Source organism: Pristis pectinata, chromosome 25, assembly GCF_009764475.1.
Source record: "Pristis pectinata isolate sPriPec2 chromosome 25, sPriPec2.1.pri, whole genome shotgun sequence".
Taxonomy (NCBI): Eukaryota; Metazoa; Chordata; class Chondrichthyes; order Rhinopristiformes; family Pristidae; genus Pristis; species Pristis pectinata.
Window position 1 is genome coordinate 7845718 of NC_067429.1, and position 72089 is coordinate 7917806.

Here is a 72089-nt window from a genome sequence, read left to right on the forward strand (position 1 = left end):
TGTGTACAGTTTTGGTCACCCTGTTATAGGAAAGACATGATTAAACTGGAATGAGAGCAGAAAAGATTTACAAGGATGTTGCCAGGACTAGAGGGCCTGAGTTATAGGGAGAGGTTGGCCAGGCTGGGTCTTTATTCCTTGGAACATAGGAGAATGAGGGGCGACCTTATAAAAGGGTTTAAAATTATGAGAGGCACAGACAAGGTGGATGGTAACAGCCTTTTCCCCATGGCAGGGGAGTCCAAAACTAGGGGTTATAGATTTAGGGTGAGAGGGGAAAGATTTAAAAGGGACCTGAGGGCAACTTTTTCACACAGAGGGTGGTCCATATATGGAACAAGCTGCCAGAGGAAGTGGTTGAGGAAGGTACAATTGCATCATTTAAGAAGCACTTGGGTAGGTACATGGAGGGGAGGGGCCTGGAGGGATATGGGCGGAACACAGGAAATTGGGACTAGCTAGGTGGACAACATGGTTGGCATGGACTCGTTAGGCTGAAGGGCCTGTATCCGTGATGTATTGCTCTATGACTCTGTGACTCTAATATTTTGTAGTCTCAATCCATTAAAATAATGATTGGCTATTTCATTCTTTCTTCTAAAGTGGATATCCTCACATTGCCCCCACATTATACGTATCTGTCAACTTTTTGCCTACTAACTTAACTCATCTACATGCCAGTCCTGGTTCTTTGTGCCATCCCCACACTTGACTTACCCATCCATCTTTGCATCATCAACAAATTTGGCTACAGTCAGTCCAAGTCATTATTTTATGCGGTAAATAGATGAGGCCCCAGCACTGATCCTGGTGGCACCCCTCTTGTGACTGGTTTTCAGTCCAATAATGATTCATTCAACTCGATTTTGTCTTCTGTTGGTTAGCCAATAACTTACCCATGCCGATACATTACGCACAGCCTTTACTGTGGCACCTTACTAATCCCTTTCATAAATCCAGATACAGTACTTCGACTGGTTTCCTTCTATCCACCCTCTCTGTTACATCCACGAAGAATTCTAGCAACTTTATCAACGACAGTTTCCCCACATGGACTCTGCTTGATTGTCTTATCATTGCCTTATGTCTCCTACTATTACCTTCAACTGAGACCACTCTTCAGAAGCATTTCATTGGATGTCCTGAGATTGTGAAAGGTGCTAAATAAAGGCAGTTTCAATAAATCCAGAGCCATTTATTGAAGCAAAGTGACAGGTAATACACCCAGGAGAAAAGAGAGGAAAGTTAAATCCATACTTGCCAGTTTTAAATTTTGCAGGACAACACCGAACACAAAAGCTGCCCTCTGCCACCAAAATTGCCAAAGAGGCTATGGGAGAATGTTCCTATCAAGGTCACAGTAAACTGAAAGGAAGAGGGAGCATGCTCCAGAGGGAAGATGTCTGGAAAGGACCATGAACAATGGGTGTGCATCATGTCACAATTGTTCAGTCAGATAAAACACTGAGAGCAGTCAGAACAATGGAGACAGGAAGTATGCCTTGTTGTTTACAGTCATCAATGCGTGAAACTGAAGAGTTTTCTCTATCCATTTGAAATCCAAATTCTTCCAACATCTGCTGGGTTATTTCAAACTCCTCGTCTGTCAGCTGAGCAATCACAGTCTTCTCAGGAACCTCCTCCTCAACATTCACCAGCTCACATTGACATGTAGGCCCCAGGGGCCACCGATCATTGATTATATTCACCTGGAAAACCAATTGGAATCATAGAGTCATAAAATGACAACAGTGCAGGAAGCCATGCAACCCTTCAAGCTCATGCTAGCTCCTTCTGCAAGAGCAATGCAGCCAGTCCCAATACCCTGGCCTTTCCCTGTGGCCCTGCATTGCTTTTTTCCTAAGTACTGATCCAATTCCTTTTTAAGGCCAGGAATAAATCCGCCTCCTGTCAGGGAAGAGGTTCCAGATGCTCCCCACTCACCCCATATTTCTTATTTCGTTTGTCAATCATCTTAAATCTGTCCTGTGATTCTCAATCCTTGTTCCAATGAGAAGAGTTGTGTCTACCTCCATACTGTGTCCATCCCCATTCTTTCCATAACTTCTTATCACATCGTTCTGTCCTCTGAGGAGAATATTACAGCTTGTCCAACCTTTCCCGGTAAATCCCTCACCTGTGGGAATGTCTGGTAGGCACCAAATCAGCTGCAATTATCTTACCAACAGTTGGGCTCAAACACTCACTGGTCTGCCAGCAAGGGTCCTTAGATACAAAGGGTTGTTGCAGTCCGGTTCAATTATTTTAGATTTTACAGAGAAAGGAGGATTTAGGACTTAAAAAGAAATATTCTATACTGATCAGATCAACTGTGCAGAACAAAATTACAATCTTTATTGTTGTTTCATCCAGTAAAGTTTTTTACTTAAGCAAAAAATGAATTACTGAAGGTACTCAACACGTCAGGCAGCAACTGTGGAGGGAAATGGACAGTTGATGTTTGGTGTCAAGACCCTTCATCACCCATCAGCCCAACTGAAGGGTCTCAAGCCGGAACAGTGACTCTCCATTTCCCTCCACAGATGCTGCCTGACCTGCTGAGTTCCTCCAGCAGTTTGTTTTTAATCCAGATTCCAGCATCTGCAGTCTCCTGTGTCTCAAGCATTTAACTTTACTGAAGTTTTATTTCTTTACCCACTTACGGATTTTAATTCTTACCAGCTTTAGCTGTTTGGATGTAATCTTTGCCATAACACTAGTTGCCAACAGGATTAAAATGTCAGGATCAATTTCTGAAAAAGAAGCAGAATAATTCACACTGTCCTACAGTGGGGTATCCCTTTCTACTCAAGGAGGATAATTTCTCAAATCCAGGGACATTCTACCGAGTCCTTTCTGCACCAGTAAGCCTTTCACTTCCTTCCTGAAGTGGAGTGACCAACATCGTGGGCGACCCTGGAGTTAAAGTTGAGCCAGTGTTTAACAGAGATTCACCACAAACTATTGACGTTTCCACTCAATGGCTCTAATAATAAAGTCTAGGATCCTATTTGCTTTGTATTGTTTTCTCAATCTATCCTATTTGTAAACAATCACATGCTCACACTCACACGCTCACATGCACACATGCTCACACATTGGGAAAACTGACCAAATGCTTGTCAAAGGGTTTGGCTTCGAAGAGTCCTTAAGTGAGATTAGCGGGCAGTGAGGGGGACAGGTTTAAGGAGGAATTTTCACAGCTCGAGGCTGAGGCACCTGAAGGCAAAGGCTGATCTGTTGATTCATTCTCTCAGTGAGTTGGGTTGAAATAGACTTCAAAACTTACCACTGAGTGACTGGATGATATTGTTTACTGTGTGGATGATCTTTTCCTGATCCTGAGTCAAGGTGAGGGGCTGCCCTGGTGGATCAGCCTTCTTAATTCCCAGCAGATCCAGCACCTTCTCCACACACACTCTGTTACTTTCCTCCATCAGATCCAGCACTTGGAGGTCAGGTTGCAGACCTTCACACATCTGGTCAAGCTGAGAACATGAAGCAGGGTCAGGAAAGTGGAGAAAATCTGAACATTGGTCACCTTTTCTGGTCATTACACCTGGAGACTTTGTGCCAGGCAACAAAAACATTTTCCCATTTTAGATTTTCAATGCAGGGATCTACTGTTCCCTTCTGAGGTGTTCTGTGGCTGAAGGTGAACACAGATTCCCCATTCTGTCTCAGTGAAGTATTCTAACCTGACCGTTGTTGTTCTCGGTCAATACATCTCCCCTCTGCTAACAGCAAGGGGTCTGTGTGATATTAGTTTCACCTTGCGAACTCTAAATACAAAAAAATACAGAGTTGTCCTTTAATCTCACTGTAAAGACCATCCTGTTTCATAACATTATATTCCTAAGAACTATTAAACCTCCTTGTTAGAAAATCTTCCCTGATGGCTATCATTAAGCATGCTATAAAGTAGCAACAGTTTGTTGTAGGTGCTTCCAAATTTTGACAGTTTAGTACAATTTACTTCAATACAGAGCATTTCACATTTCTGGCCTGGATGAATTTCATGCAATTTCTCCTTTCTTGTGTAATATGGTGAAAATGTGTCAGGAAATCACCCAAACTGTGGGAATACGATTCAGGTCTTGGTTTAACTTGGGGTTCTGTGTTGCCTTAAAAGGTGGTGATAGAATTTTTAACTTTACGCAGCAGCAGAAAACATCCAATAGCAAATCAGCACCTCAGTTTATGTCCAGCCCTGTATTCATTTCCATGGTCATTGCCAAGACCCACTACAGGGAGGAGAGAGAATGTTGGGTACAAACCATTCCTCCAAGAACAGGAAGATCATCGCTGTTGTCAAGAATTTCAAGGATCTCATTGAGGAGCAGCAGCCTCTTGTCTGCAGGCAGTTTTGTCAGCTCAGCACGAGGGTCAGGATAACATTCTGAAGGTGAAATGGGATTGTTACCAAGACTGAAAAATGAGATCTTTCATAATGTTTTAATCAATTTGATCTTACTTCCTGTAACAAAAGCAAAATCCTAATACAGCACAACTCTGATCATACGCTTCCGACTATTTGGAAATTCTGATGGTTCAGCATCTGGGTCACCAGATGATGTCTCCTGTGCTCCGTTCAAACACAACTGGGCCCTGGTTTCTGTGCTTCCTTTAAACACGTTGCAGCTGCATTTAAAGTCATAGACACAGTTATACAACATAGAAACAAGCCCACAGCATCTATGCTGACCATCGTGCCTATCTATAGTAACCCCACTTGCCTGCACTAATTCCATATCCCTCTATGCCCTGCTCATTCAAATACCTATCCAGATGCCTCTTCGATATTGCCACTGCTCCTGCCCCCACCACCTCCTCCGGCAGATCATTCCGGATAATAACTTCTCTTTGTGTGAAAAATTTACTGCTCCGATCCCCTTTAAACCTCCTCCCTCTCACTTTAACCTAGGCCCTTTTATTTTAGACACTCGTAGCATGGGAAACAGAGATTGGCTACCTACATTATCTATGCCTCTCATAACTTTATAAACTATCATTATCTCTTTCATCCCCCACTCCAGACAAAGCAGTCCTAACCTATTCAATCTCTCCGGATGACTGAAGTCCTCCAATCCAGGCAACATACCTGTGAACCTTTTCTGTGCCCACTCCAGTTCACTAACATCCTTCCTATACTGTGGTGACCAGAACTGCACACAGTACTCCAAGTGCGGCCTAACCAACATTTTGTACAAATGTAACATGACGAACTAGCTCTTACACTCAATGCTTTGGCCGATGAAGGTAAGTGCACCATACACCTTCTTCACCACCCTGTCTACCTGGGTTTCCATTTTCAGGGAACTGTGTACTTGTACCCCAAGGTCTCTCTGTTCAGGAACACTCCCCAGGACCCTGCCATTCACTGTCTATGTCCTGCCCTGGTTTAACTTCCCAAAATGCAATACTATGCACTTAAATTCCATCTGCCAATCTCTTGCCCACTTTCCCAGTTGATCTACTTCCTGTTATAACCTTAGACAACCTTCTTCACTGTCCACTATATCACTGAATTTGATGTCATCTGCAAACTAAATAATCACATCACCTGCATTCTCATCCGAATCATTAATATATAAGACAAACAACAGAGGACCCAGCATTAATCCCTGCGACAGTCTGAGAAACAACCCTCCACTACCAACCTCTGCCTCCAACTGACAAGCCAATTTTGTTTCCAGTTGGCTAGCTAGCCCTGGATCCAATGTGTTCTAAACTCCTGGACCAGCCTACCATGCAGGACCTTGTCAAAAGCCTTGCTAAAGCCAATATAGACACCATCTGCCACCCTGCCCTCGTCAATCCTCTTGGCCACCTCTTCATAAACTCAAATTCATGGGACACGAATACCTGGACACAAGGGCATGCTGACTATCCTTTGCCTTTCCAAATGCAAATAAATCCTGTCTCTCAGAAACCTTTCCAATAACTTCCCCACCACTGATACAAGGCTCATTGGCCTGCAGAGCCCTGACAAATCCCTGCTGCCCTTCTTAAATAAAGGCACAACATCGGCTATCCTCCAGTCTTCCGGTACCTCACCTGTGGCTAACAAGGATACAAAAATCTCTGCCAGAGCCCCAGAAATCTCCTCTCTTGTTTCCCATAACATACTGGGATACCCCTTGTCAGACCCTACGGATTTATCCACATTTATGCATTTCAAGACCTCCAACACCTCCTCCTTTGAAATGTAGACATGCTCCAGACATCACTTTTCCTTCCCCTGAACTCACCAGTTTCCTACCTTCTCCATGGTAAATACAAATGGCAAATTTCCTGTGTTCCCTTTAAACTCACTGGAGCCCCAGTTCCTGTGTTGCTGTCAAACACACCAGGCCTCCAGTTCCCACCCTTCCTTTAAACTCATCAGGGTCGTTGTTCTCAGGTTCCCTTGAGACTCAGCAAAGCTCAAAATCCTGCACTGTCTTAAAATGCACTCGGACCCCTCTTCCTGCAATCCCTTTAAACTTAGAGTTCACTGGAAAACTTATTACAAATACTGTGTAATATCTAAAAATGTGCATGAACTTTTGTTGGGTTATTAATTGGAATAATATACAATAGTCAAGAAAATATACCAGTCTGATACCATCAAGATCCCAAGCATGCTGGATTATTGGAATTTTATTTTATTTGGAACGAAGGGAATTGGAAATAATGAGCTGGGGATTTTAGTACCAAATAAAGCTGATTGAAAGGTTAAGGAAAGGCCGCTCTAGATACCATCTTTGTGATTTTATACAGATACTCATGCTAAAAATACTACAGGTGTAGTACAGGTACATCTAGGGTACAGGAAGTAGATAGAAGGGTGACTGTCAGGTGAGAAAAAAAGTAAAAGAAAGAGAAAAGGCAGATAGAGCAGAGGACCCCGGAGGCTGTTCCGCTAAATAACAGGTTCGCCGTTTTGGAAGCAGTTGAGGGTGATGACCTGCAGAGATCAAGAGCAGTAGCCAGGGCTCCGGCACTGGGATTGTCCTGCTGCTCAGAAGGGAAGGGAGGAGAAGAGGAAGGCAGTAGTGATAGGGGACTCGACAGTCAGGGAAACAAATAGGAGGTTCTGTGGCAGTGAGCATGAATCCCGGATGGTATGTTGCCTCCCAGGTGCCAGGGTCCAGGATGTCTCTGATCAGGTCCACAGTATTCTTGAGCGGGAGGAAATGCAGCCAGAGGTCGTGGTACATGTTGGTATCAACGACATAGGTAGGAAGAAGGATGAGGTCCTGAAAAGTGAGTTTAGGGAGCTAGGCAGAAGGCTGAAGGACAGGACCTCGAGAGTAGCAATCTCGGGATTGCTGCCAGTGCCAAGTGATGGTGAAGGTAGGAATAGGAGGAGATGGCAGATAAATGCGTGGCTGAGGAGTTGGTGCAGGAGGGAAGGTTTTAGATTTTTGGATTATTGGGATCTCTTCTGGGGAAGATAGGACCTGTACAGAGAGGACGGGTTACACCTGAACCCGAGGGGGGGCCAATATCCTTGCAGGCAGGTTTGCTAGGGTGGCTTGGGAGGATTTAAACTAATTTGCGAGGGGGATGGGAACCAGAAGGGTAGGTCAGAGGAAGAAGCGGATGTGGAAAAGTCAGATCTAACATGTAGAGAGGCTTTGAGGAAGGAGAAGCAGAGCACAGGGTATAAAAGTAGAAAGGTAGATGGGCTAAAGCGCATTTACTTAAATGCAAGAAGTTTCAGGAATAAGGGTGATGAACTGAAAGTTTGGATAAGTACATGGGATTATGATATTGTGGCTCTTGCAGAGACTTGGCTGTCACCAGGGCAGGAATGGGTATTGAATATTCCTGCATTTCAGTGTTTTAAAAGGGATGGGGGGGGGGGGGGGGAGAAGAGGGGGAGGGGTGGCATTACCGGTCAGGGATACTATTACAGCTGCAGAAAGGGTGGGTAATGTAGAAGGATCCTCTCTAGAGTCAGTATGGGTGGAAGTTTGGAACAAGAAAGGAGCAGTTACTCCACTGGGAATATTCTATAGCCCCCCGGTAGCAGCAGGGATACTGAGGAGCAGATGGGAGGCAGATTTTGGAAAGGTACAAGAATAACAGGGTGGTTATCGTGGGAGACTTCAACTTCCGAAATATTGATTGGCACCTGCTTAGTGCCAAAGGTTTAGACAGGGCAGAGTTTGTTAAGTGTGTTCAGGACTGATTCCTGTCACAGTACGTTGACAGGCCGACTAGAGGGAATGTCATATTAGATCTAGTATTAGGTAATGAACCGGGTCAGGTGACAGATCTCTCAGTGGGTGAGCATTTGGGGGACAGTGACCACCGCTCCCCAACCTTTAGCATTGTCATGGACAAGGATAGGAGCAGAGAGGATGGAAAGCTACTTAATTGGGGAAGGGAAAATTATGATGCTATAAGGCTAGAACTTGACAGTGTAAATTGGGATGACATTTTTGAAGTGAAATGTACTATGAAGATATGGTTGTTGTTCAGGGATCTCTTGCAAGATGTTAGGGATAAATTTGTCTCGGTGAGGCAGAGAAAGAATGGCAAGGTGAAGGAACCATGGGTGACAAGAGAAGTGGAACAACTAGTTAGGAAGAAGAAGGCAGCATACATAAGGTGTAAGCAGCAAGGATCAGATAGTGCTCATGAGGAATATAGGGTAGCAAAGAGGGAACTTAAGAAGGGGCTGAGGAGAGCAAGAAGGGGACATGAAAAGGCTTTGGCAAGTAGGGTTAAGGAGCATCCCAGGGCTTTTTTCACGTACATGAAGAGCAGAAGGATGACGAGAGTAAAGGTAGGACCGATTAGAGACAAAGGTGGGAAGATATGCACGGAAGCTGTGGAAGTGGGTGAGGTTCTCAATGAATACTTCTCTTCAGTATTCACCAAAGAGAGGGGCCTTGATGACACTGAGGAATGTGTTGGTAAGGTTAATGTTCTGGAGCATGTAGATATCAAGAGAGAGGATATGTTGGAGCTGTTAGAAAATATTAGGACAGATAAGTCCCCAGGGCCCAACGGAATATTCCCCAGGCTGCTCCGCGAGGCGAGGGAAGAGATTGCTGAACCATTGGCTAGGGTCTTTGAGTCCTCATTGTCCATGGGAATGGTACCGGAAGATTGGAGGTTGGCAAATGTTGTCCCCTTATTCAAAAAAGGTAGTAGGGATAGTCCAGGGAATTACAGACCAGTGAGCCTTACATCTGTGGTGGGCAAGCTGTTGGAAAGGATTCTAAGAGATAGGATCTATGAGCACTTGGAGAATCATGGACTGATTAGGGACAGCCAGCATGGCTTTGTGAAGGGAAGATCATGTCTCACAAGCCTGATGGGGTTCTATGATGAGGTCACCTGGAAGATTGATGAGGGTAGTGCAGTAGTTGTGGTCTACATGGATTTTAGTAAGGGGTTTGACAAGGTTCCACATGGTAGGCTTCTTCAGAAGGTCAGAGGGCACGAGGTCCAGGGAGGCTTGGCCGTGTGGATTCAGAATTGGCTTGCCTGTAGAAAGCAGAGGGTTGTGGTGCAGGGAGTGCATTCAGATTAGAGCGCTGTGACTAGTGATGTCCCACAAGGATCGGTTCTGGGACCTCTACTTTTCATGATATTTATCAATGACTTGGAGGAGGGGGTAGAAGGGTGGGTTAGCAAGTTTGCAGACGACACAAACGTGGGTGGTGTTATGGATAGTGTGGAGGACTGTCGAAGCTTGCAGAGGGATATTGTTAGGATGCAGAGCTGGGTTGAGAAGTGGCAGATGGAGTTCAATCTGGAGAAGTGCGAGGTGTTACACTTTGGAAAGACAAACTCCAAGGCAGAGTACAAGGTTAATGGCAGGATACTGGGTAGTGTGGAGGAGCAGAGGGATCTGGGGGTTCATATCCACAGATCACTGAAAGTTGCCTCACAGGTGGATAGGGTAGTTAAGAAAGCTTATGGGATGTTGGTTTTCATAAGTCGTGGGATCGAGTTTAAGAGCCATGAGGTAATGATGCAGCTCTACAAAACTCTGGTTAGACCACACTTGGAGTACTGTGTACAGTTCTGGTCGCCTCATTATAAGAAGGATGTGGAAGTATTGGAAAGGGTGCAGAGGAGATTTACCAGGATGCTGCCTGGATTGGAGAGTATGGATTATGAGGAGAGACTAAGGGAGCTAGGGCTCTACTCTTTGGAGAGAAGGAGGATGTGAGGAGACTTGATAGAGATATACAAAATATTAAGAGGAAGAGATAGAGTAGACAGCCAGCGCCTCTTTCCCAGGGCACCAATGCTCAATACAAGAGGGCATGGCTTTAAAGTAATCGGTGGGAAGTTCAAGGGAGATATCAGAGGAAGGTTTTTCACCCAGAGAGTGGTTGGTGCATGGAATGCGCTGCCTGGGGTGGTGGTGGAGGCAGATACGTTGGTCAAGTTCAAGAGATTGTTAGATAAGCATATGGAGGAATTTAAGATAGAGGGATATGTGGGAGGAAGGGGTTAGATAGTCTTAGGCGTGGTTTAAAGGTCAGCACAACATGGTGGTCTGAAGGGCCTGTACTTTGCTGTATTGTTCTATGGTGTGACCAAACTACATAAGAACATTGCTGACAACTTGTGTTCATAATGTTTTACGCAAGTGTAACAGTGGGCCAGGAAGTTCCGTGGGCCATAAGACAATAAATCAGTAGATCACACACAACCAGCTCTGTAACAATACCCTACAACTACCTGGGGTCATTACAATGTGAGTGTTTATTTTCAGAGTAAGATAAAAATGCTGAATCAGCAAATGTGACTATACACTTACCAATATCGCTACTGAGCAACTCGATATTCCAACCTAATTCTGAAGAAACGGAAACATAGTGTCAGGTATTTGGATAGTTACTCAATCTGTAGGCCAATGAGTTGAAGAAATTTAAACAATTTATCAGTCTGATATTCAAAAATTCACTTCTTAGTTTGATATCATCCTTTGACATACCCAGGGTGCCATTTTCAGTAATCATCAGTGAATGGACCTTATACGCAATAGTCGTTCCAGCTGGAAAGCTTAACGTCTTCTCCTTAGTTACGCAAAGTCGACCTGCAGCCTAGGGTCACAAAGAAAATTACAATATTTAACTATGAGAGTTAATCTGTTGAAAACTGAATTTGCCAGGAAGTCAACCTCTTGGAGCAAGCGTGGAGGGGATTTACTGGACGTCCATCAGACTGGAAGGATCTCAGTTATGTGGAAAGACAAGGGAAAGTGTAAATATTCCACAAACCATTGAAATCCATTGTTCCCTGTAGCAAAGAGGATGAGGGGTAATCTGATGGAGGTATATAAAAGAATGAGAGACGTACATTGGGTAATCATAAGGATCTTTTTTTCCTGGTGGGCATGTATAGAACAAGACAGGTTTAAGATGAGAGGAAGTTTCAAAGGCGATCAGAGGAGATCGGAGAGAAGACTTAACTGAAACATAGAATGAGAACAGGATGTCTTCACTTGTGGCAGAATCTTTCACCACCTTTCTTATCAAGTATCCTTCTACCCATGTTTTATTCCAAAGCAGATCACCTATTAGGATTGAGTGTTTAAAAATAGGGCTTTGAGTCTTTGGAATTCTCTTCTTCAAATGGTGATGAAAACAAAATCTTTGACTGTTTTTGAAGGAGAGGTAGAAAGGTACTTAAAAAGGGGGTGAAAGGTTGCCCCTGAATGGGCAGAGTTGCCGTTACAGTCGGATCAGCCACGATGGTGTCAAATGGTGAAACAGGCTTGAGGGGCTAAGTGTCCTCCTCCTGTTGCTAATTCATACATTCATATATATATTCATCTAAACTGCCAGCTGAACTTCCAAACAAATCAATATTGCAAATGTGCTTTTTATAGCTGATTGATAAAGTGCAATGGTACTTCCCTTCTGTACATTAAGTAGTACTTTCACTCTTGCAGCTCCCTTGGAAACCCTGGTTAGAGAACATGGCTCATCCAGCTCTACCACTTCTGATATGAAATGAATAATTGTACTCTTCAGTTGTTTCACAAAGCTGTGCTCTCTGTTCACTTTCCTGAAACGATACAGAGCAGAAAAATGGTACCCACCAGCTTTGTGAAGGATCGATTAACAGAGGAGGTAGTGGTGGGGAAATTATACAATAGCATCATTTTGGAGATTGCTCATTATTCACCCAGTCTCTCACACAAGAATCACGTCAGAGTCATTTTCAAATATAACAACAATTGAAATCATTCAGTGTTTACTACTCCTGGTATATCTTAAATCTGGTGGTATTACCCCCTGAAATTTGTACCGTTGTCAAGTAGGCTCTTCAAATTGACCAATGTGCTGAAGCAGTAGCACATCATTAGCACGAGCCAGAACAATACCTGCTCAAGAAACAGCCAGATAAACATTTATAGCCAGGTAATTGGCTAATTGGTAATTGGTTTATTATTGTCACATGTACTGCCATACAGTGAAAAGCTTTGTTTGCGTGCCAAAACAGAACAGGATGCAGAATATAGTGTTACAGAACATTGGGTTATGGAACATCTCTCCTCAGCCAGCTGTCAAATATTTGGAATGTTTTCTGACATTCGGAAACATTCAAAGACTATTGGACAATATTGAATCTCTTAAATTTTTTTTGAAGTTCCAAACAAATCTGGTCTGGAAGGAGCAGCCATTGGATATCATTCTCTGATACGCAGAAAGGTAGAATGTTACAACACACTGACTAACTCTGCATGAAAGTGCAAAGTACCCTTTTTCTGTGTGAGTCAGTCAATTACTGTGAATAGCTGACCTGTTTTGGTACAATACATAATTACCTCGCTTTACTAACATCCAGCAGCATCTTTTCAGAGACTATTTGCTTTCGCATTTTCATGGTGGACACGGCATCTGACGCACTTCTCGATACATGTACTCCTGCATCCACATTACAGACATTCACATTGGCTTCTCCAGTGACTGAGGTGTTGAAAAGCCCGGTGTAGCAGGCAAAGATTGAGCTGCTCAAACCTAGAACAAAATAATTCCATTGTAAGCCCTTGATGGTAGTTTTCCATTACAACATCAGAGAAATAGCCAGCCCTGTTGTTAACTAAGACACAGACAACAACTTCTGTCATCTGCACATGTGCATTTAAACATGGAGCAGGAAGTTGTCGTCATTGATACAGGGACCCTCCACAGGTACTTTGTTATGGTCTTCACTGATGGAGGTGAATGAACTCTCTGGCTCTGAAATAAGTTATAAAATATAACATGTAGAATACAAATTGTGTCTGGAGTTCCAATTCCTCAAAATATCATAGAAAAATATCATGGTTTGTAAAGTAATAAAAATGTTCAAATGTCATCTGATTTGTACATGTAAATTTTTATTTTGCTTTCTATAAAATAGTATTAAAAATTATTGTTATTTTTACTTCCTGGTTTGCTATCTTTGTTGGATAACACCACCACAATTGATTGCTCAGTCTTCCTGATGATGACGTTATTCCAGATCCCGACTGATGGTGCACACCGTAAATTGTGTCAGAACGGGCATGTCCAAACCACAGAGCCCACTACAGTTTGGTGAGAAGCTTTCTTCAAGGCCAGGGGGGACCACCACCCTTTCACCATTAACTGGAAGATGTAGGTTATTATTTCACTCTTTCCTTTGCTCTCCTGATTCCAGATATGAGTGCTGGGCAATAACTTGGATTATCTAATAACTATCAATACTTACTTCCTACTCACACATGGAGTTGGCCACTTGGGTGGGGTACAGGCTTCAGGAACTGGAAAAAATATACCCGCATGTGGTTAGCACCCTCGGTGGGTGGGGATAAAGGAAGAAAACTGGAGGATGATAGAAGGCATTGTAATTTTCGACTGTAGCATGAAACCTGCTCACACAACACCCTCCCACCATTACTCAATTTTTGTGTTTTTTTAAACATTAAACCAAAAATGAGAAAAACTTTGGTGAGATGTTTAATGATATTGAGCCAACATCATACTTCAACATCAAAATCAATCCACATTGTTCATCAAGCCATCGGGATTCAAAATGGCTTTTATTTCAAATCAGGAGATGTGTATATCGCTCTAAAAGCCAACAGTTATTGTCCATTCCTTATTGCCACATGAACTGAATGGCTCGCGAGGCAGCAGGGGATCACATATTTGTCAGACCAAGTAAGGATGGCAGCTTTCAGCACAAATGCCCAAGAAGCTATACATTGTTATAACAGGTAGGCTAACAATCTGTAGCTCCTTGGACACTTATACTGTCGGCAGCTTTTTATTCTGGCTTCATTTAGTTTTTTTGAATTTAAATTCTCCTGTTGTCACAGTGCGACTCTGGAAAACTGACATTATTCTGGGCAACCTCTAAGCAACCATCTTTTTACAATGTTACTTCACATCTGTAAACAACTTAACGTGTGCAGACTAGACTGGATCCTCAGGACAATGTAAAGAAATGGCAAATATTACCAAAGTCTAAATCTTGGCCATCCATCAATATATCAGTCAACGTTAGGGCCTGTGGAAAGTATTGGTATGTTTCGAGACTGAAACTTTTCTTTACTTTCTTCACGAGATGAAGAGGCTTGCAGTATTGAGAATGATACGGGCTTGTTGCAGGAACCAGTGTGTAACCATCCGGGTCAATCTCTTTCACAATTTTCTTGGTTGCCTCGTGAAACATGATTCTAAAAATCAACAAACATTGAGTGTAAAATTAAAATGGAAAACACTGGAAATAATTGGAGAACACAGAATAACAGAGCAATAAGTTTCACATCAGTGGTTGGGAAAACCCTGGAAGTTATTATTAAGGAAATGGCATTAATAATAGGATTGGGCAGAGTCAGCATGGATTTATGGAAGGCAAATCATGTTTGGCAGATTTGTTGAGAGGTTTTTGAGGTTGTACCCAACAGAATTGACGAGGGAAACCCATGGATTTGGTGTATTTGGACTTTCAGAAGTGCTTTGATACGGTGTGTCACAAGGGTGTTTTTAAACAAAATTAGGGCACATGGGATTGGGGTCAATATAAAGGTTTGTTGATATGTTAGATCTTGTATGTTTCAAAACTTGAATTAGACATGTTCCTCCTTATGTCCACACTATTTACAACTCAGTTACAAGGCTGGTCTCAGAGCCAATTCTATGCACATTAACTTTTTTCCACTGTACTCAGATTCACACTTTAATCTGTTCTGTGAGTTTCACAGACTCATTCTATCAAAGTAGAAGAATTTTATCTGTTTGATGGCTGCCGCCCCATCCTTGTTGCCAGTGTGAAGTATGTGGATTCCTAATGTCCAATACAGTTCCTGCACTGACTCTTGGGAACATACAGAGCATATACTTAAACATTTTAAATTATAATTCACAGGTTTACGCTGCAGAACTAGAGACAAGATACTGTGCAGCATGATAATTGCTTCAAGGTTCAAACCATTCCACACATGGGTTAACTTACCCTTTTCTCATTTGCCCCAGTTATTAGCAAAAGGCCAATCAAGATTTACACCAACATGCGCCTTGCTGTTGAAGAGCATTTCTCCGAAGCAGAATGAAACCAGCAAAATGATTGTTGCTTTTATACATCATCCTAAATGCTGAATTGAGGGAGGTCTTCACGGAAGCAACCTCAAACAGAATTTGACACCAAAGGATTGCAGATCTTCTGACCGATGCATTGATTTGCACCATAACCAAAGGTGTGTTCGCTGAGACGAGCTCGTGCAGCATGCCAGAAAGAAACATTCAGCACAGACAGGTAAAACAGTCCACACTTTCTGGTGTTTGAATACATGCTCCAAATGATAGTCTCTTTCTAAAGAGGCTAATTCTTTGAATTCTTTGTTAGTAAGTCGAGGAAATGGAAATAGCAGAGAGATTGGAGAACTGGCAGTGTGAACATGGAGTGTCCATTTCCAGTTAAGGACACACTGACTCAGTTGTTTCAATTGTCGTGTGGTGCAGTGGTGTTGTGTCAAAGTGTCTCGTGTACAAATATCAGGTGCCACCACAACATCATTATAGACCTGAACCTCTCAATGTGCAAGGTCAGAGAGGGATTTCCACATTGTACCAGCAGATCTTGACCAGACCCTGGCATAAACTGTACAAGCCCAGGACAGTGTCAAATTTGTATCATGATGTGTTCACAGGATTCTGTCGCCAAACAATTAGAAGACAGAGATTGTACTCGAGTTTAGGAGAATGAGAGAAACAAACTAAGTCTTTCCCAGGCTTGGCGGGGTAGATGTTTCCCCTGGCTCGAGTGTTCAGAACCAGGGCTCTCAGTCTCAAAATAAAGGTTGGTCATTCAGGACAGATGAGAAGAAATTTCTTTGCTCGGACGGTCGTGAACCTTTGCACTTCTGTCCCTAGAAGGCTGTGGAATCTCAGTTGTTGAAGCTAATTGACAGAGATCAGTCAATTTTTGAACATTAAGGAACTCAAAGAATATGGAATTAATGCAGGAAAGTGGTGCTGAGGTAGAAGATCAGGCACAATGTCACTGAAAGACACAGTAAATGTGAGGGGCAGAAAAGCCAACACTGGTTCTACTTATGTTCTGATTTCTTATGTTTGTTCTTCAAACTTCTTCAATCAACATGAGCCAATTTTTGACAGCTGAGGAACAGTAATTCACTTCTTCCTGTTCTTAAACTTTGATGGAAAATTATGTGTGTGTCTGTGTGTGTGTGTGTGCGCGCTAAGTACGTGTGTATGTATGTGTGTGCACGAGTGTGCGTCTGTAAATATGATACATTGAGAAAACAATTTAAATGCAAATAGGATCCTAGGCTTTATTATTTGAGACAAAGAAGTTAAGGGTGACTTTCAGTGAAAGAGATTCGAGGTGAATCTCTTTTAACTACATGCTCAACTTTAACTCAGGAGTTGCCTCGGATGTTGGTCACTGCAATTTAGGAAGGAAGTGAAAGCTTCGTGGTGCAGAAAAGACTCAGTAGAATGGTCATGGATTCAAGGAATTATTTTCCTTGAGCAGAGAGGGATACTCCATTGCATGACAGTGTGAATTATTCCACATCTTTTTCAGAAATGGATCCTGAAACTTTAATCCTGTTAGCAACCAGTATTAAGGCAAGGATTATATCCAAACAGCTAAAGCTGGTGTAAGGAAAGAGTTAAATTAGCCAAAAGTAATTTCTGATTCCTCCTTAGTATGTTAGGTGTTTCTAAGTTAGGTGTTTAGGCTAAAGATTGTGAGTGATAAGAAGGTACAGAGATATGCTGGTACCACTGAGGAATGGATTAGTACCGGTAAAAGTAAAAGTACTGCACCCTGGTTGGTTCCTCAAATATTGCTCAAAGAAACCATTCCCAAATACACTCTGTGAACTTATCATCAAAGCCAACTTTGCCAATTTGATTTGTCCAATCAATAGAGTGATTAAAATAGACAATAACTATTAGAATATCTTTCTGTAAACCCCCGTTATTTCTTGATCTACAGTGGAGGTCCTCCTAGGGTGCCTATACACGACCCCCACCAATGAATACTTTTTAAGATATCTCTATTAGTCACATGTACATTGAAACACTCAGTGAAATCCATCTTTTGTGTAGTGTCCTGGGGGCAGCCCGCAAGTGTCGCCATGCGTCCGGCGCCAACATAGCATGCCCACAACTTCCTAACCCTTACGTCTTTGGAAAGTGGGACGAAACCAGAGCACCCAGAGGAAACCCACGCAGACACGGGGAGAACGTACAAACTCCTTACAGACAGTGGCCGCAATTGAACCCAGGTTGCTGGCGCTATAAAGCGTTACGCTAACCGCTACACTACTGTACCTGCTTACTCTTGCTATTTCCAATCTCCACCCAGATTGATTCTACATCTCAGTCTTCTGAACCAATATCATATTCACCACATCAAATGATCATATCATTTATTACCAGAGCTGCCCACCTCCTTTCCAGTTCTGCCTATCCCCCTAAATAGCAAACACCCCTGAACATTCAGTTGCTAGTGTTGTTCACCCTGCAGCCACTGTCTTGATGATGGTTATCAGATCAAACCCATCTGTACATTCATCTACATATTTTCTTATGAATGCTGTGTGCATTCAGATAAAGAGCTTTTAAATTTTATTTCATCATTTTTCCTGACTTGAACTCTATTTGCTGGTGCATTCTTATGTTTGTATGTTCCGCCCCTTTCTGATACGCTCTGGTTATCAATACATCTGTCGTTAGCCTGCACTATTGTTTCTCCTAAATGCCCCTCCAGTTGATTCCGTGTCCTATGTTCAGTTTAGCTTTTCTCCCTTCTGATTATATTGTCAGTCTCCCAAACCCCTCCCAGGCTAAGTTACAGCTACTGGATACTAACATACTTGAATCGTATCCAAACATAACAAGATCATAACAAGAACATAACAGATCACAATCAGTGTGGATAGGTAGCAATACCTCCAGCACAATGATTCTCAACACTGGGGCCCCACAAGGACAGGTGTGTGTTCTGCTGACTTCCTCTTCCTGAAGTCCACAATCAATTCCTTTGTCTTGCTGACGTTGAACATAGAACACTCCAGCACAGTACAGGCCCTTCAGCCCACAATGTTGTGCGAACATTTTATCCTGCTCTAAGACCTACCTAATCCTTCCCTCCCACATAAACACATGAATGATAGAGAAATGGGGAGCTAAGAGTCTCTTAAATGTCCCTAATGTATCTGCCCCCACAACCTCTGCAAACAGTGCGTTCCATGCACCCACCACTCTCTGTAAAAAAAACTTACCCCTGACATCCCCCTTATACCTTCCTCCAATCACCTTAAAACTATGTCCCCTTGTGTTAGCCATTGTTGCACTGGGAAAATGTCTCTGACTGTCCACTCGATCTATGCCTCTTGTCATCTTGTACACCTCGTTGAACATAGAACACTACAACACAGTATAGGCCCTTTGGCCCACAATGTTGTGCTGACATTTTATCCTGCTCTATCTAACCCTTCCCTACCACATAGCCCCCTATTTTTCTATCATTCATGTGTCTATCTAAGAGTCTCTTAAATGTCCCTAATGCATCTACCCCCACAACCTCTGCTGGCAGTGCATTCTACGCACCCACCACTCTCTGTGTAAAAAACTTACCCCTGACATCCCCCTTATATCTTCCTCCAATCACCTTAAAATTATGTCCCCTCGTGTTAGCCATTGTTGCACTGGGAAAAAGTCTCTGACTGTCCACTCGATCTATGCCTCTTATCATCTTGTTCACCTCTATCAAGTCACCTCTCATCCTCCTTCTCTCCAAAGAGAAAAGCCCTAGCTTGCTCAAACTATCCTCATAAGACATGCTCTCCAACCCAGGCAACATCCTGGTAAATCTCCTCTGCACCTTCTCTAAAGCTTCCACATCCTTTCTATAATGAGGCAACCAGAACTGAACACAATACTCCAAGTGTGGTCTGACCTGAGTTCTATAGAGCTGCAACATCACCTCGCGGCTCTTGAACTCAATACCCTGACTAATGAAGGTCGACACTCTACATGCCTTCTTAACAACCCTATTGACCTGCGTGGCAACCTTGAGGGATCTATGGACGTGGACCCCAAGATCCCTCTGTTCCTCCACACTGCAAAGAGTCCTGCCATTATCCATGTATTCTGCCTTCAAATTCGATCAGCCGAAGTGCACCAGCTCACACTTATCCAGTCGCGTGATCGTTTATGATCATAATGCTCTATTAGCCCATGCAGTTTTGCGCCCAGTGCAATGTGCATGCAGGACTTGTGGTCCCACCTCCTTCAACTGACTTCCATGACCAGACAGCCGGAAGAGGATCACTTGTTTCCTCAGCACCAATCCAGTGGGTAAATCAGTTTATTATTGTCACATATGAGGTACAGTTAAAAACTTTGTTTTTCATGCCATCCATACATTAATTCATCACATCAGTACATCAAGATAACGGTTATAATAGGAGATCTATAGAGAGCAGCTTGAAACAAGTCACCAGGGTCTGGCACCATCTTGCATGAAGGTTCAGTTTAATTGGTTTCTAAACCAGCTGAAGCTTGCTAGTACTGATTGATATCACGCCAGCAGTAGTTTGGGAAGGTTCCAGAAGTCACGGCAGTGCACAGAAAGGAGTAAGCATCACATTTTCGGACTCTGTTCCAAGTGCCTTGAAGATAGAGAGGACGAGAGAGGTCCTCGACTAGCTGGGGCCTAGGAAGTTCCCCAGTCCTGTGGTCAAGTGGCAGTAGGAGGAGTTTGCACTCAAGGTCAATGCCAGAAATGAGGTTTCAAAGAACAAGGATGCAGCGTCACAAGACCAGTGGGATCACGCACACGGTGAAGGTCAGTGTAATCATCATCCCAACGGCATGAACACCGAAATCTCCAATTTCAGGGAAACTGCTCCCTCTTCTTTCTCTTCTCTCTCCTCCAAATCTACCCAGTTCCTCCTACACTCATCCCAGCCCCATCCTCCTGTTTCTTTCCCCTCCCCCAACTATTCCCACCCGCCCTCCCCACCTCCCTCACTTGGTCCCACGCCCCACCTTCCTCTCCTATCAGATTCCATCTTCTTCAGCTCTTTGTCACCTCCACCTATCACCTTCCAGCTTCTATCACCATTCCCGCTCTCCCCTCCTCCACCCGCCTGTCACCCTTCCTCACCTGGATCCACCTATCGCCTGCCAGCTCTTGCCGCACCCCTTCCCTCCACCTTTTCATACTGACTATCTCACCTCTGTCTTTCAGTCCAGATAAAGGGTCCTGACCCAAAACATCAACTGTCCATTTCCCTCCACAGATGCTGCTTGACCAGCTGAGCTCCTCCAGCATCTTGTTTGCTGCTCCAGATTTCAGCAACTGCAGTCTTATGTCTCTGTGTAATCATTATTCAATCCCATTTGCCAACCACTAGCCTTGCACACTGGTTAATGCTGTGCATCCATATCACTCCCCTGATCCAGTCTCTGTCAATAAAAGTTCTCACCAATAAATGGCCTGCCTCATCCTCACACACACACTAGTTAAAGCCTCACACTCCTTTCACACACTATCAACCAGTATAATTATGGCAAACACATAACTCTGACAGATTTTAGACACTCACGAATGGTCTTTTCTCACAGGGGCAGCTGACAATCAGGGACTTCTAGCATACTGCCCCGTAAATCTGACTTGTACCCATAACACCAGCAACCTAGCAAACAAAAGCACTGTAACTCTAATTATCAATAGTGTTGGTGACAGTCAGGCACTCCATCTTAACTTTATGTGTAGCGATGGGTACTCATACAAATTCATGGCCGGAATTTTTGGAGCTAATCTAATGCTTTACCTCTGAAGGCTAGTGACGGCTGCAGGTGTGACACGCGGATGGAGATATTGACACCCTCAGACTCACAGCTGAAGGGCTGCCTCACCTGTAAGGATTGCTCTCTGCTTTCCACAGAGACCGCTCTCTCTGCAACTCCCTTGTCCACTCGTCCCTCCCCACTGATAACCCCCTGGCACTTCTGCCTGCAACCGCACGAAGTGCTACACCTGTCCCTACACCTCCTCCCTCACCACCATTCAGGATCCCAGACAACCCCTCCAGGTGAGGCAGCGTTTCACCTCTGAGTCTGAGGGTGTCATTTATTGCATCCGATGCTCCCGGTGCGGCCTCCTGTACATCGGTGAAACCCGACGCAGATTGGCTGACCGCTTTGTCGAGCGCCTTCACTCTGTCTGCCGCAACAGCCAGGACCTCCTGGTGACCACCCACTTCAATTCCACATCCCACTCCCATACTGACATGTCTATCCACGGCCTCCTCTACTACCACGTTGAGGCCAGATGCAGGTTGGAAGAACAACACCTCATATTCCACCTTGGGACTCTCCAACCCGATGGCCTCGATTTCTCTAACTTCAGGTAACCCCACCCTTTCTGTTTCTTCCCCCCCCCCCCACTCCATTGTCTTCCCTCATTCCTGTAGCTCCCTTACTCCTCCTTGATGACCCACCCATCTCCTCTCCCCTCCCCTCCTCATTCTGGCTTCTCCTCTCTTCCTTTCCAGTCCTGATGAAGGGTCTCGGCCCGAAACGTCGACCGTTTATTTCCCTCCATGGAAGCTACCTGACCTGCTGAGTTCCTCCAGCATTTTTATGTTTGCGCGTTGCTTTAAACAACAAAGTTCTCCAAAGTTCAAAACAGACGTTTGGAATTAAGACTGACCTGGTGTTGGTCTCAACTAACCAGTTGTTATCTCAGCAGATAATTCAGCAGATCACTTCATCCGCTTTACAATTTGTCTAAAACAAATTGACGCCGAAACCCGGGGTACGAGCCGAGCCGCGGGAACGCCCAACCTCCGGGTCCCACTTACCTTCTGGGACAGCCGACTCCCCACCGAGGTCCCGGACCCGACTGGGTGCAGCCGCTCAATCACTGGTCGTCTTGCCAGAGACGCGAACATCCGCAAAAAAAAATTAACAAACTGACGTTTAGCCATATAAGGAGATACTCGGGCAGCTGACCAAATTCGACATCAAAGAAATAGGTTGTAAGGAGCATCTTACAGAGGAATAGTGGAGGGAATTCCAGAAGTTCTTCACAGCTGAAGGTATGACCCTCAACGGTGATTAAATTCAGGGATAGTCAAGAGCCCAGAAATTGAAGAGATTATAGGATAGAGGAGGTTACAGGGAAACCTTACATTGTTGCTTTGCTCTCAGTTCAGATATGGGGAAGGATGCAGGTCAATGAACGCAGAGTCATGTATTCAACAAAGAACGAAGTCGTGTTAATCCAAACCGCTCTGCTGACCCCACTCGCTTCCAATCAGTTTTGGAATTCTTATCAATGTTTTCCAGTCCCTCCATGGTATTGTTTTACCATATTCCTTGACTATCCCTGAATTTAATCACCATTGAGGGTCATACCTTCAACTGTAAAGGACTTCTGGAATCCCCTCCACTACTCTTTCCTCTGTAAGATGCTCCTTACAACCTACTTCTTTGATGAAGATTTTGGTCAGTTGCCTGAATATTTCCTTATATGACTCAACGTCAATTTGTATTTGAAAACATTCCCCTGATATGTCTGCTAGCCACCAGCCCTCGAATTATATCCAATAACCAGGATTTAATTATTTGCGTACGCACCCTTGTCCAAGACCATATTGCTCCTGTTAACCATCTGACATCTGTAAGAGAAAACTGCAGCCCTTACCCTAATGAAGACCACCCTCCTAGCCCCAGTCCCTTTGTCAAGCACTTCCTTCTCCCCCCATCTGCCCTCCCCTCCCACCTTAACCCTGTTCTGCCACTTACTCTGCACATCAACCCAACCCAAGGATCCAATCCATTTTCACCCTTCCATTGCTGAATTTCATAGGGTGGGGACAGGTGGAACTCATAAATGATACCACTACACCATTTATCTACAACAAAAATAATTTTAGGTCCAGCCACATTCCCTTGGACCTGAAGTCATAAATAGACTGGGTAAAGATGGTTTGTTAAAAGAAATTAGTAACCCAAAAAACAACCTATGTGTTTCACCATTAATAACTGACTGTATTTCAATTTACCACCTCCTGTGGTGGGATTTGAACTCATTCAGTATCTCCTGGATCACTAGGCCAATTACATAATCAATGTTGTTAACCTACCAACAGGGAAAAATCAGGTAAGTCAACATAAAACTGGGTTTTATCATTCCAAGGATTGTACAATTACCATGTCAACCTGGGCTGCTAAATTGCCATCCACAACACCCCTCCTGAACTCTTCTGTTGCAAAAGCAAGATTTACTTTGAATCACTCTCATAGAGTCATAGACTGACACAGAGATACAACACAGAGACAGGCCCTTCGGCCCACTGAGTCCATGCCAGCCATCAACCACTCATGTACATTAATTCTACATTAATCTAATTTTTATTCTCCCTACATTCTCAACAACTCCCACCACCCCAACCCTCACCCTGATTCTACCCCCACACACTCACTAGAGGTAACTAACTAGAGGTAACCTGCATGTCTTTGGGATGCGGGAGGAAACTCATGCAGTCACAATGAAAACAGGATTAAACCCTGGTGCTCCGGCGCTGTGAGACAGTTGGTCTATTATCTGTGCCATCATTTCACTTTTCTCTTTCTTTATAAATGAAAGCATCAGTGATATTGCAGAGCAACAATGAGATAAACAGAGCCACAAGACTGCAGATGCTGGAATCTGAAGCAACAAACAATCTGCTGGAGGAGCTCAGCAAATTAGGCAGCATCTATGGAGAGAAATGGACGGTTGAGGTTTCGGGTCGAGACGTTCTTCTCCATTGATGCCGCCTGACCTGCTGAATTCCTCCAGCAGTTTGTATGTTGCACCAGATTCCAGAATCTACAGTCTCTTGTTTCTTCAAACAGACAGAGATTCCCATCATTCCAGTTGTGTTGAACGCCCAAAAGAGAGCTCAGAGATACTTCACTGCAGAATTCAGAAAACCTTAGCTCCATCTCCTGAAATGTCGACCCTTGCATGGGATCCAGGGAGAGCTAGCTAATTGGTTACACGACTGGCATGATGGTGGAAGGTTGTTTTCAGACTGGAGGCCCGTGACTAGTGGTCTTCCCCAGGGCTCAGTGCTAGGCCCATTACTATTTGTCATCCATATCAGTGAAATACAGAGGGATCTTGATCAGCTGGGTAAGTGGGCTGAGGAATGGCAAATGGAGTTTAATTCGGATGTGCAAGGTTTTACATTTTGGGAAGACAAATGCAGGTAGAACTTTCACAGTGAAGGGTAGGGCCCTGGGGAATACAAGTACATGGTTTCCTGAAAGTGGTGTCACAGGTAGAATTCTGGTAACAGGCCCTTCCGGCCCAACAAGTCCGCACTGCCCATTTTAAACCCAAATTAACCTACCCGTACGTCTTTGCAATGTGGGAGGAAACCGGAGCACCCGGAGGAAACCCACGCAGACACGGAAACACACAGCAGGATGGGCATCATCTGTTCAAAGAGAAACTGTTAACATTTCAAATTGGAAAACCTTTATCAGAACTGAGTTTTTATTTTGCATTTCCAGCATCTGCAGGCTTTTGATTGTTATATACTGGACATAAATAGTTTAACAGTTACTGCTTGACAGTGTTGCTCTTCACTTACTTGTCAAAGCAAGTGTTATAAAAGAATGACAACATCAAGCACTCCAATAACTGGTGAAAGTAATTTTTCAAAACTTTAAAAATCGCCTTGGTCCTTACGATGAATAAATTTATGATATACGTGCATTGCCTCATGATAATAATGAAATGTGACATTATCATTTATATAAATGTTAACAGTGAACTTACAAGTTATGTCAGAGCCTAGAATATGCAGTGTAACCATGCTTATCCTATCAGTATTCACCAAAGGCATCAGCTTTTGGTGTCTACATATGCTCAGTTTGATTCAGAAATCCAGAAGATGCGATCAGTGATGCTCTGTTCCTCCACAGGGTGCACTGTTGCAGTCTTTGCCAGGATAATCAGTGCAGAGTCCCTTATAAACTTCAACGCAATTACTTCTGAACAACCTCTGTGGTATTGAAAAACTGAATTTTTATACATGGTCTAATTCTCTAAGAACATTTAGTTTAAAATTCCTTGGATTTTAAAATACTAAAATATAATTCTTATATCCTATAAAATGTGATGATAATATTTCAGCTTATATTTTATTTAATTTCATCTTTGCAAGATGTTCAAAAAAGTTATAGTAATTACTGCTTTTTACTTGCTGGTTTGCTGCATTCTATTGGTTGTCCAGGCAGCTTGATGGCATCACCTTTTCTATAGGGGCTGTTTCACTGTTTCTATCACTGTTTCTATAGGGGCCAGACAGAAGGTCAAGTAGGAAAATGGGAATCCTTGCCACACAGTTTCGAGTACAGGTTTTTGCAGGCATGCTGGCTTTCATCAGTCAGTGCATTGAGTACAGAAGTTGGGATGTTATGCTACTGTTGTACAAGCCATTGGAGAAGCCACATCTAGAATATTGTGTTCAGTTTTGGTCATCCTGCTGTAGGAAAGATGCCATTAAGCTGGAAAGTATTCAGAGGAGACAAGAATGTTGCTGGGACTCGAGGGACTGAGTTATGGAGGGAGGTTGAGCAGGTTGGAACTTTTTTTATTGGAGCATAGGAGGGGTGATCTTATAGAGGCGTATAAAATCATGAGGGGAATAGATAGGGTCAATGCGTAGTCTTTTTTCCCAGGATGGGGAATCAAGAACCAGAGGACATAGGTTTAAGGTGAGAGGGGAGAGATTTAATAGGAACCTGAGGGGCAACTTTTTCAACCAGGGGGTGGTCAGTGTATGGAATAAGCTGCCAGAGGAAGTGGTTGAGGCAGGTACATAAAACAACATTTAAAAGGCACTTGGACAGGTACATGGATAGGAAAGGTTTGGAGGGATATGGGTGTATATAGGCAAATGGGACTAGCTTAGATGGGAATCTTGGTCGGCATGGACCAGTTGGGCTGAAGGGCCTGCTTCCAGGCTGTATGAGTCTATAACTCTTTGACGATTATGGAAGCTACATCAGTAGGGATACTTGAAATAGATACATTTTAGAAAGATGAGTGAATTGAGGGCTGTGTGGAACTGCCACAGAAGAGGAGATGAAGCCTGAGGCATATCAGACATGATCATCAAACAATCTGCTGGAGGAACTCAGTGGGTCGAGCAGCATCGGTGGTCAGAAAGGAATTGTCAGTGTTTCGAGTTGAGACCCCTTTGCAGAGTTTTGACCCAAAACTTCAACATTTCCTTCTCCTATTTTCTTATGTACTAATGTGACTCTGTAATCCTTTCCTCAAACTATAATCATTCTGAAATTGGAAGTCATTAAATAAAGCATGTATGCTACAATTTTAAAGTGAAATATAGTTTGTTTGTTATTCTGCATGCCTCTGATGCACAAGAAACTGAAAAGAGATGTTGATAACCCAGAAGGTCACTCGAGCATGAATTATTAAAAAGGGAAATTGGTTTATGTGTTGCTTTTCAGATCTTTGCTTCAAGGCCTGAATATCCAGAAGTTGGCTATCTGCAAGGACAATTTTCAACACCAATTCCTTCGGACAAAGCATGGGTTTTCCAGATGATGAGGCAATCGGAACATCAATGATATTTTTCTTCTCTAAGCTAGCAATTTCCTCATTCCTTTCATCCAGTCTGCCTGTCAGAAAATGTGGGCATGGCCACAGAAATCCATTTTACTTAGAAGGCTAGACATAGGTATAGACATAGTAATAGACTCGTGTGGAATGTAACCCCCCACCAGGCATATGGACATCTGAAACAAAAAGCCTATGTCTGATGCTGTGTCAGACCACACCAACAGCTTCCATTTACACAGTGGAGCTAATGTAGCCTTGAATTCCAAGGTGTTTCACTGGAATATAGAAAGGAATTTGATTCCTTTTAATTTAACATTGAGTTATATAGGGAAACACTAGCCTGTGTGACTGAAAATTTAAGTCAAGGATGTAGGTCTTTAGGAGCAACTTAAAGAAGGAGATCAGGTGACGTGCAAGAACCGAGAATTAAAAAGCACCTCTCTGTCTCCTACCAGCCCAAGTGACGATGGGGAATTATGGAACTTCCAGGATGGTAGCGGTAATGTTTGTTTTACCCTTAAGGCAAGTTTGTTCCTTAATGAAATTCACAGACCCCGCCCCCCCCCCCCCAACTGTAAAGTGTGTGCCTCTGTGTGGTGTTTGTCTGTCTCTCTGACTGCATGTATTCTGATGTGTCTGTGGATGTATGTGCCAGTCTGTACATGCACATATGTATGTTTGTGTGCATGTTTGTATATTGCTTTGTGTGTGTGTATTTCTAAAATAGACTGGTTAAATTGGCTGCAATATAGAAAAAAAACATAGAAAACCTAGAGCACAATTCAGGCCCTTCGGCCCACAAAGCTGTGCCGGACATGTCCCTTCCCTAGTAATTACTAGGCTTACCCATAGCCCTCTATTTTTCTCATCTCCACGTACCTATCCAACAGTCTCTTAAAAGACCCTATCGTATCCGCCTCCACCACCATTGCCGGCAGCCCATTCCACACACTCACCACTCTCTGAGTGAAAGACTTACCCCTGACATCTCCTCTATACCTACTCCCCAGCACCTTAAACCTATGTCCTCTTGTGGCCACTATTTCAGCCCTGGGGAAAAGCCTCTGACTATCCACCCGATCAATGCCTCTCATCATCTTATATACTTCTATCAGGTCCCCCCCCCCCATCCTCCGTCGCTCCAAGGAGAAAAGGCCGAGTTCCCTCAACCTGCTTTCATAAGGCATACTCCGCTTTCCAGCCAGCATCCTTGTAAATCTCCTCTGCACCCTTTCAATGGCTTCCACATCTTTCCTGTAGTGAGGTGACTAGAACTGAGCACAGTACTCCAAGTGGGGTCTGACTAGGGTCCTATATAGCTGCAACAATACCTCTCAGCTCCTAAATTCAATTCCAATTGTCAATTGAAGGACAATACACCATATGCCTTCCTATACTTGTAAACTTGCCAGTCACTGTCTTAACTCTGGCATTAGAATGACCATCTTGGTAAGTTTTAGAAGCTGTGTTCTCTTATGAAAATGTACAAAAGGGACAGCTATGTCTGGAGGGAAATACAATCAGAACAAAAGGAATATTTCGGGTTATTTTCACCCCCATTTATGGATGGTGAGTTGATATCACACTGGGTGTTAATAACATCCACTTACACCCTATGATCTTAATGGAGTATCGATGGGATAAGTTCAATAAAGATTAAAGGCCAAGGTAGTTCCCATCATAACAAGTGCCAGTTTATTGAAAATTGTAAGCAGTGAAAGAAATGATCCATTTGAAAGTTAAGGAACTAAATGGAATTTTATATTTACCACATGGAACAAAATCCTCAACAATCTTGTGGACAAAAAGCAATAATAATGTTACAATCAAGTTATAACAGGAAAAGTACAAATGAATTATATTGGCCCAGAATTTTTGATCAGCAATAAACCACCCACGTTTGCTGCTACTCTCTGAATTAAGTTTGGTCTTACATTGTGTTACTTACCTCAAAGGAAGCTGACATTTGGGAGCTGGCTGTATCACTCAGACCGAGGAACAATGCAGTGACAGGGTCTTTCATAATATTGTGTGATCTAGACATTCCCCATGAAACTGTTCTCGGCTTAGCAGGTTGGGGAAGCTATCAAAAGTTTTTAGAAATATAGGAGTTGAACGTAGGACAGTACACCACAGGAACAGGCCCTTCGGCCCACAATGTTTGTGCTGACTATGAGCCCAATTAGACTGCATATCTTCCTGCACATGATCCATTCCCTGCCAGTTCATACCAAATCCTCCTTAAACGTTGCTATCATTTCTGCTTCCACCACTTCCCCTGGCAAAGAGTTCCAGGCACGAAACGCTTCTGTGTGAGAAAAAACTTGCCTCATAAATCTCCTTCAGACTTTCCTTTCCCCCTCTCGCCTTAAACCTATGCCCTCTAGTATTTGACATTTGCACCTTGGGAAAAGATGACTCTCTATGCCTTTCATAATTTTCTATGCTTCTGTGGAAGAATTTGACGTTTAAAGAGGTAAAGTCTGATGAGAATTTATCAGACTTTATCAGTCAGCTAAGGTCTGATGAGGATAAAAGAGCAAGGGAACTGAAACTAGGAGCTGCACGACTAAAAGATGCCTCAAGGACAGACCTCACAAGGCCAGATTTGGGCAATAGTTCCAAGTCTGGAACCTGTTGTCTGTCATGATTATGCTGACAACTGTACAATAAGTGCTGTTTAAGCATCCTTTGTAACTATAAGATTTATCTATGTAAAGATGCTTTGCACAAAAGTTTATTTGTCTCTCTTGCATTGGTCACTTGCTCTCTCATTGGTCAAATTTCAAGACATTATTAGATAAGCATATGGAGGAATTTAAAATGGAGGGATATTTGGGAGGAAGGGATTAGGTAGTCTTAGGCGAGGTTTAAAGGTCGGCACAACATTGTGGGCCGAAGGGGCTGTACTGTGCTGTACTGTTCTATGTTCTATGTGCTATGTATAAATGACAGGGACCTTGAGAGCTCCTCACAGTCCCCAGGTAATCCAATTTCGTCCTGCTGGACTATCCGTGATATCACGAATAAAACCTCTTTGCCTCAAAGACTGTGGTGTCAGTTAGTTTTCTCCGACAGCTTCTCTCAGGTCTCCCCTCAGCCCCTGTTGCTCCAGAGAAAACAATCCAAGTTTATCCAACCTCCACTTAGAGCTAATACACTCCAATCCAGGAAACATCCTGATGAACCTCTTCTGCAGCCTCTCCAATGCTTTCATATTCTTCCTATAGTGTGGTGACCAGAACTACACACAACACTCCAAATGTGGCCAAACCAAGGTTTTATACAGCTACAACATGACTTCCCAATGTTGTCTCAATGCTCCAGCCAATGAAGGCAAGTATGCCGTATGCCTTCTTTACCACCCTATATACTTGTTGCCACCTTCAGGGAGCTATGGACTTGCATCCCGAGATCTCTCTGTACATCAATGCTCTTAAGGTCCTGCCATTTACCATATACCCCTTAGAATTTGACCTCTCAAAGTGAACACTTTACACGTCCAAATTAAACTCCACCTGTCATTTCTCTGCCCATATTATATTGATATCCTGATGTACCCTTTGACAACCTTCCTCAGCATTTCTCCAATGTTTGTATCGTATACAAATTTACTAATCAGCCCAGCTGCATTTTCATCCAAATCATTTCTCACAAATAGCAGAGGCCCCAGCACTGATCCTTGTGGAATATCATTGGTCACAGACCTTCAGTCAGAATAACACCCCTCCACAACTACCCTCTTGCCTTCTATGGCCAAGCGAATTTTGAATCCAATCTACCAAGTCTCCACGTATTCCATGTGCCTTAATCTTCTGGATCAGCCTACCATGAGGAACCTCATTTGAAAGCTTTAGTCCACTGCCCTACCCTCACTAATCATCTTTAGTAAGGCTTTTGACAATGTCCTGCATCATAGGTTAAGGCACAAGGGGTCCAAGGTGTGTTGGCAAACTGGATCCAAAATTGGCTGAGTGATGGGAGGCAGAGGGTAGTGGTGGATGGGTTCTTTCCTGACCTGAAATCTGTAACAAGTTGTGTACTGCAGGGATTAATGCTGGGACCTCTGTTGTTTGTAATATGTATAAATGGCTTGGATGAGAATATCGGGGATATAGAACATAGAACATAGAACACTACAGCACAGTACAGGCCCTTCAGCCCACAATGTTGTGCCGACATTTTATCCTGTTCTAAGATCTATCTAATCCTTTCCTCCCACATAGCGCCCCCCAACATTTTTCTATCACTTATGTGTCTATCTAAGAGTCTCTTAAATGTCCCTAATGTATCTGTCCCCACAACGTCTGCCGGCAGTGCGTTCCATGCACCCACCACTCTCTATGTAAAAAACTTACCCCTGACATCCCCCTTATATCTCCCCCCAATCACCTTAAAATTATGTCCCCTCGTGTTAGCCATTGTCGCCCTGGGAAAGGTCTCTGACGGCCCACTTGATCTATGCCTCTTATCATCTTGTACACCTCTATCAAGTACAATCAGTAAGGTTGCAGGTGACATGAAAATTGGTGGATTTGAAGAGAGTAAGATAAGATAAGATATCTTTATTAGTCACATGTACATTGAAACACACAGTGAAATGCATCTTTTGCGTAGAGTGTTCTGGGGGCAGCCCACAAGTGTCACCACACTTCCGGCGTCAACATAGCATGCCCACAACTTCCTAACCCGTATGTCTTTGGAATGTGGGAGGAAACCAGAGCACCCAGAGGAAACCCATGCAGACACGGGGAGAACGTACAAACTCCTTACAGACAATGGCCAGAATTGAACCCGGGTTTCTGGCGCTGTAATAGCGATATGCTAACCGCTACACTACCGTGCCTGCCCCCCACACTACCGTGTCTGCACCCCGAAGAAGGTTGTCTAAGGATATAGTGGGCCACAGATAAACTGGAAAGTTGGGCAGAGCGGTGGCAGATGGAATTTTATCCAGAGAATTATGAAGTAATGCACTTTGGAAGGTCAAATTACTGTAGGTCATATAGAGTAAATGGCAGGGACCTTAGGAGCATTGCTGTACAGAGAGACCATAGGGTACAAGTCCATAGCTCCCTGGAAGTGGTGACACAGGTGGATAGGGTAGTGAAAAAGCATTTGGTATGCTCACCTTCATAGACCAAGGCATTGAGTATAAGTGTTGGTACTTTACATAGCAATTCTACAAAGCATTGGTTAGGATATTGTGTACAGTTCTGGTCACCACACTACAGGAAGGATATTGTAGCAATAGAGAGAGTGCAGAAGAGATTCACCAGGATGTTGCCTGGAATGGAGGTCGGTAGATACAAGGAGAGATTGGATAAGTTAAGTTTCTCCCCAGTGGTACGTAGAAGGTGGAGGGGTGACCTTATGGAGGTTTATTAAGTTATGAGCGGCATGAATAAGATGGATAGTCAGAATCTTTTACTAAGAGCAGGGGAGTCTAGAATTAGAGGGCACAGGTTTAAGGTGAGAGGAGAGAAATTTAAAGGAGACCTGAGGGGTAAGTTTTTCATACAGAAGGTGGTGAATATCTGGAATAAGCTGCTAGAGGAGGTGGTGAAGGCAGATACAATTACAACATTTAAAAGGCACTTGGACAAGTATTTGGATAGGAAAGACATCGAAGGATGTGGGCTAATGGAGTTAGTGTAGATAGATGTCATGGTCAGCAAGGATGAGTTGGGATGAAAGACCCCATTTCTGTACTGTAAGTTTCTACGGTTCTGTGAATTTTGAATGCTTCTGATGTTCAGAAACAGTAAAAACTATTTTTAAAATGTTAAACATTAAATACATTTTCTTTATAATGTGCTCCAGTCAAAGGGGAGCTCGGCAGGCAGGTTTACTAAATTCTTTGGGTATCATCATGCAGTAGAGTTCCTCCAGGTTCTATATGTTGGTATTGGTATTGGTTTATTATTGGCACTTGTACTGAGGTACAGTGAAAAACTTGTCTTGCATGCCGATCGTACAGGTCAATTCATTACACAGTGCAGTTACATTGAGTTTGTACAGAGTGCATTGATGTAGTACTGGTAAAAACAATAATAGTACAGAGTAAAGTGTCATAGCTGCAGTGGAAGTGCAGTGCAATAAGGTGCAAGGTCACAACAAGGTAGTTTGTGAGATCAGAGTCCATCTCAATGTATAAGGGAACCATTCAATAGTCTTATCACAGTGGGGTAGAAGCTGTCCTTGAGCCTGGTGGTATGTGCCCTCAGGCTCCTGTATCTTCTACCTGATGGAAGAGGAGAGAAGAGAGAATGACCCGGGTGGGTGGGGTCTTTGATTATGCTGGCTGTTTCGCCAAGGCAGCGAGAGGTAAAGACAGAGTCCAAGGAGGGGAGGCTGGTGTCCGTGACGTGCTGGGTTGTGTCCACAACTCTCTCCAGTTCCTTGAGGCACCAGTCCTCTGTGTCCCCACTTCAGATATACCTTCTTCTGACCCAGACCCAGTCAGCATCCTCTTGGAACAGGGTGACAGGGTGGGGGTAGTCAAAATGGGTGCTGGCTATCCATCCAGAGCCCACTGACCCCCAGAAGGTACTGACCTTCCTGCCAGGACTTGTTGGCAGAGTCACACCATGTGGGAGTGGGGCGGTGGTCTGGGAATCTACTCCATTATCCACCCACCAGTGGCAATCCATAACCAAACCAACTATTTGTACCAATCCCCTACAGTTATTGAGAGGTTAGGAATTAAAAGGAATATCCTTCACAGAGGCAGAAAGAGCTTCCTCCCTCACAATGTCCCAGAAGGGCCATGGTGTCCCAGCGATATGTGACTATTTTTATTCAGTCAGCATTTCCTGTCCATCCTTAATTCTCCTAAACTGAGAAGGCAGTTAAGGGTCAACTGTATATTGGCCACACCAGGTAAGGACTGATTTCCTTCCCTGTAGGACATTGGTGAACCAGGTGCCTTCTTGGGACAAGCCAGCAGTTTTGTGCTTACCGTTTCCGAGACTAGATTTTTAATTCTACATATATTTACTGACTTGAATTTAAATTCCCACCCATTGTGGTGGGCTTCACATTCTTGTCTCTGGATCAGTGGTCCACAGCCCTGGCTGTGTTTCCAGTAATGTCACCATACCTCATCAGGGGATGCTGTTGCTTATGTTTCTCTGGTGAAGTGGGAGGCAACCAAGTCCACCCCCAACAACACCCTATTACATGATGCTCTTCCAATACCAACTTTGCTGGGGTCAGCCACAAGATTCTGGGTAGGTACATCTCAGGAAATGCACTGGAAAAGTGGACACACAAACACCACCCCTTGTCCTCCAATACCAACCAATTCCTCAAACTCCCTGCAGTCCTCAGCATCCCCTTTGGACATTCCAGCCCCAACACCCATGTTTCAAGAAAGAACCCATTACATTCTCTAACCCTCCATTCCTAATAGGTTTTGCACGGCACCGTATAAGGTAGCACGCCTGAACCCAATGGATTACTAATACTGCCACATTATATTAGTCAAGTGCTAGAAATATTCATCCATGACCCCACCAGTGAACACCAGGCCATCATCTCCTGCACTGTCACAGATCTCATCACGTCAGGATATCTCCCCTCCACAGCCTTTAACCTGATAGTTCCCCAACCCCACACTTCCCGCTTCTATCTCTAACCCAAGATCCGCAAACAGGACTGTCCTGGTTGGCGCAATGTTGCTGTCTGCTCTTGCCTCACCGAACTTACCTCCTCATACCTTGACTCCATCCTTGTCCAATCCCTTCCAACCTGCATCCGGGACACCTTGTATGCCCTCCACCATTTGGACAACCTCTGATTCCCCGGTCCCCACCGCCTCATCTTCACCATGGATGTCCAGTCTTCATACACCTCCATCCCCCATCAGGAAGGTTTTAAAGCCCTCTGCTTCTTTCTACAACAAAGATCCACCCAGTTCCCCTCCACCAACACTCTCATCTGCCTGACTAAACTTGTTCTTACTATGCACAAGTTCTCTTTGGCCTCTTCTCACCTACAAATCAAGGGTGTAGCCATTGGCACCCATATGAGCCTCAGCTATGCCTGTCTTTTTGTTGGCTATGTGGAACAGTCCTATTCCAAACCTTCTCCGCTACCACTCCCCAACTCTTTCTTCATTACATTGGTGACTGCATCGTTGCTGCTTTCTGCACCCATGCAGAACTTAGCCGCTTGACCCACTGAGTTCCTCCAGCAGATTGTTTGTTGTTCCAGATTCCAGCATCTGCAGTCTCTTGTGTCTGCTAGTTATATTAGTTTGACAAATAAAAAGTGAAACAGGCAGGTCAATGAGATGATAATGTCAATCGTTAGTCTTGTAAATTCATCCTCATTGCATGCAATAGACTTATAGTTTAGCATCACTTACCCCGTAATCTACTTCTGACATGCAGTTCCATTGAAGTTAATAGAAACAAATTTAGGAAGTGAAATATGTTCTCCAGCTGTGTCATATGAATGGCGCTTGCAGCAAGGAGGAGTTCCTTTTCCCTACAAGAAAATCAGGCCACATCCGATTAGGAATAGCTGTTATTCATGTGGTCCAATAATTATTACCAGATATCAATTGGTGATAGCTTGTATGTTGGAGTAACAATGAACTGTAAAAATGTTCTTGGGCACTGGAGGGTGCTGTGTTACACTGAAACTGCACATCCTGAATGTTGAGGTTTGGATCATCCATCAGATGTTAAAACCACACACAAATAATTCCAGCACAGCCCCATATTAACTAATCAAACAAGTACCTAAATCTCAATTACAAGTCGTCCTGATGTGACCCTGACCAACAAATCCACTCCCACCTGATGGCAAATGGATTGCCCAAAAATCACCTTATTAATATGATAAAGTTTAAATTTTCTGTCACTCTAAGACCTGTAAAAATAATTTGAGAACCATTAGAATTAGGACGGGCATGAGTCTGCATTAACCTTTGTGTGAGGAAGTTGATTTCAAACATAGTGCCATTTGATTGTCGAACATGATCCAGAGAGGTTTGTTTCTCAATCATTCCAGAGATAGAATAGAGACAGCTCATCACGGACACAACCCTCCCAACCATTGAGGACATCTTCAAGAAATGGTACCTCAAGAAAGTGGCATCCATCATTGAGGACCCTCACTACCTGGGACATGCCTTTTTCACGTTACTACCGTTGGGGAGGAGGTACAGGAGCCTAAAGATCCACACTCAGTTTCTTCCCCTCCGCCATCAGATTTCTGAATGGTCCATGAACTCATGAACACAACCTCATTATTCCTCTTTTGCACTCTTTATTTTTGTAACTCATAGTAATTTTTATGTGTTGCACTGTACTGCTGCCGCAGAACAACAAATTTCACGACATATGTCAGTGATAATAAACCTGATTCTGATTTTGAGTGTAAAATACCACAGGACAGCGTTAGGGGGCATTCCTGGATTAATCAGATTCACAGTAAATCATGTGTCATTGTACAGTCAAAGATTTCATCTGAACAAGTTGTCACATTGCAACATCCTAAACAGTGGGCTTTCAAACCTTACTTTAAATTGAATTTGATGTTTTAGATCTCATTGAATAACCGTCTTTACTTTGTTGCCGTCATGCTCTTTACCTGATATTTAGGTGATTTATCCTTTAACTTGTAGATTACAGACATTAAGGGAATTGTTATCACTTGTGCTTTAGTCCATTCACAAAATTATTGAGGAACAAACTGAGGTGCCAGAATGGGAACAATTTACATTTGGACATTCATAAAACCACAGCAACTTAAGGCTTTCTCTCTTCTTCAGTTTTGGGGCGTGGATATCACCGGTAAGACCAGTATTTATCACGCACTCTGAACTGCCCTTGACAAGGCAGCGGTCAGCTATCTTCTTGAACTGCTGCAGTCTTTTTGGTGAAGGTCCTCTCATAGTGTTTTTAGGAAAGGAGTCCCAAGATTTAGATCCAGCAAGAATGGTGTGATGTCAATAAGGTAAGATAAGGTAAGGTATCTTTATTAGTCACATGTACATCGAGACACACAGTGAAATGCATCTTTTGCGTAGAGTGTTCTGGGAGCAGCCCGCAAGTGTTGCCACGTTTCCAGCGCCAACATAGCATGCCCACAACTTCCTAACCCGTACATCTTTGGAATGTGGGAGAAAACCGGAGCACCCGGAGGAAACCCACGCAGACACAGGGAGAACGTACAAACTCCTTACAGGCAGCAACTGGAATTGAACCCGGGTCGCTGGCGCTGTAAAGCATTACGCTAACCGCTACGCTACACTACCATGCTTCCAAGTCAGATATACTTCTAAGTCTAATATGTTTCCAAGTCTAATGTATTTCTAAGTCAAGATGGTGTGTGACTCGATAAGGAATGTGCAGTTGGCAGGGTTCCACATGTACAGTAGAACTAGTTCTTCACAAAGCAGAATGCACAGAATTTGTAGTACAAGGAATTATATCTTCAGGAATGTGAGCACCATCCAGATTCGCCTCACAAAGAGTAACAGGCATATTCAAGGAGTGGTGAACTGGGTGATGTGCACATTCCGGGAATTATACTACACAAAGCAACATGGTGCATCCCAGTAGTACACAGGTGTCTCTACAGTATTGTCAGATGTGGATCAGTGGGGAGCTTCAAAGGTGGTGGGTTCAACTGCAAATCTGGGCACTTGAGCAGTATTGGAGTTAATGTTCCAGAGGAGGACTGAGAGGTGGACTGCAGCTGATTGCTTGATGGGCCCGTGAAAGCAGAAGTCATCACATTCAAAAAGCTGTTGGGGGAGAACTTAATGTGCAGCCACCTACAAATGGGACTCATCTCAACGACTCCCTGTGGCTGGCACGGACATGATGGGCTGAAGAATGTCCATCTGCAACTTAAATTCCTGAGATTCTTTGGGAGCATCAGTGGTCCTAATTATTGGATGAGATGTCAAACCAAAGCCGTACTTTCCCCCCCTTAGGTGCACATAAAAGACCCCTTTTTGAGAGTACAAGAGTTCTCGTGGCCTGGTTAAAAACTCAATACTTAGCTTGTTAAAACTGATTACTTGTTCAGTAATGTTTATCTATTGAGAAATTATGCTGCACTTCTGTAAACTGTAGGATTATCATAACATAATGACCAGAAATGTACAGTGCAATTACTATCTACAATAACCTTACATAAAACAATAATGAAATCTGGAAATATACACAATAGATTGAACAATAGTTCATTGGTTCCTGGCAATGATTGGCTACTGGCATGGATAAAGGGTGTTATAGAGTGATCCAACATAGGACAGGGTAATTTCTTAAACTATGTCCCAGAGTTTGAATAAACCTCAGATTTCAAGTAGGGGACCCTCTTCCCTTAAAGGTATAACAGACGTTGCACCATCAAAAGTTAACACAACAATTGTAAACCTCAAGCATTTCCAAGTCAGGGAGTGTTGCCAAAATGGAGAATGACCACATTGCAGGTTTGTGAGTAGCTCAGAAATAGTCCAATACCAAGACCACACTGACCTAGACGACTTTGTCTAAAGCAAGAAAATTACAGTAGAAAGCATATCATCACAAAAAGTAAATCATGTTTAACACTAATTAAATAATAAATGTTTTGGTACAAAGCCAACAGCTTTCTTGATTGGGGGAGTCATTACCTCAGTTCATTCTTCTATCTACTGAGTCAACAGGAGACCAAATTGGCATTGAAATCTCAGGACAAAGAAAATTGATGCAAGCTTTGCACATTGATTGTTCTGTTCAACAATTCTCCCCAGTGCCAAGTAGGTTTGCAACAGAGAGAAGTAGAAAAAGGAAGGAATTGCTGCTCGGGATTTCCCTCCACCCATTCCCTTAGTCTCCACATACTTTTCTTGTCCACCGGATGCAAATAATGTTAGAGCAGGCAAGCTGAAACTCCCTGAAAATGTTTCCCTGTGAGTCAGCCTTGGCTTAGTGGTATCAGTCTATCTCTGAGTCAGAAGGCTGTGAGTTCAAGGCTCAGTGGAGAAACTGAAGCACAGCGATCGAGATGGAAACTGAAGGAGCGCTGGCCGTTGAGTTGCCAATCTTTGGATAAGACATTGGGTTGGATTGTGCTTAGAATTTTTGCCCGCAGCCCCCCCTCAACCTCACCCAGCACCACTTGGCTTATCCAATGCAGAGAGATTAGAGTCCGCTATGGGGATCTGGCCAGCAACTGGACCTAGCTGGAGCAGTAAGGAAGTCGCGAGCCAAAACACGGTTCACAGCCTTTGACAGCTGGCAAAACTGGGGGCGGGGCTATGTCAACACCAACTTACTTTAATAGTCTTTAAATGTTTTGGACATGTACAAAGCACTAAAATTGAAGCAAACAATTAAAAAAATCTATTAGCAATTCACAATTAAGTCAAAGGAAAATTAATGCAGCACGCACAAAATGCTGGAGGAACTCAGCGGGTCAGGCAGCATCTATGGAGGGAAATGAACAGTCGACGCTTTGGGTCGAGACCCTTCATCAGGACTGGAAAGAGGGGAGATCGCCAGTATAAAGAGGTGAGGGGAAGGGGGTGGAGCAAGAGCTGCCAGGTGATAGGTGGAAGTGACAAAGGGCTGAAAAAGATGGAATCTGATAGGAGGGGAAGGTGGAGCCTGGAATAAATGGGAGGTGAGGAGGGGAGCCAGAGGGAGGAACGTGTGGATAAGAAGAGGCTGCAGATACTGGATGATATAACATTGTTTTCAGCATTTTGTTTTCTTTTAAAAACAACCTGAGCAACAGCTCCCCCTGAGCACTGAGCACACCAGCTCTTCCTGCAGCCTAACCTCTACTGGTTCAATTGTAAACATGCACTGCTGTGCCTGATGATTTATTTGGTGAGTTGTCACCCAGTGAAGTACTGAATCTAGCCAACCTCACAGTCCCCTGGTTCAACTTCAGTTTGTGCCGATCCCAGTTGGCTTTGCTGGTCTTGGATCACGGTGAGAAAAAATAGGGTCAACTTAGTTGATTTAGTTGTCAGGGATTGTGTGTGAGCCTTTTTGTGCTCCCGCGTGTGACTGTCCATGGATGAGGTTGTGCATGGTTGTATGTCAAGTATCTGATTATGTGAGTGTGTCTGCCTGTCAAATGCTCCTTTATCATCTGATATCATCCTTCAATAAAAATGAGGGATGATCTTATTGAAACATATATGATTCCAATGGGACATAGCAGGGCAGACATTGAAATGTTTCAGCTAGTGGAAGAGTCTCAAACAAAGGGAATAGTTACAAGATTGGGGGCAGTCATTTAAAAATGAGGTGCATAGGAATTTCATCTTACAGAGGGGTGGTTGATCTCTGGAATTCTCTACCTTGGGGAGTTATGGAGTCTAGATCACTGGAAGCATGTTAAGAGGAGGTAGACAAATGTTTAAAAGTTTGGGGAATTGAGGGCTCTGTGGAAGTGACACAGGAGTGAGAGCCAAGGGCAGATCTGCCGTGATCATATGGAACGACAGGGCAGGTGAACTACTCCTACCCCTATTTTCTTGTATGTGTCTCCATCCAGGCACATGGATGGACATTGACATAACTGTCAGTCAATGTATTTCTGTATAATTATGTACCTCTCGTGTGTTTTTTTGTGTGTGTGTGTGTGTGTGTGTGTGTGTGTGTGTGTGTGTGTATCTAAATGTGTGTCTGTATCTGTGTGCTAACATGATGTGAGGTTGTGATGCCAGCTTTTAAGCAAATAGCCTGCTAGTGCCCCTTCAGTCTGATGAAGTCTGCCCCCTTGAGCAAAGTTTCAAAGAGTAACAGGTGCCCATGATGTTGGATTTCAAGGAAAAGAAGAGGAAATAGTAAATTATACTCCCTTTGAAAATTATTCTTCAAACAGCTCCACCAGCAAGAGATTCTTGTTTTCAATTATTTAGCTGAAGTGATGTGTGTTGATATCTTTCATGAATCTCAAACACCTATCATCACTATCTTTCCCAGGCTGTCTGCCAGTTTGAGAGCTGAAGGAATTCCTGATGTTTTCTGTCATCCAAACAGCTGTCAGCTTTTTATCTCCATAAATAAATGCAGCCTACTGTTTAACAACAATTTGTTAGCAGGTCCTGGCTTGCCATTGCTGTTAGTGTAGCTCACCGTGCAATGGTGTTTGTTAGAATGAATTGCAATATTTCATAACTCAAGCTGTTAATTATCCAATGTATATTTGAAAATATCCATTGGAAACAGACCTATTGACCATGTTAGGGCACTTCTCAAAGCCCAGACTGTGACATTAAATGACGACGTAAAACATAGGGGGCTATGTGGGAGGGAAGGGTTAGATAGATCTTAGAGCAGGATAAGATGTTGGCACAACATTGTGGGCCGAAGGTCCTGTACTGTGCTGTAGTGTTCTGTGTTCTATGTTCTAAAACTGAATGGGAGGCAGTGATTTTCACTGTTCATTACTTCTTCTTCTGCATTTCCTTAGTATTGAGGATGACTTGCTTCCACATGGCTCTGTGGGTTCTGAGGTGGTTGATGAGGTGACTGAGAGAACAACAGAATCCACCACAGGTATGACGGGAGCTTCACAAAGAGGCAGGCAGGTGTGTAGCTACGGAGGTGGTGTGCTCTGAAGGAAGGACTCAAGGTGTCCAATGCCATCCTGAATGTTCCTTCTCCATTTTGAGTGGTGACAGACCAGGGATTTCCATCACTCAGTGGGAATGTTACATTTTTCCCCGGAGGCTTTGAGAACATCCCTAAAGATCTTCCTGTATCCATCTGGTAGACACGGTCGAGTCAGTGTTCAAGGGTCTGTGGTTGGGCCAACAAGTAAATGTTAGGGCCTCAAGTGCTGGAAATATTGGTTTGGGAGAGAACACTGATGTTGGTTCGCTAATCCTGCTCGCAGATTTGGAGGATATAGCGGAGACTTGTGTTTGTGGGACCTCTCCAGAGCCTTGAGGTGTCTACTGTATGTAGCTCATAACTCAGAAGTGTGCAGGAAGGTAGGGGCACACAAATCTTGGCCCTGGTCCTCAAACACTCTTTTCCCTGGATGGTCGAAGACTCTGCAGCTGCACAGAAGTTGATGGTGAATTTCATCATTAATGTCTACTTTCATTGAGACCTGTCCCCTGAGATGTGGGGATTGGTCCATGTATTCCAGGGTGTCCTTATGAGCCTTCATTGTTGGAAAGCAGTGTATCCATCTGGAGCAGGTTGGCAGAGGATCTATGTTTTCCAGACAGCTTCCCCACAGCGATCAGACCTCTGAACCAATCACCTCTTTCACACCCACTTCCCAGTGGTGCTTCCATGTTCTTGGACTTAATTCTAACTCTCTTGGTTTTCCGTTATTGTCACTTCAGCATTTCTTTTTGCACTACTTCAGACTGTACTACAATCATCACAGCATTCTACTGTTTTGCACTCATTGCTGTATTTATTGTTGTATTTACTATTACCGTGTATATGATTTAAAGTCGAATTTATTGTCATATGCACAAGTACCTACATGCACAGGTGCAATGAAAAACTTACTTGCAGCAGCATCACAGGCGCATAGCATCATATAAGCAGCATTTACAAGAAAAACATAAATTAAACAATTTTTACAATAAAGAACACAATTAGAACAAAAACTAAACCAAGTCCATTTTAGTGCAGAGCAATCAAAGTGGTCATAGTTTTGCTAAACTGTAGCGATTAGGGTTGTGCCGGTTGGTTTGAGAATAGAATGGTTGAAGGGAAGTAGCTGTTCTTGAACCTGGTGGTGTGGGACTTCAGGCTTCTGTACCTCCTGCCCGATGGTAGCTGTGAGAAATTGGCATGGCTTGGATGGTGGGGATCTTTGATTATGGATGTTGCCTTCTTGAGGCAGCACCTCCTGTAGATACTCCCGATGGTGGGGAGGGATGTGTCCATGATGTATTAGGCAGAGTCCACTCTGTTAACTTTACGTGAGCAAGAAATTTCATTGTATCCTGGTGTGTATGACAATAAACTAATCTGAATCTGAATCTACAGAGGGTCATTACCACATATCCTTCAGTGAACAAATGGATGATAGCTTGATGTTCAGCCTCTGAATGTGCACATACTATTTTCTGCATACTGCAGCTTGATGGCAGAAGTTGAGATGATTATGGTTCTGGAATGGAGACAACTCAGGTTGAACAGTTTCCCGTTAGTCCTGTGCATTAGCTCTAGCTCAGTGGGGAACTTGTTGGAAGTAAGGCGCAGTATTACAGCAAGAAAGATTGAGTCAACATGTTGATTAAAATCACAGACTGTGTGACATAAGAGTGAAGATGAATTCTGAGAAGGATGCTTCGCAGTTCCTTTCAGTGGATAAAGCATCTGTGAGGTTAAAAAAAGCCACGTATAATGGCCTCTGATGCTCTGTCCGTTTACTTTGGAGTTGACGTGTAGTGAAGATCATGTCCATTTGCCTCAAGGCGGACAATGTCCACTCTCTGATTCTCAGGGCAGACCTTTGGTCACTGGTAGGAAGTGGATGTGGAGCACCTTGGCAGTGACATTCCTTGGGGCATTCAGCAGGGAGGCCCCATTCAGATTTGTCTCCTTTATTGAAGGTGTCTCTGTTGTTTCCTGGCACATCCTCCCCTTCTCAGAGGCAAGAGATGAAGTTGTGGACTTGTGACTGGAGTTCCTCTCTGGCAAATATTTAGCAGGGACGTGGTCTGCTCTCGAAGACTTGTTGTTCCTCATTTGGCATATGTCCTTTGAGTTGTCATACAGCAACTAAAAAAAAGAGCGCCGCCTTTTAATTAATGGTGAGGTACAATCACCCGTTCTCTAGTTTAATTAATTCAGGCAACACTCAACATTCCATGTATTTGTTTAAAAAATGTAATATCATGTAGTTATACATCCTAATCACCAATATACACATCTCACCCTGGAAGAATTAATCCTCATGGGCAGCCCAAGTATGTAAATTTTACCTTTGCAGTCTGATTACTTAATATAAACTATTCGAACTGTAATTCAAATAACACAATATCATCTACATATTTACTAAAATTGCCAGTTATCTCTCAGCTTATTGACAGTAAAATCATATGTATAAAGTATGTGTTTGTGATTTTGTTACAGAAAATATTGTTTCAAGCAATTGCTTCTAATGTTCCAATGTGCAGAATATAATCTCAATGTAAGAGTGATGCCAGAAGGGCCTGTTACCACGCTATAAATAACATTTAAAAAAAAGCTTTTTTAAATTTAATTTTAAAAACTCACCAGACATTGGAGATATACCAATATTCTAGATACATACTCAATAAAGATGATAAAAGAGGAAACTATAAATTCCAAAAGCAAATACAGCAGATGCTAGAAATCTGAAATTAAAACAGAGAATGCTGAAAATACTCAACGGGTCAGGTAGCATCTGTGGAGAGAGAAATAGAGTTAATGTTTCAGGTTGAAAAGCAACAAGAGTACAGATACTGGGAATCTGAAATATAAGGAAGAAATGATGGAAATACTCAGGTATTGCTGGACTTGTTAATGTTTCAAGTCAATGAACTGTTCTGTATAAGTTTCATTCCCTTTTAAATGTGTAGACGTGATAAATTCACTAGTTTTTTTTATTGTTCTGCAAATGCTGATTAGTTCATTTTTTTATCTGCTGGAGTCTGCTGAAAGGTCAATGTGAACCATTAACTCTGTTTCTCTCTCCATAAGTTATAATTTAGAGTCTTCTTTAATTCTCTCTGAGGCAATAGAATCATTTATCTTCACAATAGCAACAGTCAACAGTCAACATGGTTTTCAACTGGGTCCAATTTTTTTAGTCAACCTGTTTAATTTAAACTATATTTCAATTGTACCATTTCTACTACCTTAGGTACCTACCCGATACCCAACGTCAAAACCTATGATGTTGAGCCGCTACATTTATAAAATGTATACTATGAAGTTCCACATGAAAGGCTTTTGGGAATGTTGAGATTCAGGCTTATATGGGGAGTTAGGTAAGAAGTTGTCAGAAGGGTGGAGAATGGTGTTTATTAATGGAAGCATGTCAGGTGAGAAGAAACACTGGGAGTGGAGTCCTGCAATCAGTTTTGGGTCCACTTTTTTTCCAACTCAGAAACATATTGCAAAAAGTGAAGATAACACCAAACTAAAAAGGACAGGGGAATCAAAAGATGCAGCCCAGAAATTATGGAAGGAGGCAAGAAAGATACGGGAATGAGCTGAACGCTATAAAATGAAAGTTAAAGAGGCAGGTCTACAATGCTATTAACAGGAAGAAAAATTGGAAGCATAATAAATCAGTAACTTCAACCAAAACAACTGAAGAGGGAGATTAAATAATGTAAGTATTCAGTATAGAGGTAGGTGTAACCACAGTGTATGATGTTCTGATCAAATCTCACTGTGGTGATGTGTCTATTTATTGTATTGTATATGTGTTCAGTGGGTCCCATAACCTCAAATAAGGTCCATTACAGAGGGTACAGACTGTTATAGATGAGACCCAAGGAGCTAAAAAAAAGTGTGTAATTTATTCAAGGACTTCTCGTACTGTGGCTCAGGAACAGTTAGTCACATGAGACAATCCTTAGAGGAACAGTTAGTGTTCACAATATTACAAATGGATCTCAGAGAAAAACATCAGGCTTTCAAACAGTGGAATGTGTAATATCTAAAACTCCAGTTAGGGGTCAGGATTAGGAGAAAAGGCTACAGAGATATACAACTTTCTGTCTGGAGGAAGTGATGGAAAGAAAAGATTATGAGGTGGCTGTCAAATAGAAATGGCAAATTCAAAATACCACTTTGAATTAAATAATTTAACTGGGAACTTGGAGCAAGTTGGCAGAGGTTCCAATGGGTGAAAGGTACAATTGATTAGGATTAATGTTGGAATTTTTTCTTCAGACAGGGAGAGAGCAACTAATGTTTACAATGGGTTTCCAGATTCAGGGTATGGGGGGGGGGCAGTGGAGGGCAAAAACCCTGAAATCACCTCACCCACAATTAGATGCAGCAGCAATGGGAATTGTTTTTTGGGTAGATTAATTAATATGTGATGAATGTAATTTCCCACTCAGTTGATAATAACGCATGTCATAGAACATAGGACGTAGAGCATGGAACATGGAACATAGAACAGTACAGCACAGGAACAGGCCCTTTGGCCCAGGATGTTGTGCTGAACTACTTAAATGCCTAACTAAACTAATCCCTTCTGCCTACACACTCTTCTGCCATATCCCTCTATTCTCTGCAGATTCATGTGCCTATCTAACAGCCTCTTAAGCACCTCTATCATATTCGCCTCCACCACCGCCTCTGGCTGCGCATTCCAGGCACCCACCACTCTCATCTTAAATGCATGCCCTCAAGCATCAGACAGTTCGACCCTGGGAAAAAGAAACCAACTGTCTGTTCCATTTATGCTTCTCATAACTTTATAAACCTCTATCAGGTCTTCATTCAGCTTCTGTCACCCCAGAGAAATCAACCCAAGTTTGTTCAACCTCTCCAAAAAGACAAAATGTGGTAATGTGTCATTAGTGCGATATATATTAACACTTAATATTCCTCTATTTGATTATCTTGGAACGAGCACTAGAAGTGGTTAGGTAGGGTTAATCTATCAGAAGATATACAAGCTTGATTAACTTATTGGGCTTTTCCCACTCATAAAATGTCTGATGCAGAATCTGCTCAAGCTTTCTATCTGCTCCTAGAGGCATTTTTTAGGTTTACATTTCTGGAGAGTATACATATATTATACTGCAACTCAGAAACACTTTTTCTTGGAAGGATGTGATTTTGTATTTGTATTAATGGGACAAGACTGGTTGTAGGGCTCCAGAGTACCATAGTTACACTGGCTAGACTTCAGTAGATAAAAGAACAATTAACAAATCAACATTTGCAGAGTGAAAAAAGGGCTGTTGACTTCATAACATCTCCATAGTTAAAAGGGAATGAAGCTTATCATTATACATTACAGACAGGGCTCCATGGAGGTAAAAAGACAACATTCTGTCTTTGGAAAATAACATTGCATTTAAATTCAAATTATGTGGCGGAGACAGTGCAGCATATTTTGACTTTACATTCATTTTCCATGCCAAGTATCATTACTTGCTTCTGAATGGCGCCAGATTAGCAGAAGTTCTGTGCTTTTCATTAAAAGCATCATCTTCAGGTCCTTCCAACTTAACCTTCCAATACTTAGGTCCAACATTCACCTAGGGCCATGCCAATGACAACCAGGTCATTGCTGCCATAGAAATGCACTCCTGAATTTGTCTTTTGTAATCCATTTGCATGGTGTGGACATCTCTGTAAATGCCAACATTCATTGTCCATCCCTAATTGCCCCTGATCCGAGAAGGTAATTAAGAGTCAAGCAGATTGGTGGGGAATGGAGTCACATATAGACCAGCCCAAGTAAGGGTGGCAGATACCCTTCCCTGAAGAATCACAGTGAGCCAGGGTTTTTTTTATAAGAATCCAGCAGTTTCCTGCTTCTGATTTCTGAGACTGGTTTTTAATTCCACAATGTTTTTTTAAAAAATAGTCAATTGAATTTAAAATTCCCAGCTGTCATTGTTATTTAAACTCATGTTTCATATCAAAGGTCCAGAACTCCTGTTCCACATTTAATATGATAATCTATTTTATTTAAAGACATTTTTAAAAGTCATTCCACTATTCTCCACGTTCACCACCACTCCATCCCCGCCTTGTTGCCTTTCCACACAGCTCAGCGTAGTACGTCCTTTAGCTGAGAGAACATCTCCATTAATATCATTGGACTACTGAAGAGCCTTTTTTTACTTGCAGTCTAAGCAATAGCATTCTTGGTGACCAGATCTAAGTCCCAGAGCCTGCAGCTGAATTTATTCATTGGACGCCCAGACACAAAGACTGCTGAGGTCTGGTTAGTACCCTATTACAGGCTGGAATATCATGCAGACACCAGTAGATCTAATTAACTGCTTTGACACTTCACCCAGTCTGGAAACTGTTATTTAAAAAAAAACACCGATAACATGGCATGTCAAATCCCTGGCAATGAACCCGCTGGTTCCTCTGATATGCCTTGGGGTGCTAGTCTCAAATACAAGTATTGTGATACAAAGCTTTCTCCATTTGAACAGAGGCAGGCTTGTGATGGCCCATACCTTCTAGAGACGCTTTTATATTGCAATCTGCCTGCTGATGTGAGTGATGTGGACAAAAACTGGGACCCAAGAAAGATATGTTGGTTGCAGAGTTCTTGTCATGATGTGCCCTGTTGAATTAATCCATAAGAGGGCACAGGCAAGACTAAACGGCCCTGCTAACACATCTCGAAATGGGCCTCTAAATAGAACTATGATGGGCATTTTGATAAAATTCTACTGAACATTTGATGTGGAAGAAATTATTAAACATTGTTACCAAAAAGCCTACTAGAATTGAGGAATTAAGTACCTTCAGAGAAGTGAAGATAGATAAATAAAATAGCAAGGCTTATCCAATTCACTCCCATCTTTCTGGTAGTCCCATGATACAGCAAAGAGAGCAACAAAATCAATCTTGATTAATTAATCTACAGCAGATAAGAGAAGAAAACTCCTTTTGAGAGCCATCAGTGCAAAATAACCCTGCCATACTTAATGTTCTAGATTAACCTGATGTAGTATCTTATAACCTGAAAGGAATCTGAGGAACTTTCATTTGACTGTGAATCAACTGATAATCTTGCCCAGGGAAGTGCATTGTTGAAAGTATCCTGACTGGTTGCATCATGACCTGGTATGGCAATTCCAATGCAGAGGAATGCAAGAGGCTGCAGAGAGTAGGTCAACCAGATCCATTATGGGCACAGCCCTCCCTATCAATAGCAGCATGTACAGTAGGCTTTCCCTTAACACTGTGGCATCAAGGATCCTCACCATCCAGGTCATGCCCTCTTCTAGCTGCTACCATCAAGCATGAGGTAGAAAAGCCTGAAATCCCACACCACCAGGTTCAGGAACAGCTACTTTCCTACAACCATCAGGTTCTTAGACCTACTTGCACAATCCTAACCCTACCTCAGCAATGGAACACTATGGACCACCTCTTGCACTACCATGGACGTCTCTGATTGTGTCTTCCTTTTGCACCAAGGTCTTGTTTTTGCACAGTCCTTTTTCTCTCTCTCTTCACTGTCTTGTATAATTTATGTATAATTTATATTCTGTGTGTTGTCTGTACCTACATGTGCCTCTGATGCTGCTGCAAGCAAGGTTTCCATTGTACTACACCGTACTTGTGCACTTGACAATAAACTGAGTTTGACTTGAAGTGTGCTGTCAAATACTGGCTAGTAAGTGAAATCAAAGGTTGGAACAACACAGGAATCCTGACTCACTGGAGATTGTGGAGCTATGGATAAGGAGGCAAATGGAAGGGAAGTTCCTTTTAAAAAGATGACTTTTATTTATTTTAATATTTTGATGCATTGTAGCTTACTTTTTACTTTTCAAAATCCATTTAATATTTTTTAAAACTTTTAATTATTAATTTTATTTTTAATTATTTTCCAATGCCTCCCAATGTTATACCGGAGGTATCTGTCAAACTGTTCATGCACATCTTGGGAGTGAGCTTCACCAGTACATAGCTGGAGGCCCTGCCACTATTCCGACCACACTGCTGGATTCTGAGCGACTTTGGGAACAAGGAGGAGTCCCTGTATCTGGACCTGTTAATGCAGAAGGACTTCTGGACACCAGATCAAAGCCAGAAAAATCAGCCCAGTGTCTCCACAATTTCCTTTGTGTTCACCTGCCTTAATTAGCATAAATCCTTATGTCTGTCTGGATTGCTTCATGTTTACTCATTTCACAAGCTATTTTTTAATTTTAAACTCTCCTTAATGGCAGAAAGTCAGGCACACTTAGATTAGGACATTTCCTATGCCAAATCTTTCTTGATGGTGTGGTCAGTACAGAGACGGTGACACCAATCAATATTAATAAAAAAAGTAAGGATTGCATTTATATAGTGCCTTTGAGCATGACAAGAAAACACTTTCGTTCAGTTTAGTTCATCTGATTTTTTTAAACAGAGGAAAGAGAACAGTTTGTGCACAGTTAGCACCTATTAGCAGCAAAAAAGGATGCTCCTAAAATATTTTCTTTGATCACAAAATGTGGGTATTACTGATAAGGTCCATATTGACAACATCCAATTGAACTGACCAGCTATCACGGAGTCACAGAGAGATACACTGCGGAAACAGGCGCTTCGGCCCATCAAATCCACCCCGACTATCAACCACTCATTTACACTAATCCTATATTAATCTCATTTTTTTTATTTTCCCCACATTCTCTTCAACTCCCTCTAGATTCTACCACTTGCCTACACACTAGGGGCAATTTACAGTGGTCAATTAACTTACCAACACGCATGTCTTTGTGATGTGGGAAGAAACCGGAGCATCCAGGAGGAAACCCACACAGTCACAGGGTGAACGTGCATAACACAGATAGCATCGGAGGTCAGGATTGAACCAGGTTTCCCAATGCTATGAGGCAGTGGCTCTACTAGCTGCGCCACTGTGCTGTCCATGCTGGTTGGGGCACTTAAGAGTCAAGTGCATTCTGTTGGTCTGGTGCCACATTTAGCCCACACCACATAAGGATGGTTGATGCCTTTTCCTAAAGGGCATTAGTGAACCAGAAAAATAGTTTCTTGGTTGCTTTTACTGATAATAGATTTTTATTCCAGATTTCCTATTTAAAGTTTAAATACCCAGCTGTTGTGATACCCGGGGGACACAGAAGTGCAGTTAGTAGCGTTGCTGCTTCACATCTCCAGTTCAATCCTGAAGTCCTCTGCTGTCTGTGTGGAGTATGCATGTTCTCTGTGACTGTGTGGGCTTCCCCCCCCCCCCCCGGTGCTCCATTTGCTCCCACGTCCAAAGGGCACGCTGGTTGGTAGGTTCATTGGCCCGTGTAATTTTCCCCTAGTGTGTAGGGGGTGATAACATTGTTGAGAATGGGTTAAAGGGAAAATTAGTGGGAGGGTAGGATCTAGAATAAACTCAGTGAGTTCCTGGGAGTCAACATCTCAGAGCATCTGTCTTGGGCCCAATACATCGGTGCAATCACAAAGAAGGCACGCCAGTGGCTCTACTTCATTAGGAGTTTGAGAAGATTTGGTATGTCACCAAAGACTTTTGTAAATTTCTACAGTTGTATGGTGGAGACCATTCTGACTGGATTCATCACCGCCTGGTGTGGAGGCTCCAATGTGCAGAATTGAAAGAGGTTGCAGAGGGTTGTAGACTCAGCCAGCTCCACCAAGGGGACAACCCTCCCTGCCGTCGAAGACATCTTCAAGAGGCGGTGCCTCAAGAAAACGCCATCCATCATTAAGGACCCTCACCACCCAGGACATGCCCTCTTCACGTTACTGCCATCGGGGAGGAGGTACAGGAGCCTGAAGACCCACACTCAATGTTTCAGGAACAGCTTCTTCCCCTCCGCCATCAGATTTCAGAACGGCCCATGAACACTACCTCATTATTCCTCTTTTGCACTATTTATTTATTTTTGTAACTTATCGTAATTTTTGTATCTTTATGTCTTACACGGTACTGCTGTCGCAAAAGAACAAATTTCACGACATTTGTCAGTGATAATAAACCTGACTCTGATTCTGATTTTCAATGGCCTCCTTCTATATCACATGGAAATATGGATTTGAACGCTTGTAGTCTGGATAATTAGCCCTAGCTTCTGAATTACCAGCCCTATAATTTAAGCACCATATCCTTAAACTGTTTTAGTAATGTCTGTTGAGTGACAAATATAAGCAACACTGGAACACCCCCTCCTCCTCTTTAGATAGTACCATGGTATCTTAAACTTCCACTTGATAGTATAGGTGGCAAAGTGATGTTGAAAGTAGTGCAGCTGCCTCACAGCTCCATTGACTGGGTTCATTCCTGACCTCCGGTGCTGACTGTGTGGAGTTTCCTCCTTCCCCCAGTGACCTTGTGAATTTTCTCCCAGATACTCTAGTTTCCACTCACATCGCAGGGACTTGCTGGGTGACAGTTTAATTGGCTACTGCAAATTTCCCTCAGTACAGGGAAACCAGACAGGTATTAATGTGTGAGAGAATAGGTTACTGGGGAATTAAGTGGGGACATGGGTCTGATGGGATTTTTCTGAGAGCTGGCAAGGACTCAGTGGGCCAAAGAGTCTCATTTAATTTCATGAAGAAATACGAATATTCTAAAGAACAGAATAGGTTAAAATCTCATCCAAAAGACACACTATCAAAGTGTGCTCTGAAGGGTCAGCCAAGGTTTTGTGCTGATGTCTCTGAGGTGAGATTTGAACCCATGACCAACTGAAGATTTTGAGCCAAGGCTGGGGAAAGGCCAGGATCTGCTCTGCTGTGGTTGATAATTTGGCACAACTGATGTCGGTGTCCTCGAGCTAGAGTGGTGAAACATTAGGGATCCCACCCCTTATCATTATCCAGTGACTACCTGCTTGGAATTTTAGACAAGAAGCTTGGTCTTTGCAGTAATGTCCACTTTAGTCAAAGTTGCTTACTCTCAAATCTGAGTGTCACTCATGATGAAAGGCTGCTGTGTTGAGGTATTGTCCAATCTCTTCATCGGGCATCATGGCAGTCACTCAGTCTCAAGAAGTGTCATCTCAGGAGAAATGGTTACTGCTAGAGCCACAGAACAGTCAGTCAGACAACGTGAGCTCATCAGTGTTGGCCTGTTCTTTGCCCCATGATGGAATGTGCTGCATCCATGTGGCACACCAACGAGCAATTCAGCTAAAACATGACTGAACTGAACTCAGGTAGCAGGCAGCCTGAGAATGAAACACCTTTTTTTTTGCTATGGATTCAAGTACATCAATTATTGGACCACCCAGATTCTCAGTCTTTGTGTGTCTTCAGAACTGAATGTAGGGCAGGTTTGTTCAATAGTTACATGTTAAGCTTCGCTGAAATGTAATTACTTCAATTCATTAGTAAGCTTTTACAGATGTTAATGAGATGATACAGGGAGCTGTGATTTTTTTCAAACCAGCCCAGGTCTCTGAAGGTAAATCCCAATGTCTGTAAATTCTTCCTTAGCCCATGCTCAAATTACAGCCTAATTATACACGTTAAAAATTGTGATACATATTTTGAAATGATTCTTTCATGCTCATAAATTATGTATAATTCCATCTCTCTTGATGGTCTGGGATATTTTGCTCCAAGCCTGGCCTGGCCCTTTATAGCTGTAGCACTTAATAGGCAGTTTCAGATCACTGTGGCTTGATGCTCATTTCGAAGAGGAAATGACCAAAAGCTTGGTCAAAGAAAGAAATTCCAAAGGGCATCTTAAAAAACTGGAAATAGGAGTACAGAGGCTGAAAGATTTAAGGAGGGAAGTTCAGAGTTTGGAGGTCTTGGCAACAGAAAGGGTGGTCACCAACAGTGGAGAGATTGAAACTGGGGATAGTGAACAGGCTAAAACTGTAGGAACTGGAGGTGCCAGAGTGGTGTGCGGAAGAGGATCACATCAGGCTTTACTGCAACAGTAGAGAAAATGGAAGTCAGGTTTGGTTTGGCAGAACTGGGAATTAATCACATAGCAGGAATGATCCAATCAGGGATGATGGCATCAAAAGTCCTGCCCCTCTATTTTTCCATAATTTCCTCCACTACTTTAACCCTCAGAAATATCTGCACTCCTCAAATTCTGGTGGCTTGTTCATTCTTTAACTTAATTGCTGTACATTGCCTTCACTTGAAAAAGTCCTGGAGTCAGAGAGTCATAGAGTTATGTCTGTGCTGACCACCAAGCACCCATTTACACCAATCCTACCCACATCTGAATGGAAACTCTGGGTGGAAATGTTTAATAGTAGAACCACTGCCTCTTGGCTCCAGAGACCCGGGTTTGATCCTGACCTCCAGTGCTGTCTGTGTGGAGTTTGCACATTCTCCATATGACCACGTGGGTTTCCTCCAGCTGCTTCAGATTCCTCACAGATCCCAAAGATGTGCTGGTCAGTAGGTTAATTGGCTACTATAATTAGCCTCTTGTCTGTAGGTGAGTGATCAAATCTGGGGGAAGTTGATGGGAGTGTGAGCAGAATAAAATGGGATTAGTGTAAATGGGCAAAAAGTGCTGGAGGAACTCAGCAGGTCAGGCAGCATCCATGGTGGGAAATAAACAGTTGACGTTTCGGCCCAAAGCGTCGACTGTTTATTTCCCTCCATGGATGCTGCCTGACCTGCTGAGTTCCTCCAGCACTTTTCGTGTATTGCTCCAGATACATGCAACATCTGCAGAATTTCTTGTGTCTCAGATTAGTGTAAATCTTAATCTTAAATTGTCGGTTGATGGTTGGCATGGACTTGGTGGGCTGAAGGCCCTGTTTCCAAGCTGTAGGATTCTATGACTAATCCCAGTTCATTCTCTCTGTAATCCCATCAACTCTCCCCAAATTCTAATACTTGCTACACCTGAGGGGTAATTTATAGCGGCAAATTAACCTGCCAACCCACATGTCTTTGGGACGTGGGAGGAAACTGTATCATCAGGAGGAAACCTACATGGTCACAAGGAGAACGTGCAAACTCCACACAGACAGCACCAGAAGTCAGGATTGACCAGGTCACTGGAGATAGAGCACTGCATTACCGTCTGTGGAAAGTTCCTCCATAGTACTCTCCACCTCTCTGCCTCTCCTTCCATCTCTCAGAGTGAACCCTAAAATCTATGTCTTTGACCAAGCTTCTGCCCAGCTGCCGTAATATTCCCATAACCTGATCACTGTTTTGCATTATACATTGCTTTTGTACACCAACCTCCTGTTAAGCCTTCAGGGGATGTTGTCAGCTACAACTTAGATGCCACATAAAGTGGTTGTCTATTCTTTCTTGATTGGATGTTTCACAACCATTAGTCATACACCTTTTGATTCCCATCTCTAATAGGTTTTAATGTGAAATTGGAAGTCTTAAAGGGAATGAAAATAATTCTACTTCATTTCTCCACCATTGCCAAAAACAGACACTACTCACTATCAGGGCACCTTGTTTCCCAATCATACTCAAAGTCTATTGGTGACAATAACTTGCCACATTGAGAAGCTGCTCAGTAGAAGATTAGAGGCATCCTGAGTTCCAATCGCAGGCTGCCAATCTCTTATCAAATCTCTAACATAAATAAGTAAAGAAAATGTTGAAGATACTCAGCAGGTCAGACAGCATCTGTGGAGAGAGTATTTCCAACATTCTACATTATTTCAGACTTTTATCACCTGCTGTGGTCAGCATCTCCTAGCTTCTGCATTGTTTTGCGTTCTCTTTTCACATTTTGTCCTCATTGAACTCCTTCCACTTGCACTTCCTCAGTCAGATCAACTGTGACTAACAAGCCTTCACCCCCTCTCTGTCTCAGCAGGCACCGCCACCGCTTGTGTCATCAAGTCTCACTTAATCTCCATCTGTCACAAACATTCTCTTTGTTCTCTCTCCCCCTCACCAACAGAAAACATGCTTAGAACCATAGAACCCTAGAACACTATAGCACAGAAAACAGGCCATTCGGCCCTTCTAGTCTGGACCGAAACTTTATTCCTCTAGCCCCAGTGACCTGCACTCGGTCCATAACCCTCCAGACCTCTCCCCTTCATTTATCTATCCAATTTATTCTTAAAACTCAAGAGTGAGCCTGCATTTGCATCAGATGGCAGCTCGTTCCGCACTCCCATCACTCTCTGAGTGAAGAAGTTCCCCCTAATCTTCCCCCACAACCTTTCCCCTTTCACCCTAAAGCCATGTCCTCTCATACTTCTCTCTCCTAAGCTAAATGGAAAGAGCCTACCCGCATTTACTCTGTCTATACCCCTCATCCTTTTGTAAACCTCATTCAAATCTCCCCTCATTCTTCTGCACTCCAAGGAATAAAGTCCTAACCTGTTCAATCTTTCCCTGTAACTCAACTCCTGAAGACCCGGCAACATTCTAGTAAATCTCCTCTGCACTCTTTGCTTGAGTTTTATTTTTTCCCAATTGTAGAGAAAATCATTGATCTGAAACATTAACTCCATTTCTCTCTTCATAGATGTTGACAGACTGTTCTTACAGTTTTTATTTCAGATTTCCAGCACTTTCAGGTAATTTTTGCTTTTTGATCACTAAATCTCTATTGTTTCTTTCCAAATTATATGAGGTGATCCTAGTTCTTTTTTTGTGACTTGTGCTGTGCTATCTGTTCCTCTTTTGAATTGGACTTTACTGCAGATAATTCATTTCCATTCCATTTTTGCTTCCATCCCTGAATAGGATTTCCTCAGCCTTTAATAAGTTTTTACTTTCTTTGGTGCTACACTGAATCTGTTTTAGAAACCTGGTGCTCTCATATTACCAAGAATAACATTAAAAAGATGCATTGTAGCTCTCTGCTGACCTTCCAACCTCTTTACTTTATATGTCTACATACTCAGAAAATATACCTCTGGCAGCACTGTAGTGTGGCAGTTAGCATAACACTATTACAGCGCCAGCGATCAGTGTTCAATTCCCGCCGCTGTCTGTAAGGAGTTTGCACCTTCTCCCTGTGACTGTGTGGGTTTCCTCTGGGTGCTCTGGTTTCCTCTCACATTCCAAAGACGTACGGGTTAGTAGGTTCACATGGGTGTAATTGGCACCGTGGGCTCGTTAGTGGGCCAGAAGAGCCTGTTATCGTGCTGTATAATAAAGTTTTAAAAAGTTTTTTTAAGTTTTAAAGTTTTATGGCATGATCTCTTTGTATCACTGTACCTTTAGCAACACTGGACCAATTTTTTCAGGATCTGAGTGCCACTGACATGGTCAACATTTATTGTAATGAATGTTTTTTGCCAGGCCCTTTAAAGGTCAACCAAATTGATGGGTCTGGAGTCACATATAGACCAGAACGGATAAGGTCAGCATACTTCCTTCCATGAAAGGCATTAATCAACCAGATAAATTTTTACAACAATCTGGTGATTTTGTGGTTATCATTACTAATTTCTAGATTATTTTTAAATTCCAAATAATGAAATTGAATTTCTACAGGTGTAGTGTGGTAGAACTTGATCTTGCTTCTTTGGGTTACTTATCTGGTAACTTAACCACTATACCAACACCAGACATGGAACATGTACATCCAACAGCTCTGTGGTAGACCATCATTGCATGGACGGAAGGGTTTTTAAAAATGTATTTATCGTCCACAGATGTGGATGTTGCTGACAAAGCCAACATTTTTTGACCATTTGCAATCACATCTGAACTGAGGAGGGAGATATAAAACAACCACATTAATGTGTGTGTGAAGCTACACGGGATACAGACATCAGAGTTCTCTCTCTAATGGGCATTAGGGAAGCAGGTGTGTTTTTATAATATTACCAATATTCCTTTTCTTTTTAAATTCTAGATTTAAGAAGTGTTCATTTTCACCTTTCCCAGAGTCATCAAATGTTAACCTGTTACTCTCTCCCTGGTGGCTGCCTGACCTATTGAGTACTTTCAGTATTTACTAACAATCAATGCTGTGCATCAATCAATATTGGGTTTGCTATCGATGTGCATATCCCACCAGTGAACAAAGGAAAATCCCTCCAGCAATTTTGGCTGGCTTGTAGCTCGAAGTCATCTTTGAACTAATCAAACCTCCAATAATTCCTGGATACTATGGTGGAAAAGAAGACCAATTACAGCAGATATTGTACAGACTCATGCCTTGAAAATTTAACGATCAAAATAAGTGAGATTTACTAATCTGTTGGGAGTATACTTCATAACAGTAGTTATTCTCATGAGTTACATCATAGGCAGAGATGATACAATAAAATGAAGTTATGAAGAGTTCAGGGAGATAGGAGTTCTGATGCAGCTGTGTAATAATGAGAAAGTGTTGGTGATATTAGCACTTATACCCAAGTGGGCTGTTAAGTTGGGAAAGGCTGATCACTGCTGAAAAATCAGCTCCCAGGAATAACTGCTTTGATTATCAGGCACGTTTTTGAATACTAAAGAGATGAGATAATGCAGACCGAGTTCAGAATAGAAATAGACAATAAAGTCTGAACATGAAAGGAAGAAGTTAGTAGAAATAATGGGGATAATTTTAACCCCTTCCATCTGTCAGGAAACTGATGGGATCAGGTATAATGCTGCTCTTACAACCAGTCTGATTTTAGTCTTCTTTAATGTCAATATAGGGCAAGAATTTTTTTAATTTATTCCATTTTGGGCAGAGAGGGTGGGTGGCACAACCAGCATTTATTGACCCTCCCTAACTGCTCTAGGCCACCTCAGAGGGCACTTAAAAGTCAACCAAACTGCTGTGGGTTTGGAGTCACATGTAGGCCAGATCAAGTAAAGATGGTAGCTTTCCTACTTTAAAGGATATTACTGACCAAGATGGCTTTTACAACAATCCAGTAGTTTCATAGTCATAGAATAATGATAACTTGCTTCTTTTATGAGATCCTGGATTATTAACTGCATGTAACTGAACTGAAGATAAAACCCAGGTTCAATTGTTCAAAATCTAGCCAATTGGTTTAAAACTACTCTCTACATATCAATGAGCGAGTGGCCACATTGTGGGAGACATTCACTAAGGAGCCAATGGAAGCAATTGGTAAGCATTCATTCAGATGTGAATTAAATAGATTTTTTTCCAGATAATAATATTTTAGGATAAATTATCTGAGTAATTGAAGCTATGAGTTATGGTGAGGTCACGTTACCTGGAAGGGAGAAGGTAATATTGGACCTTTCATCACCAGGATTCATCATTCCTTGTCTGAGTTATCTGCAGACAAATTGAGAGATTAAATAGAACTCCAGAACAGTTCTGCGACTAATCTAGAATTTGGTAATATTGTCTAGACATCTAGTGTCTGGGATCTGTCTGATGTATTCTTTCCCCACAGAGTGGTGAGAAGGTAATGCTGAAAGGGCAGGGTAAACTACGTGGAGTTGGAAGAATCTTGTGTGAACCATTAACATCAGATAAGCAGTCAAAATTCTGCTTCCTGGGGGAAAATACTCCATCTAATTTGCACGCTGCAATCATCTCCCTGGAGACGTTGTTTCACAGGGTGGCGACATGCTTAGGGCAATTCTAAACTAATTAACTGGGCAGAGACCCCACTGGGTCAGGATTTACACCTCATCCTCATCCCACTGCCCCAATATCATTCATTGACTTCATCAGGTACCAAAGTTAGGATACATCTCAACAGTTTGCTGATGAACCGCTAAGGTTAAAATTGCTTCCACAGATTCACTTTGATATGTTCCTTTCTCCTCCAGCCCTTAACTTTAGGCTGAGTAATTCATTCATCGAGGAGGAGTTCAACAAATTACCCGAGGATATTAATAAACTTGCATAGTGGGCAAATGACTGACAAATAAAACTGAACACAGATAAATATAACGTAATGTGTTTGGGTGGGAAGAATAGGGAAGTCACTTATTATTTGGAAGATGAAAGTGTAGATTGGGCAGAAGAACAGAGGGAGTAAAAGTATGCCAATCACTAAAGGTTCCACCATAGGTTAGCAAGGCTGTGATAAATTGGTAAATGGTAAATTGGTTTATTACTGAGGTACAGTGAAAAACTTTTCTTGCATACTGTTCATAGAGATTAATTCATTACAACAGTGCAGTGAGGCAGAACAAGGTAAAACAATAACAGAGTGCAGAATAAAGTGTTACACTACAGAGAAAGTGCAGTGCAGGTAGACAGTAAGCTGCAAGGTCACAACAAGGTAGATTTTGAGGTCAAGAGTCCATCTTATTGTACTAGAGAACCGTTCAATAATCTTATAACAGTGGGATAGAAGCTGTCCTTAAGCCTGATGGTACGTGCTTCCAGGCTTTTGTATCTTTTGCTCAATGGGAGGGGGGAGAAGACAGACTGTCTGGGATGGGTGGGGTCTTTGTCTATGCTGGCTGCTTTACTGAGTCCATGGAGGGGAGGCTGGTTTCCATGATGTGCTGAGCTGTGTCCACAACTCTCTGCAGCTTTCGCGGTCATGGGCAGAGCAATTGCCGTACCAAGCCGTAATGCATCCAGATAGGATGCTTCCTATGGTGCATTGGTAAAAATTGGCGAGTGTCAAAAGGGACATGCCAAATTTCTTTAGCTTCCTGTGGAAGTAGAGGCACTGTGAGCTTTCTTTGCCGTGGCATCAATGTGATTGGACAAGGACAGGCTATTGGTGATGTTCGCTCATAGGAACTTGAAACTCTCAATTCTTTCACCCTCAGCACCATTGATGTAAACAGGAGCATGTGCACTGCCCCCCACTTCCTAAAGTCAATGACCAGCTCTTTTGTTTTGCTAACATTGAGGGAAAGGTAAAACCCAAATTCAAACACGAGGAGTATTTCTAGAGGGATAGAATTAAAGTATAGAAGTTATGTATTGAACCTTGCCTAGAGAACACCGAGAGGACATTGTTTATTTGTGCTCACCATATTACAGGAAGGATTTAGAGACACTGGAAAGATTACAGAGATGACTTACAAGGACAATACCAGAAAAGTGAAGATACACATATCAGAAAAGGATGAATAGTCTCTGTCTCCTTTCCCTTGACAAAAGAAAGCCAGAAGAAGACTTGATAGAGGTTGTTAAGAGGTTGTCCATTTGATAAAATGGATGCAGAAATAATGTCTCCAGTTATAGGGAAGATGGAGGCCAACATGTTAAGATAGTCACCAAGAAATCCAATAGGGAATTCAGAAGAAACTCCTTTACCTAGAGTGGTGAGAATGTGGAATCTCATACCAATGGAAGTGACTGAAGTGAACAGTATCAATGCATAACCCAGGCCAAGGGCATGAGATCAACTTCATGGCTGCACCAATGGCAAACTTTCCTTCCGATGCCAAGCATTAATCAATGTGCCTACCAACAGTATTGCATTACCAAGTGCACTCATCCCTCAGTGTACCATTTCAACAATGCCTAAACAAGGGGAAATAGTTCTAAAATGTCTCCCTTAATATCATACTTGCCCTAGAGCCAGAGCATTGTGGATTCATTAATTTCAGCTGACAATCCAGTGCAGAGGTGAGGACCTCCTGCACTTTGGAGGGTTTCCCAATTAGATGAAACATGAAATCAAAAAGATGAATTTAGCCTTCAGTCTCTACTTTCCTCTCTCAGGTAAGAGTAGAAAAAATCCATGGTGCTATTTCAAGGAAAAGGTTGTTAAAGGACGAATATATGGTTGGAACGCTATGGACCATATCCTTTAATCGCCAACAATAAAAGCGATAATCTAATCATTATCTCATTACTCTTTGTGGGAGCTTGCTGTGCAAGTTGGCTGCTATGTTTTCTCCTTTGCATTAGTGGCTGCACATCATGACAATTAATGATAAAAGAGCTTTGGAACATGCTGCGGTAATATTAAAGACCTCACTTCCCGTTCTTCCCATACCTTCAATAAACATGGGCTTGTCATGCCCAATCCCTCTGGATAACAAAGCACCTTATCTGGGTCAGTCAACATCTGGCAAGAAAGAAGGAAATTTCAAACTTTGAGCTTGTAGCGGTTGCTACCGCGAAATAAAACAAGACGCTAGTCGGAGGATTGTCGAACAAGAAGTGGTTTATTTTCCCGCCTTGCGCGGGCCCTTTAGGGAGACTGGTTCCCGCCCAAAGCAACCGGCAATGACGTAAGTACTACGTCATCAAGACTTTCCCGCGCGCGGGTTCTCCCCGTCGCTGGGGAAAGACGAGGCCCACCGCCATCTTGGACCTCGTCGCTCCGACGCCGTGCGACCCGACTGCCGAGCCGGTTCGCCCGACTAAACGGTGAGTCGCCACAAGCTGAAGATTTTCAGCAGGAAGTCAACATTGCCCCTTCATGGTGGCTGCCAATTTTTGTAAAAGAAAGCCAGCTTTTCCAAAATAACTAAAGCTTGGAAGCCTGACAGATTTTGGATTAAGGGTTCCGGAAATATCAACACAGACTTCTAAGTATATAAGTGGAAAAATATTAGCCCAGTAATAGGTGTGTTCTACATCTTGAGAATACTAAGCACCCTCCAGGGAATGGACCCATCACAATGTTTGATACTATTTGGTAACTATGGATAAACTCTTCCCTCCCTTGCCCAAGGGAATTGAAAGCCTTTGTATCTCATATACATTTTCCAACAGATATTGTGCAAAGTGTAAATTTTCACATGAATGGATGTTCCGGTGAAAGCTTGTTATAATCTCAGGTTCAGGTTGTTTTAGTATTTTTGTGTTGTATAGTCAGCTGTGGTTTGGTTGGTAGTATTCTTAGCTCTAATATGAAAAGTTGTGGTCTTACAGAGGAAAAACGGGTCAAGAACAGGATATTTGGCCCAAGCAGTCCATGCTGATATTTCTTGCTTTACTAAAGGTTCCTCCACATTTCTCCATCTAGATCTATCAGCATAACCCTTTGCCTTCAGCTGCTTGTCCAGCCTCCCAGACACACATCCATTCTGCCTCACAATATTCTCCTCCCACTTGAGTCCATCCCTTGCCCCCACTAAACCCCAAAACCTGACTCCAACCTGCCCTGAAATCCCATTTATTTCACCACAACCTTCCATTTCATCCTGTATTTTCCCAACTGTAGCACACTGCTGTGTTACTCCAGCAACATGCTCTTGGCACTTGTGCGTGGTGGAGTCTGATTGTCATTAAAGTGCCTCTCAAACACTGCCAGGTATTTATAATAAGCAGCCTTGTGACCGTCTTTCTCTGCTGTCAATCAACTATCACCTCTCATCTTTTTTTTTGGCCTGTAATTATTTAAGTTATGCCAAGATTTTCACCTGCTTGTATGCCTTTGGGAACTGCAGTGCAATTCAGCAAGAACCTATCAGTAAACAGCTCTGTGACTGCATCTTTAATAACCTTTCTTAAGGAGACGGGGTATGAACCATCTCATCCTGAATATTTCAAACTACGTCAGAACTGAGGTGGGGAAGGATGAGTCATCAGGGCCACTAGTTCTCAATGTCAAGTCGGTAGGCTAAATCGAACACTGTAAATTGCCCTTAGTATGTAGATGAGTAGTAGAATCTGAGGGAAGTTAATGGGGATGTTGAGAGAACAAAATAGAATTAGTGTTGGATTAACGTAAATGACTGCTTGATTGTTGGCATGGACTTGATGAGATGAAGGACCTGTTTCTGTGCTGTTTGACTCTACAACTCTAACTCATTGTCACCTAAATTCCTACATAATCCAGAAATAAAATTAATCTGAAGGCAAGTTTTTATTCCAATGATGAGCATTAAGCAATGTGCCTACAAGCAGCATTGTATCAGCAAGTGCAATCATGCCTTAACATCCCATATGATCACTGCCTAAATAAAAGGAATAGTTCTAAAGTATCTCCCTTCATAGCAAGCTTGCCATAGAGTCAGAAGGTTGTTGGTTCATTGATTTCAGCTAACAATCCAGTGCAGAAATGAGAACCTGCTGCACTGTTGGACGTGCAATTGGAATGTGAAATCAAAAAAGATAACCTTGACCTTCAGCTTCTTCTTCCCTCTCTCAGATGGGACAAGAAAATCCTGTGGTACCATTTCAAAGAACAGGTTGTTGAGGGTTAAATATCGTCCAGAACACCTATTAATCCCTTGATCACCTGCACTAGAAGAGATTAGCTAATGGGTGGTTCATTACTATGAGTAAGAACTTGCTGTGCACAAATTTGTTGCTGTTTTATTGTAAATTATTGTAATGAACTTTGGAACATGCTGTGGTAATGAAAGCTATTGTAAATAGAAGTTTTTCTTGCATTAGTAGTTGCAATTAATTTACTGTATCTAGTTGTGAGTTGAACAGGTTTAGGGACTTGACCTTAACGCCCAATTAATTGTGCAATAGAAGTGATTTCAAGAACTCTCATGAGTGATTGCTACTGATGGTTAGACGTGTATGATACACGTGTTGAGACCTGCACCAACCTAACCTGCTGTAATTTCTGCTCAAGCATTTCCACTTCAATGAATACCTTCAAATATTTTACCAGTCTCCAGTCATGTATCTCCATCCTATCCACCAGTAATTGCTCCATGTCATTTTTTTACCCACTTCTTGTTTGTCCCCTGGTGAGAATTGACCTATGCTTGGTCTGCCCTTGGCCAATCACTTCCTGTAAGTGCACCTGCGTCTTGTTCCTTTTCTCAGGAAGGTGAGAACTTTGGTTTTCCTATGTCCTAACAATTCTAGCAAGAATAAAGCTTAGCTCATATCAGTCCATCTGTGCCTGCTCAGTGATGTGAGATCCTTCAGTGTGGAGAATGGCTGGCGTGTGCAGAACCTTGCTGTTCAGTATAGAGCTAGGTGGATCTGTACGAAGCTTAGTCATAGAGTTATACAGTGTGGAAGAAGGCCCTGAACTTCACTGAACCCATGTCAACCATGAACACTCATTTACACTAATCCTACACTAATCCCATTTTATTCTCCCCAGATGCCATAAATTCCTCTCAGATTCTACCACTCACCTACACAATTTACAGTGGCCAATTGACCTACTGACCTGCACAACTTAACATAATGAACTTTGGAACATGCTGCGGTAATGAAGGCACAGTAATGTAGCGGTTAATGTAAAGCTTTACAGCGCCAGCGACCCGGGTTCAATTCCCGCCGCTGTCTGTAAGGTGTTTGTACGTTCTCCCTGTGTCTGCATGGGTTTCCTCCGGGTGCTCTGGTTTCCTCCCATATTCCAAAGATGTACAGGTTAGGAAGTTGTGCGCATGCTATGTCAGCGCCAGAAGTGTGGTGACACTTGCGGGCTCCCCCAGAACACTCTACACAAATAGATGTATTTCACTGTGTGTTTCAATGTACATGTGACTAATAAAGATATCTCGTCTTATCTTAAATGCAAGTTATTACAAATACAGGTATGTGGTCTATACCAGACTATAATTTCTTGTCTTTCTCTCTGTCAATCTCGCAATATGTTTATTTTGCTGTTTATTTTGCACACATGTAAGTTATGTATAATTTAATTTAAATTTATGTGAATTTATGTTTGTCCTCATCTTGTAACGTACTGTGCTGCTGCTGCAGAAAGCTGATTTAAACAGCATTTATACCCTGGCTATGACAACAATAAACGTGAACTTGAACTTAGTAGGAGATTGGGACACTGAGAGGAAACTCACGTGATCACAGGGAGAACATGCAAACTCCATACAAACAGAGCCAGAGATCAGGATTGAACCTGGGTTGCTGGAGCTGTGAGGCAGCATCTCTGTTAGCTGGGCAATTGTGCTGCCTTAATCATTATTACTTTTTGTGAGAGCTGGCTATGGTTGGTGGATTTATAGGCCACTGTACATGGAGCGTAGGTGAGCGGACAGAAATGACAGGAGAATAAAAGTATGATCAGTGTAGGATTGGTGTAAATGAATAGTGTAGGATGGTCAGCTCAGACTTGGTGGGTCCAATGGCCCATTTCCATGCTGTGTGACTCAATGACTCACTGCTTGCTCAGAGGGTTTGCCAACTCTCCAGCTGCCATGTGGTGTCTTCGGTGTGGCCGATCCATTCTCTTGAACCTGAAGGTCAGATTGACAGGTCGGTGGCCTAAGATTAGCTCTTTCCCTGCAGGGGCTGGGCTTCAGGCTGCTCTGTTCTCCAGGAGAGCGTGCAGGTTAGGAAGCTGGGGGAGAAACATGCAAGGAGCCAGTTTGAGCACAAATACTGCCAGGAGAAATGCGGCAGTCCTAAGGGAAGTTAATGCGTTTGTGCTCTGTTATCTGACTGAGGTCCTTGAAAACAAGGCAGGCAGCCTGGTGTGAGGAAGATCGCACATGAGGCTGATAAGGTCTCCAGATCCATGCTTACGTCTCTCTGCTTTTTCATGTAAAGTAGCAGTCTCCTCACAGGCAGTGTCCAGCAGTGAATGCAGCTGGGTATCTTGAACCAAGTTTGTTCATCGAGCCTATTCCACCGGTCTATGCATGGACACCTCAAGAGAGTCCATGAGGCTGTGTAAGACCAAGCTGGCTAACGTGGAAGACTGGGAGTTACATATAACCTCAGCAGTTGAGCTTATGCTCTCCACCTCTGAGCACATAAGATGTAAGACTATGGACATGGACTTTTGTGAGGTCCACACAAGTTGTAGCAAATTGTTGGTCAGCGAGTCAGTTAGCGTTTCACTATTCATTGTCTCCAAATATCTGCATTATGGTTCCCCTTCATGGCGCTCATCCCTGTTCTCCTGGCCAGAACTGTTGTACCTCCAGCCAGACCTTCTTTCCTGTCTGGCTGGACTGCAGCGCCATAGTCCGAGGTTCACCCTCTGAAGTAAGATCTGCCGTTCTAAACTCCTGCTGCTCATCCTCACGGTTCCTGTCCCTCAGAGGTGTTGCATGGTGCCAGGCACAAAGATAGACACAGCAGAGTCTCCATGAACTCAGGCGGATTGACAGAGTCTTCACTATTGAACCCTGACATCCCCTCCCCTTCCTCTTGCTCCGCTGGGGGAACTGCTCCCATCCTCTGCTTTTCCAAAGCAATTCTTGCTGGATTTACAGAGATATGGTGTGTTTCCCATAGAAACAGGGAGCAGAAACATAAGAAGATCCAGGAATGTGAATAAGGGAGGATCATGACAGAGGAACACCCGATCTTGTACAGGCATATTTTCATATTCCATATTTCCTGATGACGGGGGAGGACCTTTCAGCCCATCGAGTCTATACCGGCTCACGGAGCAATCCTATTCCCCCACAAAATTTCCCTGTAACCCATTCTCTCTACATTCCAATCAGCTCCCTCTGGATTCCAGCACTCACCTACACACTTGGTATAATTTACCTACCAACCTGGAGACACAAGAGACTGCAGATGCAGGAAACTGGAGCAAGAAGTGAGCTGCTCAGAGGGTCAGGCAGCATTTACAGAGGGGAATGGATAGTTGACGATTCGGGTTGAGAACCTTCACCTGGACTTCAACTAATCTGCATGTCTTTCGGATATGGTAGGAAACCTGAGTATCCAGGGTAAACCCACATGGTCACAGTGAGAATGTGCAAACTCCACACGGACAGCAGCAGAGGTCAGGATTGAACCCAGGTCTCTGAAACTGTGAGGCAGCAGCTCTACTATCTGTGCCAAACAACTCAACAACTTAAAAAGCTGGTGGCTGGTCCAGACACTGCCCATACAGTGGGCTCAGGATCTTCCGAGAGAGTTAGCCTTCATGTTGCAGAATTGTCTCCCACCAGTCAGGTGAGACAGCCTATGATGTCTGGCAATTTCAGACAGCAAAAACAAAGTTGTATTTCAGCGTGCACTTGTTATGTCTGCATGAGTGAGATGCTGTGTGTGCCTTAGTAAAACTTTGTAATCTGGCATTCACAGGACTTTTGGATGTTATTTTATTAATATTCCAACAGACTTTTAATTTATTTATTTTTAGAAGTTATACGGTGACATTCTGATGAATCTGGTGAGATTAAAGGGAGCACAGGAATCAGAACCAGGTAAGTTTCAAAGGAGTGTGGCCGACAGAACCAGATATGTTTAAAGAGAACACAGGAACCATGACCCCAGTGAGTGGATGGGAGGTACGGGAACCAAGGTCTCAGTGTCTGGATGGAGAATGCGGCAAACATCACCTGGTCAGCCCCTTGCAGAACCATCAAATTCTGGGGTTCCCTCACTAAACATCTCATTCTCTCCACCTCTTTTGTTTCCTTTAAGCTGTTCCTTCAACCTACCCTTTGACTATGCTATTGCTCACTTGTCGTGATATTTACATATTTTCTTGTGACATGGAAAGAGGCCATTCAGCCCATTGATTTGATGTCAGCTCTCAGTCCTGTCAGTCCCATTCCCTGACTTATTTCCCCTGCAATCTTTTTTTCTCATATGACCATCAATTAATCCCTCCCCACCCCACCACCACTTTCTCCTGCCACTCACCTACACAAGCTATAATTTGCAGTAACCAATTAACCTGCCAACCCGTAGCTCCCAGAGGAAACTCATGTGTTTGTAAGCTCCACGCAGACAGCGACCAAGTTCAGGATTGAACCAAGGTCATTGGAGCTGTGAGGGCGCAGCTCTTCCATTGCCACTGTGCTGTCACACCTCTCTATATGACCCAGAAATAAGTTTTATTCTGAGAAGGTCCTTGGGAGATTGTCATGATATTACAGGCACTTTATAAATGGAAGTTGTTGTTGTTGTTGTTGTTACTTTGGCCTCACAGACCAGGAAGACTTTTTTAATTGGGTCTTGCTTTCCACAGGATTAAGATGAAAGCATCTTGTTGCCTCGAAGCCATGAAACTATTGCACAAGATGCAACCATTGAAGATTGGCATAAGAAATGTGTAAACCTGACACATCCCATTCCATAACTCAGTTCAGCTGCTCTGTCACAGTCAGTTCATCTTAATTGATAGGCACTTCATTTCCCTACCTTTCTAAGTGTACAAGGGCTTTTCCCTTTGAGTATAAGGTCAGAAGTGCAGTCATCAACCAGAATGGGATTGGTGGCAGTGTTGGGTTCAAGGTTGAAGTCATTAAGTAAACTAGTAATTACAAGTCCTGTGGAAGGAATATAGGAATAAATCCAGAAGAGGGGTTCAGCTGCCAATAATATGTTTTTCACTCACCAACTCCCTATCTTGGGGGCTGATCAATCATCATTCCTGCAGTTAGTGCTCCAGTGAAATGGCCCTCAGGGATGTCACAGGGGGTGGAGCCCTAACTTGTCCTACTGGGGACATCAATCACGTGAGCCAATTGTATTTGGGAAGGGCTGCCAGCACTGGAAGCCCACAGACAAGGAAGAAGCCGGTTCCATTCCTGATTCTCTAATGGGTGAAATCCTCAACATTTGTGGAGCGAGAAACAAACTCAAAAAACAAACATGTTTCAAGCTGCAGAGAAGGGAGAGAGTTGGAGAGGAAGTAAAGGGAGTGCCTGTCATACCTTTGTTACCTTTACTGCTAATAACCATCCTGTTCTCATTGTCGCCTCATCCATTTCTTACTCTTCCCTTTCCTTTCCATCTCCTGTACCTCAGGTTACTGACCAACATCTAGTACAAGTTCATTGACTCCAACTATCTACACCTCCTCAACCTGCTTTCTGGAGGACTCCATTCCATTCTCCCAGTTGTCCAGCTCTCACTAACCTGTTCTGTACCCCTTCTACACCAGTGCTTACAACATGACTTCGTTCAGCACTAAACCTGGTTTCCCCTGCACCATGGTTGACAGAGTTCCCAACTGCATCTGTTCCATTTCCCACTCTTTCGTTCTCACCTTCTCTCCTTCCACCCGGATAGGTCCCCTTTGTCCTCACCTTCCATCCTACCAACTTCCAAATTCAACAGATCATCCTCCATAATTTCTCCAACTTCAGTGTGATGCCACACCAGACGCATGTTCTCTCCCCCCTCCCTCTTCGACATTCCTGTTCTGTCTACAGCTCCCTGCTTCGTCCTTCCATCTCCACCAGCACCACCTATGGAATTACAAAAAATGCAAGAGCTGCCCTTTTACCTCTGCGTTCACTTGTGCTGCTTCTAATTTAGTGCGTTGTATTTGGTGCTTACAATGTGGTCTCCTCTACATTGGAGAAACCAAATGCAGATCAGATGGCTGCTTTGCAGAACAACTCTGTTCAGTCTGCAAGGGCAACCCTGAGCATCCAGTTTCTTGTCACTTTAACTCCCCTTCCCACACCAACTCTGACTTTTAAGGTAAGATTTCTTTATTAGTCACATGTACATCAAAACATACAATGAAATGCATCTTTGCGTAGAGTGTTCTAGGGGCAGCCTGCAAGTGCCACCTCGCTTCCGACACCAACATAGCATGCCCGCAACTTCCTAACCCGTATGTCTTTGGAATGTGGGAGGAAATCGGAGTGCCTGGATGAAACCCATGCAGACACGGGGACAATGTACAAACTCCTTACAGGCAGCGGCTAGAATTGAACCTGGGTCGCTGGTGCTGTAATAACGTTACGCTAACCGCCACACTTTGGATTCTTACTCTGTTCCAACAAAACCCAATGTAAGCTTCAGAAATAATATCTCATCTTCTGCCTAGGCACGTTACAGCCCTCAAGATTCAATAATGGGTTTAACAATTTCAGATAACCGGTCTTTCCAGTTTATACCAGAACAGACTAGGTCTGATGTAAAGTCACTAAACTGTAACATTAACTTTAAGTTAACATTGCAGCTTAATGATTTTACATTCCACAGATGCTGGGGTTGTCAGCATTTGCATTTATTTCAGATTTCTAGCGACGACTCTGTTTTGCATCTTGTAGTTCCAGCACTTTTTTGCTGTCTTCTCGTACACCTCCTATTTACACACACTCTGAACAGATTAGTTTCAATTAGCAGGCCGCCAAATCCTCCCTCAGTTAGTACCTCCCACTGCTGTCATTCAACCCCTCTTGGAATCCACCCTATCAAAAATACTCCCTGTATTCTCTTGACGCTTCCCTCTTCTTCCAGACGTCAATTTCTAACCTTTCCTTGTTGAAAGATCGTCAATATGAAACAGTAACTCTGTTTCTTTCTCCACAGATACAGAATATTTCCACCATTTTCTCTTTATATTTCAATTTTTCTGCAATTTTTTACTTTTCAATATTGGTTAAATTTGTCAAAGCTCAAAGTTCTGCAGCGCTTCCATTGTTTTCCCGCTCCCCCTTTGGTACAAGGTCAGTGAGTCTCCAGAGAAGTTTCCAGAACCCAGGTTTCTACCATTGCTATTGGGGAGGAGGGGATGGGAGATGGAGCGGAGAGGAGATTCCTATTGGGGGAAGGAGGTGGAAATCTCCGAGAGATCCCTTTCCTGACTGTTATCCATTGTCAATGGAAAGTAAATAGAAAAAATGTAAAACAGGACACAGAACCATCACACCAAATCCAGATCTACCCTTGTTCTAGCTATTTATCCAAATAAGACAAGATGCAGATAACATACCAAGAGCCTGGATTCTGCACACAGACATGATCGCCACTGATCTCTGAGGTTTGGATATTCATTCTGGTTGAACCCTGCTGCCTGGCAACAAAGTCCTCAAGGTGGATGAGGGCCAATCACATCAAAGAAATGATATAGACAACAAAACAGGAAAGAAAAGTATGGCTTTTAACTAATGTTTCCAACAGTTTGTAGAGCACGTAGTAATGCATGAGCATATACCTCAGATTAAAACAGAAACTGAAATATCACAAACAGATTTTGAAAGATTAAAAGATATTGTTTTAAATTATTTGAATACTCCTTTATCATTTTAACCTCCATGGATTGATGTAATATTTACCTGGAGGAATTACAGTCCACATGCATTAAAATAGTTCTTTATTATTATAACATGTCTGTTGAACATTAATTATTACACTTCTAAAAACGTACTTGGCCCTTGTTCAACAAAGCATAACCTTTTGAGGAAAGTTTAAAGCAAGAACGTTTGCAAAGCTTTCTGCCCATCGACTGATTTCTGGAGATTACAAGAAGACTACAAATCATTATAGCCCAAGGAGGAGCCAGGAATTACTAATAGCAACTTCCGAGTTTAACTGTGCACACGCCAGCAGATACATGGTGTAATGGCTGGAATCAACAAACAATTTTTCTGTCACTACAATAGCAAAATTTGGGCCAATATTGTCCATTCAAAAGCTAAGATTGTTGTGTGGAACTGCTGGGATAATGTTCTTTAAATGACTTACAGGAGATTTTACTTCCATTACTTCAAAGCAGACTTCATCCAGTTTACTTAAGTAGTCTAACACCTGTATGAATAGTGATGAAGAAGGAGCAACATTCAAACACATTCAGCATCCCTCTTCCGTTCTTTCCAAAATAATTCCCATGATAAAAATGTGAATTGAGTATTAATAGTTTTATACCTTTTCTAAGGATCCCTTCTTTTCAAACCACTTATCCAGGTTAA

The 72089-nt window shown here is 42.9% G+C and overlaps 1 protein-coding gene across 1 annotated transcript; it reads right to left on the bottom strand.

Moving 5' to 3' along the window:
- Nucleotides 1-1214: 1214 nt before the first annotated feature.
- LOC127582904 (uncharacterized) lies at nt 1215-22432 on the bottom strand. The gene is made up of 10 exons (XM_052038546.1): nt 22340-22432; nt 14451-14668; nt 12791-12983; nt 11876-12027; nt 10952-11059; nt 10775-10813; nt 4278-4399; nt 3290-3488; nt 2680-2753; nt 1215-1709 (listed from the first exon to the last, which is right to left on the bottom strand). Exons 2-10 carry the CDS (start codon nt 14662-14664, stop codon nt 1449-1451), a joined length of 1362 nt encoding a protein of 453 aa, XP_051894506.1. The 5' UTR covers nt 14665-14668; nt 22340-22432; the 3' UTR covers nt 1215-1448.
- Nucleotides 22433-72089: the final 49657 nt, after the last annotated feature.

Bases quoted from the DNA above. Each gene is read 5' to 3' on its own strand.
- LOC127582904 (XM_052038546.1), bottom strand. From the start codon at position 14,664: ATGTTTCACGAGGCAACCAAGAAAATTGTGAAAGAGATTGACCCGGAT. The intron at 12,028-12,790 runs GTAATTATGTAT...GTATCGTTTCAG, and splicing joins CTGGATGTTAGTAAAGCGAG to GAAAGTGAACAGAGAGCACA. The intron at 11,060-11,875 runs GAAGTACCATTG...TGTGACCCTAGG, and splicing joins ACTACTTAATGTACAGAAGG to CTGCAGGTCGACTTTGCGTA.